At 39.9% G+C, this 72089-nt stretch overlaps 1 protein-coding gene across 1 annotated transcript; it reads left to right on the forward strand.

The window, feature by feature from the left end:
• The first annotated feature begins 4010 nt into the window (after positions 1-4010).
• Positions 4011-43823, forward strand: GYPC (glycophorin C (Gerbich blood group)). Its single transcript, XM_054070115.1, has 3 exons — positions 4011-4212; positions 32151-32201; positions 34636-43823. The coding sequence occupies exons 1-3, from the start codon at positions 4179-4181 to the stop codon at positions 34830-34832; spliced, it is 282 nt and encodes a 93-aa protein (XP_053926090.1). The 5' UTR covers positions 4011-4178; the 3' UTR covers positions 34833-43823.
• Positions 43824-72089: the final 28266 nt, after the last annotated feature.

Here is a 72089-nt window from a genome sequence, read left to right on the forward strand (position 1 = left end):
CTGAAAGCACTACTGAGACAAAAAGGGAATTTTTGTTTCCTTGCTCAGAAAAACACTCCAAGATTTCAAAAGCTGGAGATAGAAAAATATTCACCAGGGCAAGAAACTGATATTTCTTCTGTAGATTAATGGGAACATGGTGGCCTCAGAAGTTCAAGTAATTGGGCTAATTAAAACCATGCAGCTGAGAGACACATTTCCCAGCATACCTGCATTATCCCACAGATCCAGTGGATCCTGCATGACTGCCACAGCCCTTAGATAAAAAATCCTTTCAGCTACCCTTCTGTTATCTTTACTCTTTTGCCTTTTGGATGGCATTTATTCCCAGAAGCAACCACTGTATTTAAAGCTTAGGAGAAAGTTCAGACAAGCTGGAAATTAATAATTAATTAGAATCATAGAATCATAGAATAGTTAGGGTTGGAAGGGACCTTAAAGGTGATCTAGTTCCAACCCCCTTGCCATGGGCAGGACATCCGACTGGATCAGGCTGTCCAAGGCCCCATCCAACCTGGCCCTGAACAGCTCCAGGGATGGAGCATCCACAACTTCCCTGGGCAGCCTATGCCAGTGTCTCACCACTCTCATAGTGAAGAAATTCTTCCCAATGTTCAGTCTAAATCTGCCCCTCTCTAGTTTATATACATTCCCCCCGGTCCTATCATCACAAGCCTTTACGAATAGCCCCTCTCCAGCTTTCCTGTAGCCCCTTCAGGTACTGGAAGGTCGCTATAAGATCTCCTCTGAGCCTTCTCTTCTCCAGGCTGAACAAGCCCAACTCTCTCAGCCTGTCCTCACAGGGAAGGTGCTCCAGTCCTCTGATCATCTTTGTAGCCCTGCTCTGAACCCATTCCAACAGCTCCATGTCCTTCTTATGTTGAGGATTCCAGAACTGGACACAGTATTCCACATGAGGTCTCACAAGAGAGGAATAGAGGGGCAGAATCACTTCCCTTGCCCTGCTGGCCACGCTGCTTTTGATACAGCCCGGGATACAGTTGGTCTTCTGGGCTGCAAGCTCACATTGCCCGCTCATGTCGACCTTCTCATCGTCCAGTGCCCTCAAGTCCTTCTCTGCAGGGCTGCTCTCAAGCACATCATCCCCCATCCTGTACTGAAAACAGGGATTGCCCCAACACAGGTGTAGGATCTTACATTTGGCCTTGTTGAACCTCGTGAGATTCGCACAGGCTCACTTCTCCAGTCTGTCCAGGTCCCTCTGGATGACATTCCATCCTTCCTATGTGGCAACTACACCACTCAGCTTGGTGTCATCCACAAACTTGCTGAGGGTGCACTCAATCTCGCTGTCAATATCATTATAAAGATATTAAACAGCACCAGTCCTGGTACGGAACCCTGAGGGACACCACTCGTCACGGATCTGGCCTTTTAGCCATTGACCACTAGTCTTTGTATACGACCATCCAACCGGTTTTTTATCCACCTTACCTTCCACCCATCAAATCCATTTCTCTCTAATTTAGAGAGAAGGATGTTGTGGGAGACTGTGTCAAAGGCTTTACAGAACTCTAGATAAATCACATCTGTCAGTTTACCTGTGTCCACTGCTGCCGTTACCCCATCATAGAAAGCCACTAAGTTGGTCAGACAGGACTTGCCCCCGGTGAAGCCATGCTGGCTGCCATTAATCACTTCCGTGTCCTCCATGTGCTTTAGCATGGCTTCTAGGAGGTTCTGTTCCGTGATCTTCCCAGGCACAGAGGTGAAGTTGACTGATCTTAAATTACATACTTTCTCCATCACCACTCTACTCATCTTTTGCTCTGTGTTTCATTGGTGTTTCCTGTCCCCCAGGGGCTGAAAGTTGGGGCAAGCAGAGAGCTCTGTGCTTCTTTTTGTTTTGTGCCCTAGTCTCAGGCTCCTCCAGGACCATGCTGGGATCTGTGGAGCTGTCATGCTCACTTCCTTTTTCAACCTCACATATTTCCCATTAATGATAAGTGGGAAAGGTCAGGCCAGATCTCTTTAATGGCCTGCCTGAAGGCAAGTCATAGCCTTGGAAAATGGCTCTCTGATTTCCTGGATATCCTAGCCTATTCAATAAGCAAAGAAAGAAGTCCTAAGAAAAGTGAAGTTATTAAGGTGATAGAGGGGACTTTCCCATGTGGGTTTGGTTGTGTCAGAATCCTCTTATGTGAAGTTAAGCATAACTCTCACAGTGATTTTGGTGGTAGGAGAGTAGTCTCTAACAAGAATAGAGAAGGCAGATGCAGGAAGTGTTGCACAGATGCAGAGGGGTTAAGAGCTAGGAACTAACTGGGCTCATTTTAGGGCAGCCCATTTGGGTACATATATGCCATTTTGAGTAGCCTACCACAAAACTCCTGGGAAGTGTCTAGACCACTGGCATTCACATAATGAAGGTATCAATATCTTCAGTCCTTCAGTTCACCTGCAGTGGTCAAGAAGCCTTTTTCCAACAGGACTTCTGAAATTTCTCAGGGATAAGGGTGATGAAAGATTTAAACATAATAACTTCTCACACCCCAGGATAAAAAGCTCTAATTTTACTTGTGCATATTGTGCTTCAAATATAGAAGAAGAAGTAATAGATAACATACTCAGTGGTATCTTCATAGAAAAGTTACCTGGTGTAAATCAGTATTGTGCTGGACAGTTGAGGCCACTGGAGCAATGTCAGGAGTTTTCACTATTATTTTTCCCTCTTTGTTTTGTGCCTTGCTCTGCTCTATCACTGAATGTTCCAGAGCTCTCTACCACAAGCCCAGAGTGTGAAAAATGCTGACTGAAGTCATTTACTGTATCTGTGATCACAAACAAGCTGTTATTTGTCGTTCATGTGTAAATAAGTTACTGTTCTTTCCATCCTAGCTGTTAAATAAACACTGTGAACCAAGTTTGCAGCATTGGTTTCTTGTAGGAGGTCACTGAGATGATTTTACAGAAATATCCTGCAACAGTTTTGCAAAACAGGATGAGTCTCAGCCTGAATTTCATGACTCTGTTTTTTTCCACTTCCATTCCGATGGTTACTATGTTTTTTTCTGTCAGAGACAGGCAGTTAACTCATCCTGATTCAGGGAGACTTGGAAAATGAAAACTTTGTCCACTCTTCTTAGAGTCTAAGACATGTGTATTGTAAATCACATGTATTTTGGTATGACCTAGAAGTCCTAGCCCACGTCAACAGCAGACTGACTGTGTGTGCACATTTATAAAATCTACATACTGCTGATTGTAGTATAGAATGCGAAGAGCCAAATAGATAGCTTTAAATGGTAGCAATATAAATGTGGGAGCTGGTAGCCTAATCCATGCTCAAAAACTTGCTGCAGAGTATGAGTAAAATTAACCCATGTAGACCAACACAGGTATCTTATTTATAAACAAAAGCTTCCAGCAGATTAAAATAAATATACTAAGACTGGGAGGAAATCAGTTGTATCACCTTTATTCTACAGACGGCGAATTGAAGCAGAAGTTAAATGCTTTGCCCAAGGTGTCTTAAGAAGCCTGTGTCAGAGCCAAGACAGGAGTTACCTGTGTCTCAGCCTGTGTCACAGCTGCACATTCCTCCTTGTTCTTCGCACAGTGTAAATGAATGCTATATGCTGACATAGCTACTCTGACCAAGTAATTGTCAGTCTCAATTTTCACCTGTTAAAAGGACAGAACCAGTTAGACTGTGAGTGCTAAGGATGCTGCCGGGCAATGAAAATTGAAAGCCCTACTTTCACTCTCACCCACTGATGATAGGTATTTTGGGAAGGGAGTCAGCAGCAAGTTTTGCTCTTGAAAGAAACAATATCACACTGGTGAGTAGGGGTTTGGGAAGTAAATTTAATAGGTGTGTCTAGATTTGGCTAAGAATGAAAAGAGTGTTTTCTTTCCACTAGTTGCTGGCTAGTAAAAGCAAAAGGGTGGAATACATTGCAAAACTTGAATACAGTTACTGCTATCTGCAAATGGGTGCCCCTCCCCGCTCATGTGAGCTACACAGGCAAAAGAGAATGACACATGTGCTGTTTCCTTTTCCAGTTGCAAAGAGGTCAGGAGCCAGGCAAGGAGAGCCCGAACAAGAGGAGCATTTTCCTGGGCTCTTCCAGCTGTTTTGTTCAATCCCGTCGTCGGTTCTGAGCAGGGAAGAGAGACTGTCAACACAAATAAGGCATTTTTCAAAGGCGTAAATTATGAGTTACCAAAACAATACGACATCTCAACCACGTGAGTACCCTTATCCTCCCTCCCCCTCTTACAGAAGAGTGCATTTATGAGTTTGCCGCTTAAGGAAAAGCTTGTCTAACCGCTTCATATGTTAAAAAAAAAACCAAAAGAACGCCTGAGACTAATCCTGAAGGAAAAAAGTTGTGACAAAACTGTTTTCCTTTTTTATTCTTTGTGTGTGAGTATGTGTGTGAAGAACTGAAACGAACTCTGCAGACTCTGGCTCCTGAATAGGACTGAGCCAAGTTAGTAACGTTTCCGCCTAAACCCTGGCTTAGAAAAGTTTCATTTGAATGTTTTCCCCTCCCCCCTGCCTTCAGGAATGAAAATATAGAGCATTTTGAAAGAGTACTGATGCTTTTCTGAGATATTAATGGTGCTGCCCGACTCCTGTTTAGAGTCTCAAACTGTCTGTGTGTAACATGAGACGTAAGCCACAAACTGACAAGCTATATTTAAAGCCACAATGTGTTTCTGCTCCTGAAAATTTAGAAACATGGGCTTAAGGACAAGCAAATTAGTTTCGCTGCAAGAGAGGGTATAGGATGGCAAGTCTGCAGCTGGCATAACTCTGCATATTTCAGGAAATTTGAAAAACGATAATTTGGTCCAAACAGTCAAGTGAGCACAGAGGCTCAGCTGCAGCATGGCGGTGTTCATTTTGGGACAGTATTAAAAAGAAAGCAGAAGGGAAGGAGGTGGATTCTGATTTGATAAGCTGAGAAAAGTCAATGGGAAAATTCTGGGGGTTTGGTGCTGCAATAGCTCCATATCTCTTTTACAGCTTTACTGTAATCTTTCCTGGTTTAATTCAAGACAGTAGTTTTGCATTATTTTTAATGAACAAACCATCAGCAGCAGAACTGTTTATCATACATGATATCTGTAATGAAGGCAGAAAGGACAGACAGTGCTGCTGGGAGCTGCCCGCTATTCAGGATTTGATACAGATATTGCTGTAAGAATATTTTTTCTGTATGAATGTTGACACTAATGAGGTTTCCCAGGCTTTGAATGAGACAGGCTGATCCAGCAGAAATACACAGTGAGCAGCACCTCTGGAATCCTGACCAGCAATTTCTATTTACCCTTTAGTCCTTTTTGCAAGTTACAATCAACAAGAAAGATTAGATGCTAGATTTGTATTATATTTTATTCTGTTTTATTCAGCATTTTAAAATATTATAACTTGTTTTCTATTGTTTCTACTACAGCTTGTTTTCTTTTACTGATAGGAAAGAAGTATGCAAGCTAATTCAGGATTCTGAGAGTTTAAGTTTGGAAAAGCTTGAGTAAGCTACTACCATTGGTCCTCTTCAAGCATGTGCAAGAGGGTAGTTGTAACTCATTGAGGTGCATTTTGCTCATTGTGTGGTGCCAGTAAGGGTCCAGACCCGATCTGGTCTCTTTTGTGACAGGCTTGGCCAGATGACAAGTCCAGGACCAATTCTATAGTCCTGAATGCATTACAAATCACTTATCTGACAGACCCAGGTTGCCAGAGGACCCCACAGAAGGCCCTAGGGTGGATCTGGATGAGGAGTTAGCAACCTGTGGGCCTTTTTGTCTGTTCATAATAAAAAAAAAGGCTGATCCATCAAGTTCTCTTGTTTTTTCCAAAATCTGGGCAGGAATTCTCAGCTTGAATCATTTTATGATTATATGATTGCAGTGAAAACAAGTGGCTTGCAATCTATCTAGAAGATGTATTCTGACTGAAAAAGTAGTGACTATCTGTTCTTTATTTGGCCTTATAATTTTTCTTACTAATTTAGCCATGATGTTCTTGTATTTTATTTCAGTCTGTCTTTGTCTTTTTTATTAAATTACATGGATCAAATTTACAGATTAAGAGAAAAATTAAATTAGAGGGAAGTCTGATAGTACTAAATTCCTGTATAATGCAAGTTTGGTGCATTGTTTTTATGACTGAGGTTTTGGGGGTAGGTCTTTGGAAAAAGGGTCTTATTTCTTAATAAAATTCCAGCAAGTTTTGCAAGAAATAATATTTAGAAAGATAGGTGTATTGACAGGCACTGCACAGCATGGACAGCAGATGCTTGCCACAGAGACAGAGTAGTTGGGAAAATAGATTTGCTTCATAACCATAGTGAAAACCCTTGAAATTGGTGTGAAAATGCATGAAGAATCAGCAAAAAACCTTTGACATTACTGAATATATTATTTTTTTTGCTGAGTACCTGCAGGTGAGACCACAGAGCAGCTGCCTACTGATGTAAACTGAACAATGTTAAGTTATCTAATTGCTCATGTTCTTTGCTTATCTCCTTGTATTCGCTCGTGTTTGATAAGGAATTTTTATTCATTCTATAAATACAGTATGATCCTGGCAATCCAGGTGGAGCTGGGTTACTGTTTCAGGTTTAAAATATTCAACTCTGTAAACCATGGAAATGTATTCTGCCTCTATACAGGAATATCACACCATCTAACCTCAGGCACTTCCCATGCCCAGCTCAGATATCCCGTCACTCTGAGTGGGCTCTCTGTATACTCAACAGAGAGGCAAGAGAGCCAGTAATTCACCCTGCTGGTGTTAGGCAGTGTGTGCATATTTACTCCATTGCTCATTGCTAATGGACAGCTGTGTTTGACTGGAGTAAAATGAAATACCTAAATAAAGAAGTCAGTTACCAAAGCCAAAAATGGAGTTTGGTTTAAATGTTATTAGCTGAGATTCAATACAATATTGTGCTGTGAATATATCTCCTGGATTTTTTTTCTTATTATTGTTATTATGATGATGATATAAAAGAGATTTAGCCTCACTGGAATGTGAACCTGCTGATTTTTAAATGCATCACTTTTAAATGCATCACTTTCTGGTTATGCATTTTCTTCCTCTCACTTCTGCTCAGATATACAGGCAGCAGCCAGCTGATTTACTACAAAATCTGAGAAATTCTGCAAGTTTGGCAATCCCTGTTCAGACTGCAGCTTTTGCCCTCTTCCTTTTAGACCGCAGCAACCCATTTCCAAGGCAATGGGATAGCTCAAATGAGGTGAAAGACTCACGTAAATAGACGTCACCGGGTCGATGGTTCAATGGTTCAGTCTGGGGAGGCAGTGATCTATGCAAAGCCATCTCTTCGGGTCAAAGGTGTTCATCCCCTCGGAGAAGGTGTTCTGCACCTTGAAGGATTTAATCTGTACTTGGTATGCTGGCTATGTTTTATCTGGGGCCTCTTATACTTCAAATGCCAGCTGTCAAAGGAATTAGTGGTTAAAGAGAGCAGTATGTGGAGGCTTCTCTTCATCATCACCTACCAGCAGGTAAGGTCTTCCTTCTGGGTGGGTAGGGAAGCAGTGCAGGAGGCAAGACTGCACATCAGGCCATGCCCCAGCTGCAAAGAGAGGAAGAGGTCAGGAACAGGGCAAAGCAAAGCAAGCTTTCTGAGCTGTACGCTTTCCACCTGCATTGCCAGCTGTGTTTCAGCAGTACCCCAGATGCAAGCCCTGCCCTGGTCACAGGGAGCAGCCTCTCTCCTGCAGGCAGGAGGTCTCGGCTCCATCGTGCCCAGCTTCTCACCTGCCAAAATGACAGCTAGTTTCTGGCAAAAAGCTGGGCTGTCCCCTCCAGAGAGGCTGAGAGCTTGGCAAAGGTGGCCCACGATAAAGGCATAGTGACTTACAGCTGTGAACGGCAAACCGTGTTCTGAGAACAGCTTTGCCCTATCTTGAGCACATTATGAGATATATTTTGAGTCTGCAAACTAGTCCGTTAAATGTTCCTGGAACAATATCACTTACCTTGCACACATGGCCTTTGAAAAGCCATAAATGATCCCTGTACACTTTTAATCACGTTTTTCACTGCCTTGGCAGTAGATTTGATTTCATTGCCCTTAATCAACAGAACCACTTGTCTGTGACAGTAACTAATAAACAAAAATGGAGGCTATTGATTATGAAAATTTTGGTCTTCACTGGTAAGCCTGTGAGCACTTATAAGCAAATAAACCTATAAATTATAATAACCTCTCATTTTTAGCACAAAATTCTCAAAACGTGTCCCACAAGCATTTATGTAAATTGAATGCCTCTACTTGTGTATTTATCTCCTACCACAGTGCATATGAATTGGAAAATTTGGCTTTATATCCCAGGGCTCTCACCAACACCCTAGTGCCTGAAATGTTGATGTGAAAGTCTGCAAATTGAAAGGCTCAGAATGCACCTGAAATTTCAGTAGTTAACAGCAGAAATGTTGACATACTGCTAAACTGGAGGGAATGGGGGGGGCTGTCCACTCAAATAGAAGTGTGCTTTTCAAAAATATACAGTTGTCAGCATTTCTGGGCACTGCTTTTTGAAAAAAAAAAAAAAAGAAAAGAGGAAAAGAAAAAAAGAAGAAAAAAGGCAATGATTTATACAGTAGATGTTAAATATTCAGGTTATGGCTGTTATGTGCTTAAGCCTATTCATAGAACTGGATTGTGCGGTGTCTGCATCTCATTGCTGATACTGCTGCACCTTTCTTTCTAGACTCTTGTGGAACATACCCTGTATCCATCACTGTTCAAATGAGAGAGTCCAATCAGCAAAGCCTTTTGTAAAACAGGCTTTCGGGACTGCATTCTCTAATGAAAGTCTGTTTGTGTGTCTGCTCTGTGGAGTGCCTGTCTCTATTGTTGGGGTGGATTAGTATTCCTATAGCACAGAAAAATTTAAACCAACAGAGGGATCTGATTGTGGTAGGTGCTGTATAGGCAACCTTTCTTCAAAAGGCTACTTAGGGAGAAGGCAGATTACAGGTAGAAGACAAATGACTGCTTTTCTGGGGCACTGCTGGAAAGGCCACTTTTGCCTATGGGAAGGCATGTATAGCACCCAGAAGGTAGGATTCCAGTAGATCCACTGGGGCAACAGTTCATTGTTTCCCACTCTCTAATTTTGTAATGCATTTTGCAGGAAAAAAAATAGCTAAGAACTCAGCAACTATCCTATTTGTTTCCCACAATAAAATCAGAAAACTTTAAAACATGGTGTTTGGCACTAGTAGGATCTTTGTTTATATTTTCTTGCTTCATATCCAAGTTGTGATAGGAAATGCCTGGAAAACTTGAGCATACCCACATGCCACAGTGACAAGAATACATGAACACCTTATCTGGGCAAGCATGTGGACAGCAGACAGACTGTGCTTTACTTACTTCTGAAAGACTTAAGTTCCTAAGTGAAATGAATTTGATGGTGTTACCTCTATAATGAGTTGATGAAAAATTCACCAGCTGCAAAGAATTCTGAAAAACTACTTGGCGAATGAAGGAAAGTATCATTTGGAGCAATCAAGTTTCGTTTGCTAACAATTTATGAACACAAATGGAGAAAAGGACTGTCTTCTCTGGATGATTTGTTTGTGATCCCTAATTCAGCTGTGTCAAGTAACAATACTGTAACTTTATAACAACAGTTATGCAGCTCATAATTTTTAGCTGAAATGAGATTTGTACTCCTCCATTTCTCCAAGAGACTGCATGATCTAATTCACACCAGATTCCTCTCTCTTCAATGTTAGCATGGAAATCAAACGCACTGTCCATGCTATGGTGCTTTCTTATTGAGGATGTACCTTGCACGTGTAGTTTCACCAATGAGACATCTGGCTAAGTGATTTTCCTCTTAATTAATCTTCTTATCTGCAAAGGAGGCCAGTTTCTGTATCTTTCTCTCTTCTGACATATGTTTCACCACAGGGTTCTTCCTGATGAAGCAGAAAACTTCGCTTAAAATCTCAATGGGTTAAACTTGCTGTACTGCATTGGAGTTTTAAAGTGATTTTTTTTTCCTTTCCTCTCCCTCTCTTTTTCATCTTCGAAAAAAAAAAAATCAGTTATTTCATGAGTGTCTACCTCTTTCTTCTTCAGATAAGCCCTGAAATGGAGTTAAGCTTTTTATCGGCAAGTTGCAGGGGGGCTTTTGAACACACCCTGAGACAGCTCTATGTTATCTTGAGTGATAAATTCCTATTTTACAGGCAACTGCGTGTTTAAAACGTCTAGTTTTATAAGACAGTCCACATTATAAAAAGTCTGTGTGACAATGTCACAGCAATGCAGACTCGGACTCTAAGTATTTACTTATGTATAGGTGTTTAGATTGGCAAACAGATTATTTTAGTGACATGAAACCTAGAAAATGGGTTTAAATTCTTTATATACCTATATATATAAATATAGAGTTTAAGTATATATAGTATACTATATATCTGTATGTGTACATATATATGCACACCACCCTTTTCCAGTACTTATAGGGCTCTTCATTAGTCAGGCTTCTGGGTGTAGAGTTTTATTTTCCTGATCACATCTCTATTCAGAGACCAACACTCATAAGATCATGTTTCCCTTTTTATATTATCATAGAATCATAGAATCATAGAACAGTTTGGGTTGGAAGGGACCTTAAAGATCATCTAGATCCACCTCCCTGCCATGGACAAGGACACCTTCCACTAGATCAGGTTGCTTAAAGCCTCATCTAACTTGGCCGTGAACACCTCCAGGGATGGGGCACCCACAACTTCTTCGCACAACCTGTGCCAGTGCTTCACCACCCTCACAGTAAAAAATTTCTTCCTAATATCTAATCTAAATCTACTCTCTTTCAGCTTAAAACCACTACCCCTTGTCCTATCACTGCACCCACTCCCTGATAAGGGTAGTTCATCTGTGCTGGGAGAATTTGATAGTTGCATCTTCAAGAGAGTTTTCTGAAAAAAAAATGGTCATTTTAGCATATTCATGCTGAAATAAGTTATTCTTTAAAGAATGTCTGCCCTCCATTGGAAACAGAATGCTTATTCAAGATTTAGTTCAATCATATTATGTAATTCTTTGTCTGTTTCAAGCAGTTATGGGAAAATTAATTTATACTGGAATAGCTTTCATAGAATTGTTACTCCAGGTTAACTTGATCCTTTTGTGTAGGCAAATCTGTTCTCTTTACACCAGAAAAATAAGCTTGTTTTCTTTCAAAAAAAAAAAAAAAAAACTTCTTACTAAGACAAAACCAAGATGCTTCTCATCTGCTGCTTGGATATTTCAAAAATTTCAGTCATTTAAAAAGGGATGAAAAAGCAGCTCTTGATAGCGAGTTTTAAGTAAACTAGATAATCCTTATGTAAAACAACTAGCCTCTAAATCACTTAACCACAAGTGATTAAAGAGTTATTTGTATGAATGAGTAGAGGGAAAATATATTTCTAGTGAATTATGAAGAGCTACCATGAAAGTGCCATCATCCAAGAATTCAGGAAACTTATGTATGTTTTGAAAAATTCTGAAGTACTTTTAAAATGACAGTCTGAATTTTCATATTTTATTTCAGTCTTCTGGGGTCTATATGGATATATTGTCGAATTCAGCTTTCAAGGTTTTCTTAATATCTATTAGAGCTAGAAATTTACAAATTTGCTATGAAACTACATTTTAAGTAGAGTCTGTTGTTTCTTGAGGCTTTAATAACCAGCATTCATGAGCTAGCAGAAGTTGTTCTTCTAACTGTTGATGGTTCCTTCAAGTGGCATGAGCAAGCTCCTTTTCTTATCCAATACAGAAAACAGAAAATTAAATTTCTTAATGTATCTGTCATACAAGGATGCTCTCAGGGAGCAGACTAGTCTATCATTACCTCTCTCTCACACCTGCCTTCTCAAGTTGCCTAGTTTAGATATCCTCTGCACCTTCTAATCCTTCCTGTCTGTCCATTTCTCCATCCACAGGTAAGTGCTCATATCTCAACATAAGAGAGACACACAGGTCTCAGCTGTTAAATGTCATTTCCTCCATTTAAAGGACCTTCTACAACCCTGGCAATGGGAAGGAAGACATAAATCTTCCTTCTCTGGGTTGAGACCTTGTTTCCTCTGGCCGTGGCCCCCTCTTCCATCTCACTTCTCCTCTTCTCCATTGCTTTCTCTTTGCTCTCTCATCTTTACTGTTCGCTATGAAACACCTCCCCACTCCATATCTTATCTGTTATCACACAGCATTATTTGTTTACAACATGGGACACACTTCTTACATTCATACAACTGGGGGAATTCATTACTGCCTTCCTTTCTTTAATTTCCATAATTGTGCCAGTGGACTTTTGATTTTTTGGAATCTGTTGCATAGAGATCTGTTTTTTCCTTCACTGAGCTCATGGGGACTTTTTGTTTTAAAGAAGCCTATACTACCAGTTACTAATGGCAATTAAGCCCTTGGTGGAAACAGGGGGATATACACAGGATTAGGCTGCATCTCTACAGAGAAACCTTCATGACACGTTGAGCAGAGCAGACCAGGAAATAAAACTGCCATTGAGAGCCATGCTTCCGTTCCAGCTTCCCTTTTGCTTTGGGAAGAGGGGAAGTGATGGTTTTCTCACTCCTTTTCAAAACCACTCAGTATGCTCTGCACACCCATCACTTTTCCTATTACTGATCCTATCCCTGTTCCAGTCATGAAGAAGAGTGGAGTGAATGGCTTCCACTGACACCAACACAGCCAAGAAGAACAGCGCCTGGTCAGGGAGGAGGATATTGCTTTGCAGGTTCCCCTTGTGTACACTGTATCCACCTAATGGAAGAAGGACCAAGTGAAACCTTGTTGATTGCCTTTGGCATTTTCCCATCTCCCACTGAGGGGCGTCTTTTCCTCCATACCTAAAGACCAAGCAACAGTTTGTGTGAGGACCCTTGACTATCCTTAAAATGAAAAATCATCTATTATCTCACCTTTGTAGAGCTGGATGGATCTGGTCCCTCCAAACACCTCTCCCGTGCTGCTTACTTGTTCACCCACCTTACCATGTCTTTGCAGTTTATGCTTCCTCCTTCTCAAGTTAACCAACCCACACCATGACACAAGAAGCCAGCTCTCATTTCTACTTACTTGCTGTAGAGGGTACAATTTGAGGTTATTTCAAGTCCAAGCCGTTACCATAAAGGCAGTGATGCATGGTGACTTTGTGTGGTGGAAGGTGATAAAAATGTTGTTGTATGTCCCCCAAAAGAAGCTGGTTTGTTCATAGCTTGGGTTAGTCACATCTTTCCTCTATTTCCAGCTCTCCTGTCAAAGTGTCTTTCCTAATCGTGGTTAATACCTAGCTCTTAATGTCTTTCCTCTCATATCCTTCCCATTCCTTCTTAACAAAATACAGTCTTCTCCATTGCATAAACTTATCCTTTTTTCTTTGTTTAGTCTGTAAATTCCTCAGGACAGAAATCGTCTTTTCTTCCATCTCCTTTCTAAAAAAAATCACCAAATAATTATTTGCCTCTTCAGTGCTCATGATAAGGGGCATTGACCACATCTGTCTTCCCAAGTCACCTCATCAAGTTGCTCATTCTGGGCAGAAATTTAAGCCTCCTGAAACATAAGGATAAAATGCAAAAAACAACTTTACATATGACATCAGCTGGCAAGTTGGAAGGACTTTATGGCTTTCTCCTTGAAAATATTTTTCCCCTAAACCTATTTATTTGTATTCTCTGAGATAGTCTCTAGGCTGTGGAGATCAAAGCAAGCTGGAAATCCAGCAGAGTTTTTAAGTGCATTAAAGGTAGCATGTTTCAAAGCCACATGCCTAAACATTTAAGCACCATGGAAGAAATGAAGTAGCAGGTGGTAATACATGTAAACATGATTGTTCTAATCTTCATAATTTTCAACTTATCAAACCTTACTGCGCTACACAGTGTTTGACAAAGGACAAAAATAAAGGATGCTGTGTGCATACACAGACACATAGAAGTACATAAAAACCCAAGGACACCAGGCAGCTTTGTATTTTTGCTTTCAGGCACATTTCTGATCTTGTAAGTCATTTACAGCAACGAAGTTGTGAATTTACAAGACTTATGTGGAACCTGGCAAATCTGAGCACGGAGTGAGTGCTTCTTGGGAGAGCTGAGTACAAGAATATAATTATCTGTTGCACACTTTTTCACCAAGGTAAACAGTATAAAATACCATCCACTACAGACTAGTGACAATTTGTGAATGCTTGTATATCGTGACAAAATATAACCAATCTTTAATGGTTCTCACTTATCAAGTGAAGCATTATGGAAGTAGCTTCAGGTGGTTTCAGACAGTCAGAGTGAGACAAAATGAAGTCATCTTTATTACTTCTAAAGTAATGGGAACATAATAACAAGAGATGTACACCACATCTAATCCTTCTCCTACCGTATCTTTCAGTGGATGTTTTCTGATCAGCTCTAGCTGTAAACAGAAAACTACCTCACCTGAAGTCCTGGCACGTAAACAAATATTTGACCATTTCTGTCTCCTTCACATTTCTCCAGAGATTCTCAAGAAATGTCTTACTTGCTGCAAGTTATCATTGTATTGCTGAAGTTGGTGGTGTTGAGATACTTACACCCTAGAACTTGAGATTGCTCGTATTGATTTCTTTGGACTTTGGATCAGAATTTGCTGATTTCAGATCTTCACATTTTAATATTATTCTGCTTCAAACACCTTGATTTAGTTCACGGCAGCCTCATATACTATTACCACAGATTTTAATGCAGGGAAAGTGATTTATCAATGGTAACTAGAGCTTTTGTAGGAACCACTATTGAAGGCAGAGGGTAGCGGGGAGCAAATAAAGATAAACAGGTCCTATATGCTCCCAAAGAAGAATACTTCCTGCTGATTCAAGGTTCTTTAAGAAAAGATGTCTGCCGCTCCCAAGCTCATTCTCCCTGTGGATTAATGATCCATGAGGGATTCTTTGTACCAAGGAGGAGTAAATCACCCCTCCTGCTTTTGGCAGGCAGGAATGTGACTAGGGAGATAAATGCTTTTGCATTTCTCTGAACTTTGCTATTGCTTCTCAGTAAAAGATTTCGCCTTCTGGAATTCATTAAAATCTGTGAATCTCAGACAAAGACTCTCCTTCCTCCTTGCATGTTTTCAGGGAGATGCTTAATCTCTGCATCCTAGGGACATAACCATTTGTGAGCTGGAAACAGAGCATTAGCCAAGCCCCTCTCTTCTTGAGGTGCCTCCTCTTATTTCCTTTGCTTGTGATGAATGAAACCTTTCATCCCAACAGCATCTGACTTGTGTCAGAAGGTTCATGACTGACTGGAGCAACAATGGGGTGGCAGAGATGGATTTAACTGTTTAAATGGGTCATTGCTAAATAAGTAAGAATCAGCTTTAAACATGTGGAGAAAACAAGATGAGGTATGACTGCACTACACTGTTTATAAGATAAATGTATCCTAGACTTCTTCCCCTTCCCCCTCTCCATGACTTGCCTTGCCTTTAAGGAAAAGGTCGTGCCTTCTTTCACAGGCAGCTTCAAGCCTTCCCAGGCAGGAAACACATCCTGTGTCCTATTTTCTCCAGAGGCCAGTAGCAGAGCAGATGTGGGAACATGGCTTCCATATTGCTGCTTCCACTGTGCTGTTTTTAGTGGACCTAAGTACCCGATAGCTGGGTAAATCTCCCTCCCTCTCAAATATGGTACAGCCCGGCCCCAGGACTTTGCAGACACTGGCAGCTGCTGGAGGTGGCCAGAGAGGAAAATACAAGCTACTTACTTTGGAGGTCTGGGTGCCTATTTTTGTCAGATATGAAATTGCAATAGTAATGGGGGGGGGGGGGGGGGAGGCACATGTCCTGTCATTAAAGACTGTGTCTGTGATTCATTCCAGAGGAGAGTGATGTATTTTCCTCAGGAAAATAGGCTTGGAAACTGGAACACCGAGCACATGTTGTTTTCCACCTAAGCGATTTCCTTCACAGTTCATACCTGAGAAGAGGCTCTCAAATCCTAAGGGATCAATCCTCCCTGGCCATGCCCTGCTCCCTGCAGCACACAGCTAGGCCCAGGACTTCTGAGTGGCTGTGGGAAGACTGTCAGGGAGATACTGATAAATGTGAATGTTCAACTTCGCATTTCATTTTGTTTGCCACTATTTGGCACGTTAAGGTAACAGCTTGCTGTCTGTGGGCATAAGCATCCATATCCCTAAGAGGGTACTTCTCCCCTACACTGAACATAATCCTGGGTGAGGGGAGATCTACCAACAAATCATAGAATAGTTTGTTTTGGAAGGGACCTTAAAGATCATCCGGTTCCAACCCCCCTGCCATGGGCAGGGACATCCCACTGGATCAGGCTGCCCAAGGCCCATCCAACCTGGCCTTGAACACCTTCAGGGATGGGGCACCCACGGCTTCCCTGTGCAGCCTCTGCCAGTGTCTCAGCACTCTCATAGTGAGGAAATTCCTCCTTAATGCAAACCCAGCCCCCTAACAGGCACAAAGTCTTCACATAACAGCTGTGGCTGAGAGCTATATCATCTCTCCTGACTCACAGGACACACATATCTGTATTTCTCAATCTCCATCCTTGCTGGGACATTTCCAATCCAACCTCTAGCTAATGGAATTTGGTACCAATTTTTCCCATCCTTTGTTTCTCTGCCACTGCATAATGAAGTGATGTTGTGGCATTGCTAGAGCTGTCTGTATGTTTCTCTTGGCCATTACCAGATGGGTGTTAGGTTACACCAGTATTAAGAAAAAGAGGCTTTATTTCCCAGAGACATTGCCACCTCTGCTACAGTATCTATGAGAAGCCATTGCCGAGGCAGGTTTGATCCTGATGGTGCCGAATGTTCTTGCCTAACCAGGACTTAAACTCTTTTTCAGCTCTGCCCATGAAAGTACTGTAGTGAGCATGGAGCCGATGGTCCGTCTTCCCTGCTAGAGCCAGTAGCAGATGCCTAATGGAGAGTTAAAGCACAGGACAACCATCTAGGGATCTGAGGCACGGGAAATTCTTAAGCCAGAATTAGTATTTCAGTGTTTAAAAGGTTGCCTTGGGGTATAAAAGCTTTTGCATTTACCAGAATTTCTCATATGAAAGACTTTAACCTCCTGCTCACATCTACACTCAGCACTTGGCAGGACTGAACCTTACCTCCCCCTCTTCCCTCTTCTTGAACGAGTTCCTTTAACTTGTAGTTGAAGGAATTCAGCCTTGGGAGCTCGGCATTACTGGAGGCAGAGCTTGTGTCAGGGAGCAAGGCACTCCTCTGCCTTGTTCCCTAGGTAACCACAACGCCTCTAGGAGCCACACAGAAATGCGTGTAGCCAGGACTTTATCCTTTTGTCCCCTCCAGAGCCAACTATGCTGCAGTAGCCAGCCCCAGTGACAGCAAAGGCTGTTGCCTGAAGCTATCCATGCAACTCAGCACTGCACAGGGGTGCCAACATGCCTAGCCCTTGTCTGGGAATGCAAGTAGGATAGGGAAAGTCTGCCACTCCTTCTGCCCTCCTCATTCAGTGAACCTCCAAATTGTCAGACAAAAATCTTCAGTGGAAGGCTTTAAGGACGTAAATCCAAGCTGCTGTGTATGTCCCTTCTTTATAAAGCATGTGCTTAATAAAACACTTCTTGCTTACTGTCTCCTAAAGGGACTCCCAGAAACAAAGAGGATGAAAAAAAGCCTTAGAGCTTCTGCCTTTGTGCTTAGCTCTTACAGAGGGGGCAGGGGCACAGGGGAGGGCTTGTGGGAGTAGGAATTAAATTTGACAGATAGGCCCTGTAGTACTGTGGGCTTTTAGTTTTCCACTTTGAAGTTTTCCGCTTCCACTAGAAACTTTCCACTTCTTTCAGTTTTCTATTCCATTTATGCAGGCGGAACAAAAAAATGCAAAAGGGGTGTGGGCTTTTCTCCTCTCTAACAAGTATATACTTGTGTCCGAGCCTTGCCATGACATGAAGTACTGCAGAAGTTGCCCTGAAATAAACTGCAGTTCATGCATATCTGGGCTGTTCAAGTTTAATGGGAGTCTGCTCTGGCTGAACTCTACTTATGAGTTCATATTTTCCAGGGCTGTGCTAGTGCTTTTTTTTTTTTTTCATTCTCTTTATACTAATAGGTGTTTCAGTGGGATAAATTGACCTTTGATGCTGTTCCAAAGCATACTTCTCTGTAGGCAATTGCAAATAGTTTAGGTATGTTATGAAAGGGCTTTGAGAATTTTGCAGGCTCTCTCATGACTGCTTGATAAGGCAGATTTTTGCAGCCTGCTTAGCAGTGTAAACTCATTAATTAAACTGAGAAGGCAGAAAGCAGAGGTAGTGGACAGAGTCTACATATGGTGATCTTTACAATTAATCCTTGGTTCTATCATGTTTCTAGTATCCGTAAAATACAGTTCTCAAAAGCTTTCACCACTGGCCAAGCTGAGCAGTTGGAATGCATGGGAGATCTACCACCAGCTTCGAAGACAGAGGAAGCGGTTTAACAGAGAGAGCTTTTGCAAAACCCACGTTGTATGTGTACCCCTGGATATTTAATTTTGTGTTGGAACAGTGCCCTGCTTTGATACAAATGTAAATAGGACAGCAGGGACTGCTGCTGCTGCTTTGCTGCAGAGCGTGATTGCTGCTGATTCGGCTATGGAGGAGCAGTATCTGCCAAACAGGGCGGGAGATAAAGAGTAACAGCTCTGCCCTAGGATCCCTGTTTTGACAGCTGAGAGAGGGTCCTTACATGTTAATGCATTCCAATGAATACTTACACAGGAAATACCAAGCCAAAATTTTTCCATGGCCTTCTACAGCCACTATGTTTCAAAGAAGTCATTTGAAAATCTGAAGTTTTCTGTTCTGTTCAGACCAATCTATGAAGGAAATCTCCAGCTTTAGCCAGCTGTTTTTCTCTTTGTGCTTCTCTTTTGGAGAATCTGGGTTTTTTCTGGCTGCAGGTCTATAATGTACCTCACCCACCTAAAAGAACACTCCTGCTTCTTGCCATCTCTGCACATAGTAAACCCCTTCTGGTTTTCAGATCAACCTGTAGTCAGACCTCATGGTGACTTGGATCAGTTTGGCAATAAGTAAATACCTTATACCTCTTTCCTTTTGGTGGGCTGGTTTTCTGGTGTATCAGCTTGAAAGAAAAAGGGTTAGGAACAAGAATGCCCTTTTCTGCTGGAATGTAGCAGCCAGATCGAATCATAACAATACATTCTCGGCTTTCCTGCACGTATATTTCACGCATTTTGGAAAGGAGTAGCCCAAAAGCTTTACAGTAAGTCAAATATATGTTGATCAGAGAAGTGCTGTAGCAAGCATTTGTTGCTATTGAAAAGTGCTAGACCATATGTCTTTCCTTAATGAGACACATTAATCCTCCATTGAAATTGCCAGGACTGTCCAAGCTGAATCTGGCTTTAAAGATTTAAAATATAGTCCAAACTGTAAAAATGTAGCATTCTGACCAAAAAAGAAGCTGAAAAAAAAATCTTAGCAATGTCCTTTTGGTTTTGTGCTTTGCTGTTTAAATCGCTTATGACAAGTTCTACAAGTTTTGAAATAGTCACAAAAAAAAAGGTATTTTTAAACTGGTGACCAAAATACGAATATTATCTAAGAGCTCACTACTACTTTTGTTTTCAGTCCAGTTTCCTGATGAAATTAGTCTTATGTGTTACTGCTGACTATGTGTCTGCTTAATCATCTGTTCATCCATCTGTCACTTCCCATCAAGAACTTTTGGATCTTCTGACCGGTTTCAAACAGATTTTAAAGAGAAGCAGAAGCCTCAGAAATTGTTATCTTACTATTGGTTGTGTGAAAATCAACATTTGTATACAGAGAGCTGTTCAAGTGAGCAGTAAGACAAAAAGGACTCCGTATCAGGAGATTAAACTAAATTGAGTCCTTTTCTAGTTGGTAATAGCATTAAATTTTGGAAAAATAACGTTGCTTGTATAAAAATAACTGCAACTCAGCAGGCAAAAGCAGAATGCAAGATACTATTTAAGCACTTGTAGGAAAGATCTGGTCCTTCTGACCCACACATGTTGAAAGTTCTATGAAAAGGCTCTGACTTCCTTATGGAAAGGCTCAGCCTTCAGCATCAGGTTTGGAAAAGGATGGTAAAGTAATGCTAATAGTAGTGACTGGGATTTATTTTCCCTTATTATAGACACCAGAAAACTAGGCTTCTAATCTAACCTAGTTCTCTGGATTTGCAGCTTGGTTGAAAAATTCCTACCTCATCCCTCAGTTTTCATTACACTTCTGTTGGAACTGAATGGTCTCAGTGCAGTAAGGCATGTCGAGAGAGGAGAGAGGAGAGGAGAGGAGAGGAGAGGAGAGGAGAGGAGAGGAGAGGAGAGGAGAGGAGAGGAGAGGAGAGGAGAGGAGAGGAGAGGAGAGGAGAGGAGAGGAGAGGAGAGGAGAGGAGAGGAGAGGAGAGGAGAGGAGAGGAGAGGAGAGGAGAGGAGAGGAGAGGAGAGGAGAGGAGAGGAGAGGAGAGGAGAGGAGAGGAGAGGAGAGGGAGTTGGAAGGCACCTACAAAAAACAGCTTGTCCAGTTGCCAGCTAGTAACCTGCACAGTGGAGACAGTTTAGGTCGCATAGACTCCTTTCAGTAGTCAAATATCTTGCCAGGCTGGTTATTAGCTACATGGTGCTTACTATTCATGTTTTATTAGAAGAGAGAAACATTAGTAATGAGTTGTTCATGAATCTCAGAACAATGTAAGTCCTATGCTGAAACACTTTCATAATGTGGCTTCCATGGAGATTTTCTCATGCTCAACTCTGTTAATGCATTCAGTATGCTATTTGTCAAATAATGCCCAACAACTGTCCAAAAAAAAATTGACAAGTGAGACATTCCCTCCCCCCTTTTAACAATTATTGCACAATCTGTCCAGGATTGCTCTGATGAAAGATTGAAGGTAAAACTATTTTGCTGAAATTGCTCAACTCGATTCAGACAATTGAGTTCTTTTTAAATGGAAAAGATATGCAAAAGAAATCTTCATATTCATTGCAGAATCCTTGGAAAACTAGAAATGTTATTGCCTTGAGCTACTATTTGCCTTGCAAGTTTCTAAGGTGTTTCAATATGTTTTATTTTCATTGTTTAATATGCTTAATATTTAAAGCATTTGGAAGATTGTTTCCACTTCAGATATCTTCATTAATAATATTAACCTAGTCAGTGCTCCAGGAAAGATCTCTCTGTCCCTAAAGAACATATGCTAAATGTCCTGACATTTCTACTTGCAATGCTCAGTAGATAGTGCCTTAGGCGCGCACCAGTGTATGAGCTGGATGTAGCTGAATACAATTCATATCAAATAAGCTAGTGAATGGAGCACAAAGAGCTCCTGTTTCCAAGAATTGTCACCTATTGGACTGCTTTGCTACATAATGTTGGTTGTGGGAATGAGGCATAAAGGAAGAAACCTACCCTTGTTAGGAAAATTATTATACTTTTCTGAGGCTAGTAGCCTGGCATTACATTCTTTGAATTGTCAGGATAGTATCTTTGTGCATAACTGCATGCTTTCACCAAGTTCCAGGTCATTTCTAGATGACATCTCCTGCAATTTGTTCCTGTCACCTGTAATTTAAGCACAAGTTCAAGCTTTTTCATCTGAAGTTGATGAATAAATATTTATCAGCCTTAACAGAATAATGGCCATGTTTTTTTCATATCAGTGTTCATTAAAACAAGTTTTCTTCCAGCAACATAACCAGTGAAATACTTTTGCTTTTGGATTTGTGTCTCTACCCTCTAAATCCCACTCCCAGCATACACTAGCTGTCCTCCACAGTAACTCTCCATGCGGAGGGGAAGAACCTTGCTGCAACTCCTCTGAACCTGTGTGCATGATGACCGTTAAGCACATGGTGATTGGAGAACTGGCTACTGATAAACAAAAATTAAAATTGCTGAGGCCTCACTGCCTTTCGTTCACTGCTGAACTACTTTAGTCTTCCTTTTCTCTCCAATCTAGAGTTTTCATGAAAATTGAGGCAAAGTGCTTATCTTTGCCTGTTCTTCCTCTAAAAACAGTTAGGGTTGAATAATAGAGTCAAAACATGTGAAGGCTACATGGGCAAGCACACAGCAGGAACGGAGAAAATCAGCACAAAAATGCTGTTGAATGTATTCAAGTGAAATATTTCAACTACTAACAAGCAGTTCAGTCTGTCTTAGTCAGGGAGACTAATTTTAACTGTTTGTCTTGAACAGCGCCATGTACATAAAGAGGATATGTTCCAAATATAAACTAAAACCTAATCTTAGGAAGTTATTGAGAACGTAAAATCAAACACAAAAACATGAAGATCACATTATCCTCTGACGACATGGTCAAAACACCTGAGAGAAAGGATGGAGGCTGGTAGACCTGTTAGGTACAAATTAAAAGGACATATTGGTAAATAATTACAAGTAGTTTTGCAGTTAAATTGTCTTTCTACATCATATAACCATTTACACAAGGGCTTGGGAAGGAATTCTCGTGTCCTCCAAGACCTCTTGGCCTTTGACTTTGCTCTGAAATGTCCTGGCTTAAATTTTTAGACTTTCATTTCTAACATGAAAAGTTTAGGTCAATGAGGTGTGCTTCTTTCATGCACTGTTTCTCAAGAATTACAAGTATCTGTTACAGCTTGTCAGATGGTCTTTCACTATATCCATAGTCAGCTCCTTTGATTACCTGTGATCATTTGCCATGGTTAATCAGTTAAACCAGTGTCTCTTTTTCATTCAGCTTTGATCTCAGTAATGTGCAAACAGCTGTTTTGTTCCCATTTTGATTCAGCAAAAACGACTAGAGCTTGAAGTCGTTGACTTTGGAGGAAAGTCAGGTAGAAATTATTTGGCAGATTCACTGGATATTTAGTGTTTCTTTCAAAACCTTCCCAACTAAAAAGCCTTCAAAATGAGTACACTATTGCAGTAACGAGGAGGGAGGTGGGAGGAGGAACATATGCAGAAAAAATCCTCATCATAGACTGTACCTTATGGATTGATTCATACCCCATTTGTCACTCCTTCTTTAATGAAGCAATACCAGGTCAATTTATCATCCCCAGCAAGATGTTGCACATTTGGAGCATAAGCTGACTTTGATGGTTATGGAAGAAAAATGTAAATGGTGACCTGGTTACATTAACATATCTGCATGGAAAAGTAAGGAACTTTTTGCAGTGATATAACTATAAGCATGAGTCAGACAAAACAGAGCACAACTTGCAAGTTGCCACACACAACATTGTTGATATACATTAGTGTGACTACACAGATCACATTAATTATGTTGCCGGGGGGCACGCACCTACAATAAGCTCAATTTCAAGTACTGCTCTGCATGGGACCTTTGAGGTTGTAACATTGATAGTACTTCTAAGAGGAGATTGCCATTTTAATGCTCTTACTGGATGCACTTTACTTAATTACCATTAGAAACAGTAGTTGGTATTCAGCCACCCTGAGCTAAGGAGCTAAAGTACTTTAATGTAGGTTGCTAGTTAGTGCAAATGAAAAAAAAGAATATGTGACTTGAAGTGAAAGGGGAATTAGGGTTTTGTTCAGCTCTTTGGGGGAATAAACCGAATAGTTTTATTTAACAAAAAAAATCTGTATTTTGTTTGGATCATGTAATCCTTTAAAAGACAATTTTCTTCTCTTTTGTAATTTTTAGTCAAAATTTTTAGTTCAAAACATCAAATATCTGTTCAGTTTTAAAGCATCCATGTTATTCTTCACCTAAAATTAATTTCCAAAATTTCGTTAACATTTTTACCTTCTCCTTCTTATCATTAAGGGATATCACGATTATTTTTTGACAATATGACTTTTATTATATCTGTCCATCTCTGATTTTCCCTAAAACAAGTGCAATTCAACATCTCAAAAGAAGGAAAAACTGTGTGAATGAAACCGTTACTCCCTCTGACACTGGAAAACATATTTCCTCTTATTTATTTTGTAACATTGCATAATGGTATAAAAATATTTTACTGACACTGTCTATCAGGATCAGATGTGAACTGCTAAAATTATGTGGCAATCCTAATCTCATTAAAATAATTTCATAATGTTCTTTTATCCTTGCTGCATTGCAAAGTGTGAGACATCTTGAACAGACCTTTATTTTAATTGAATGGGGCTGGATTATGCCTTCTCAGAATTAATGACAAAGTATAGTACTTGCTAGCTAGGATTGCAAGAGGATTGGGCCCAGTACATTTTAATTTTGTAGATATTTTTAATCTGCATGCTTTACCTTGCATTTGTATCACAGTCCATTTACTGTGTAGATCATGTAGTTGTTGTTGTAGGTCACCATTATTGTCCTTATAATAATTTAGTATATAGATGGAAGCCAAATTAGTCTGTGTTCTGTCCAGATTGACAGATGAGAAACTGTTCCTTAATTTTGAAAGAACAGCCTTGATGTGTTTCATTATCTAATGGGAGACAGTGATGACTTTTTCAGCAGAATGTGTCAAAATGATGGGTTCACACTGATGACCCTTTGGGATAAGATATGCCAGCTCTGGCAGGGCAACACACACTTACTCGCAAATATTAGAATAGGTAATGACACTTTTTTTTAATCCAGAAAGGCCTCAGTGGAATGCATCTGATATGGTAACACAGGCCAGAGAGCAGCTTGAGCAATTAGAATATTTTTAACACGAAGTTTTCAGAAGTTGTTCAGCCCATTTTTACACATGCAGCTGCAGTGAACCAGTTCTAACTATAGCTTGTAAATTAAATCGCTACGCTAAGGTTAATAGATTAATGATTTTCTCATGAATGCAACGTGTTGGCAAGGCACAAACATAAACCAAAGGGCAAGGAGGACATACCACAGTTGCATAAACAATGGAGATGTTAAGACTTCATTATTTCTTCCATACTAAATGTAAAGTCTTGCATTAGTGATGACAATAGGGACACATTAAGATCTGCTTTTACAGTCAAGAGGAATAGTGACTGCAGAAAACCAAACAAAGAAGAAAAAGACACCCTAGGAAATGAATAGTTTTAAAAATATATTTTAATATACATCATATTAAAAAATAAAAATGTGCAAAAGTTATATTACAATACATTTTTTAACAATTGCAAAAGCTTCCTGGTGGACTCTGTAGATTCCGCAATGCATTCAGATGTTTGTAACATTTTACTGTACCCAATCAAATATCTTACTATGGTCTTCAGTGGAAGCAATTAGATTAGTGAAAAGTGCTTTTGAAACCCTGCCTAAATCCTATGTAAAAAGGTAGTCTTGCTTTAAAATTACAACTCTTTTTAAAATACGGCAAAATTAGTATAGTATGTTGTGGAAGGTCAAGTAACCCAAACCAAAAAGTATCCAATAATTTACTAGACTCAGCATTACTGAGTAGATAACTCGGTGTCCAGATAGAGATCCATGACAAGTATCATCCCTCAGGGTTCCATACTGGGACCAGTACTGTTTAAAATTTTCACTGATGATGTAGACAGCAAGAGCGAGTGCACCCTCAGCAAGTTTGGAGATGACAACAAGCTGAATGGTGCAGTTGTCACACCAGAAGCACAGGATGTCTTCCAGAGGAACCTGGATGAACTGGAGAAGTGGGCCTCTGTGAATCTCATGCGGTTCAACAAAGACAAGAGAAAGGTCCTACACCTGGATTGAGGCAATCCATGGTTTCAATACAGGATTGGAGACTACATAATTGTGAGCCACCCTGCTGAGAAGGATTTGGGGTGCTGATTGATGAGAAGCTTGACATGAGCCAACAATGTGTTCTCACAGCCCAGAAAGCCAACAGTATCCTAGGCTGCATCAAAAGAAGTGTGGCCAACTGGTCGAGGGAGGTGATTCTGCCCCTCTACTCAGTTCCTGTGAGACACCACCTAGAGTATTGTATCCAGTTCTGGAATCGCCAACATAAGAAAGATACAGAACTGTTGGAACAGGCCCAGAGGAGGGCTACCAAGATGTTCAAAGGGCTGGAGCACCTCTGCTATGAGGACAGGATGAGAGAGTTGGGGTTGTTCAGCCTGGAGAAGAGAAGACTCAGAGGAGACCTTATAGCGACCTTCCAGTACCTGAAGGGGGTGTACAAGAAAGCTGGGGAGGGACTTTTTCACAAGGGTGTGGGGTGATAGGCCAAAGAGGAATGGCTTTAAATTGGAGGGGGGAAGATTTAGACCAGACATTAGGAAGAAATTCTTCATGATGAGTGTGGTGAGACACAGGAACCGGTTGCCCAGGGAAGTTGTGGATTCCCCATCTCTGGAAGTGTTCAAGGCCAGGTTGGATGGGGCCTTGAGTAGCCTGATCTAGTGGGACGTGTCCCTGCCCATGGCAGGGGGGGTGGAACTAGATGATTTTTAAGGTCCCTTTCAACCCAAATCATTCTATGATTCTATGATTCTATGAAACTGTATTTAATTAAGCTCCAGTTATTCTTAAAATGCTCTTTCAAATGTATGAATGTATGAAAAGAAAATTGACACAGAGGCAAAATCCTTCTCTGAACTGCATTTACATCTGGCCTGAATCGTGAACTTGATATTATTCAGTTTGAATATCTGCCTTGTTACTGCAAGTGCACAGATAGATAGTACTAATATTTAAGAGAAAACCAGTAAACATTTAATAGTCGAATTCTAAAGACACATTTTGGACTACAGATTACTTACATCCAACTTCCTGCAGCAACGCGGTCAATATTTGGGGTGGTTCTACAAAGCAAGTCCATATATACCTCCATTTCCCCACCTGCAAAAGTCCCACTAACAGCACTGTTTTTCAGAAGGTGGTTAGTTGTGCTGGTTAAAGATGAAATCTTACAGTGCATTTCTTCATCTGCACACCTAAGTCCTAAGAAGGAAACTACAGCCCTAAGGAACTGATCTCATCATTCACAGGCTTTGAATGAATTTCAAACACTTCTTATGTAAAGAACAAGCACATCAAGAGGGAAAATAAGTTGGACAAGAAAGCATTTAGAGACTTACTTGAGTATAATTTAGCAGCCAAGGCTTCACCTGAGATTGTAAGCACAAGCAGGCAGCAACAGAGCATTATGATAAAGGATGGCTTATGTTGCTAAGAATCAAAAGCACAAGCTTGTGGGTAGGAAAATCCTGAAAGTCAGTAGCAGGAGCAGTGCTGCCTTACCAGTGTTGAGTGGCTTTGAAAACTGTGTTGTAAAAGCTGTTTATCACATATAGATATCTCTATATTCACTCAGATTGACTCACTGGCTCCAAAACAGTAATATCACCCACAACTGCAAGGAGATCATGGCAATGTGAGCTGTACTCTTGGGCTTTTCTTTCTGTATTCAGCACCACTTGGCAGTTAGCACTTGTTCAGCTTTAGTTTGGCGTTTTATCTTAAAATGAGAGAGAGACTGAGAAATCTGGGACAAGGTCTACGTTAGCCCATCAAATTGCCCTTGTGGATTACACAGCAGATATTTGGTAGTTTGCTGCAGTAGATTAGATCTGTCCTGTAGGATGATGTGACAAATGGGGATCCCTTTGCAGGTACAGTTTTCCTGTAATGCCTTTTCCCTGCCTTTCCCCATAACAAGTTCTGCAAGTAGCAGGACTTAAAATCTATGCTTCCTATTCTGGATGGGAATAAGTATTCTGAGAATAAATATGCCCCTTATCAGCACCATGTAAGTTGAATGACTTGTCAATTGGAATGTCTTGACATAGTAACACTTCTAAAGTAGTGCACTGATAAGTCTTGCATCTTTATCAGGATTCTCATAATACTTTGTGTTTCCCTTAAAGGCCTGTTTCTTGAAGTTATAAAATCATGCCAACATCTCAGTTTTCACAGAATCACAGAATCACAAGGTTGGAAAGGACCCATTGGATCATCGAGTCCAACCATTCCTAACACTCCCTAAACCATGTCCCTAAGCACTTCATAAAGCACTTTCATCTACAAAGCTTGTTTGTCTTTAGTATTGTAGAGAAGGTCTGGAAAGTAAGACTCAAATAAAGTTCAGATATGAAAGAAAGGACAAATAAAAAAGTGGATGGTGAGGTACTGGAACAGATTGTCTAGAGAAGTCAGATAGCCTGTCCCTGGAGACGTTTAAGGCCAGACTGGATGAAGCTTAGAGCAACTTGATCTAGTGGAAGATGTTCCCACCGATGGCGGGGGGTTGGAAATGGATGATCTTTAAGGTTCCTTCCAACTCAAACCATTCTATGATTCTATGATTCTATTTTAAAGCCAATGTCATAAATTCTGAGCAGGAAGTTATTTATGTCTTTTAGTTGTTCAAATTTGTAATTTAAAGAATAAAAAAAAAACCCATTGCAACTGTCAGAGGAAGGGCAGAGCAAAACAAGTAGAGTGCTGAACCTCAAATAGACATTTTCACTGCTGGACCTGCCTCTTTCAAGCAAGTTTTACTCAGCCAAAGTGGAATGGCATCAGTTTAAACTAGGAAAAAAATTATCAAAATTAATAAAAGTCATGTTTTATTGAAAAATCAGAGTTGGAGGAGACGGTTTAAGAAATTTACTGACAAATTTAGCAGGAAAAACTCACCACTGTCTACATTAACATAAAAGCTAGTTGTACTGGTTTTAAACCTTTGAAGTGCAAAGCTAGAGATCTGCTTGGAGTATTTAAGTAAGTATTCCTGGGGCTTTCTGTGGCTGCTGTCTTCTCAGCATGATTTGGCTGATGAGAATGAGACAGGTAGAAACTGTCTTTCTAATATAAATTCCTTATCGGTAAGTTTATAGGCCGAACTAGAAATTGATGAATTTCAGGTCATGGCACAAAGGCATATCTTTCCCTTCATTCTGGCTTTTAACATACTTTCCAACAATAGGCACTTTGATTTGTGCGTTCTATTCTTGATGTAGCCAAGTCATTCTGATGGCCAAAGATTTCATGAAAAACAAGTTTTCCCACAATCTTCTGATTTTTGCCTATCATGGTAACTGATAGCACCAGCCAACAACACTATCTAATTACTTCCAGGATCAGATTGTAGCTATGGATAAGGGCCAGTGTAAGAGTGAGAGGAAGTTTCACAAGGACAATTTAGCAGCAGATAACACAAAAGATGTCGTTGAAACAAAGGAAAATAACCGAAAGGGGTGCAACAGCAGTTACTGAAACACAGAACTCTGAGTGCTCTGCACACAAAGAAGAGCAGAATAGAGAAGGTAGAAGAAGGCCAAAGCCTACAGCCATGTCTCAGCTGGAAATTCCTGCAGTACACTGGATACCTTTTCTGCCTCAGAAAGTGAAGATTTATTTCTATAGTAATGCAATGTGTTCCTCACAAAGACTGAGCTGAAGTTAAACAGAACATACTGAGGCTCCTGGCCAAGCATGGACTTCTGTCTGGATAGCGACTGTTGTCTCACCCTTACTCTAGGAAGATGGCTTCATTTCATGAGTACATGCTTTGCATTTTCCTCAGTCATGTTTCATGAAGGCTGATACTGCTGGAATTTTGAATGACACTGATACCTTCGTTCTGTCTAGCGATATTGTGATATTGCCATGAATCACATAGATATTTTGAACAAAGTGAAATTTCAGGGGCTGTGAGACAGGCATTGAGGGTCTCTCTCTCCCCTCTATCTTCCTTGTTCAGAAAATTATCTAGGGAGCAAAGTCCAGAATCTTCTATACAACTACCTGGAAGGAGGTTGTGGAGAGAAGGGAGCTGGGCTCTTCTCCCCGGTGACAGAGGACAGGACAAGGGGGAATGGCCTCAAGCTCCCCCGGGGGGTTCAGGCTGGACATCAGGAAAAGAATTTTCACAGAAAGGGTCATTGGGCACTGGAACAGGCTGCCCAGGGAGGGGTGGAGTCACCTTCCCTGGAGGTGTTTAAGGGACAGGTGGACGAGGTGCTGAGGGGCATGGTTTAGGGAGTGTTAGGAATGGTTGGACTCGATGATCCAGTGGTTCCTTTCCAACCTGGTGATTCTATGATTCTATGAGTCTGTGATTGGTGGTAGCTGCAGTGTCATGGCACTCTGAATGATGCAGCAAAAGGCCACCTGAGAGGACAGCAAGCACTTTCTGTGGTAAAAAGTCAACACACAGAGGAGAAGTCTGACCCTCGTGCTTGCAGTAGCATGGGAACTGTGGTGAATGAAACCACATCACAGTTGCTAAATGGCACAGCATTATCAGCATAATAGATCAGTATCAGCTATGTGGTAGCTCAAGGTGGGTTCAGAATTCTTCTGAGAACTTAAAAAGTACAGGATGGAAATGAAAACTTTTCTGCAAAGTGATGATACTGTAATCCATTATCAAAAAGCACTCTGATAGCAAGTACTAGAGATAAGATACCTACTTGTTATCTGAACCTGAGGGGCACCTGGGAACGACAGAAAAGAGCAAAGAGTTACTTGCATATCTTTTTATAATTAAAGGGATGATGATTTGATCTGGAGTTAATGTTTGGAAGCAAGCTGTGTGGCTAGGGAAGCACTTTAGAATTCACACCTTCAAGTATTTGATTGCTGTAGAGGAGCCTGCTCTTTTGGCATGCAGCATATATTTAGTGTAGAAAGAGACACAGAACAGTTTGACCTTGAAGCAATTAATCTCTTCTTAGGCACATGGGTTTTCAATGGACGTAGACATAATTAGAGTTTTTAAATTACACAAGGTGTACTCAGTATTTCCATCAGTATGTAGCTGGAAGAAAATATGAGAAGTATCTATGGGCAAGAGGAAAAGACTCCTGCTTTCCAGAACAAGCATGTCCCATGTTTGGGAAGAGAGAGGTCCTTTAAATCTCAGCTCTCCTCTGTTTATTGTAGTTTGATATAAGAGATTGGACACGAGTAAGGAGAAAACTGCTGATAGTGTTTTATCGTTGTATAATCTATTACAGATTTAGCAAAAGGAAAGCCAGATATCCACTATATTTACCAAAAGGAAATGGGAAGGAAAAAAAAGGCCTCATATAAACCTATTTTCCTTTTTTTGGAAACCAATATCATTTACAATTGTATAAATAGCATAATAATAAAGAAAGGGCCCTGCCATAAACCTGGTATGGAAAAACTCCAGGAGTTCATCACCTTCTCAGACATCCACGTAATTCAGGACTAAGTGACCTCATACCAATATCATGAAATAAGGAGCAGAAAACAAGACCCAAAATTGTACCCTGATCAACCACAGAGAAGCCAGCAGAAAAATTCTTGTCTATATGAATTTACATTCACTTAAGGTCTATATCTGATAATAAGGAGAGAAAAATCCTTACTGGTTTGAATTTTAGGGGAGGTGGTGGATCCCCTCTAAAATACATTATTTATTCATTAGTTGTTTTAGATATTTTTAGTAAGTTCTACAATTAAGATCAAAATTCAAATTCTAAATGCTGGTTGAGCAGCTTACAACTTTTCAGACAAATTTCTTACTTCTCAAAAGGTCTTGAAGGTACTTCTCTTTTGCATTTAAATTGCAAAGTTATATTTTTTTATAACTTGTAATCCACTAAAGAACGCAATTTGATTTATCAGCTCTGAATTCATACTTATTCTAAGTGACAACTGTGTTTTATACCATGCACATATCACAGGCCTCCCTTGATTCCAAATGTAGGCTTACAAGAAAACAAATGTTAAGATTAAAAACAGGATATTGCAGATAAATAAATACTAATTGAAATCAATAGAGCCAGATTAATTTGCATCAAATCAAGATCCAGATCAGACTCCGAAGAGCCATAAATGGGAAAATAAATCAGCACTTTTTCCCTGAAACTGGCTTTCTGAGAGTAATCACAGTACCTTAACACTCTTAATTTAATCATTCACGGGAGGATGTTACAGGTAAGTGCTCACAATAACCAGTAGGTGTTTCCCTGAGGGCCATGATAGTTTGCATAATGTGCTAGATATTTATTTTCCAGTGTTGTGGTGACAGAAAGCTGTTACAGTACAGCTAATTCTAATGAGATGTTTCATAAATGTCTTTTGCTAACAAGAGATCTTGTTTAAGTTCTGAGTTACAGAGGTTAAAATAATATAACATCACCAGGACAGTCATTGCTGTTACATACGGTCCAATTCCTTTTTCTTTAACTAACTTTTGTATGTTCTAATCTATTGATAGAGGATGACATCGAGAGCCCCACAGCTGGAACAGATGTGGCTGTTATTGGAGGTAAGCAGTAGACCATACTAAGCAGCATCATTAGAATTAAAACAGCAGGTTGGTTGATGCCTTGCATTTTGCAAAACCCTTACTTTGCTGACAAGAAAACAGGAGCGGCACAATTAGTGTTAATTAGGCCAGTGGGAAATCTGCTCCCAGAGGGGATATTGGCAAGATAATGAGATGAGATAATGAGCATAAACCATACAGTGAGGAGTACCACCTCCATCCATTTCCTCGTTTGAAGACAAAATACCTAATGGTCCAGCAGCAAAGTCAGACTCTGATATTCTTCATTATTCATCCGGCCAAAATTGTCATTTAACACAAAAAATAGTGTAGCACCTTTGATTTGAGCCATGCTAGCTCATACCAGCTGACCCTTTATTTTTACAGAACATACCACAATGCATTTTCTGGTATTCCATTAAAGGTCTCTCATGCATTTAAACTAAATACAGTTGTCAGAATAAATGAAAAAAGCTATGTTCACAGAGGGAACCTGTCTTTTTATTTTTATTGTGTTTGTTCATTTCCACACTAACACTCTAATTTCAGTCATTCACAAGGGGGTATACCAATCATTAGTGCAAATTGGTGAGGTTCTGCTATATTTCCCTCAGGTCCCGTCTCCCGTAACTTTAATTTCAGCTTTCTATGAACAAGTAGCAGTAAATTGATTTGTACTTAGTCCCTTAAACTTATTAATATTGTGGTACATCCAAAGCCTATTAAAGCCTCTTGTGACAAGGGATACCAGTGAGATCCTAAAAACTGATGAAGCCCCCACTGCAACTATGATGTTATTGCAGGCATATTTTTAAACACAGGCTTATCTTTTTACTTACCCTCTTAATGTTCTGTCTGTTCCCCTGTTTTCATGGCAATAAGGTATCCCCAGTCAGTTTACTGAAGCTGAAAAATATAAAGCTTTGAAGATACCCACTCCTGCTACACATCTTGAACACAGGGGACAGAAGAAAGATACTGTCTACATACCCCTCTTTGCTAGCAGGCATTTCCAGGGAACAATTCATCTGACTAACCACAGGAATTCTTTTCTAGAAGAGGAATCACACACCCTGTCCACTGTTAGCAGCAGATCATAGAATCATAGAATCATATTATAGAATACCAGCTGGAAAGACTGCAAGGATCATCTGATCCTTTCTTGGCCAAAGCACAGTTTAGACAAGATGGCCCAGCACCCCGTCCAGCTGAATGTTAAAAGTGTCCAAAGTTGGCCCAAGAGGAGTAACTAAGATGAAGCCTCCCAAACTGTAGATGTTTACAATGAGTCATTAATTCCTACCTGTTGTATCCTCATAGCAGCTTCACACTCCATATATGGAATTTTCCTAGGAATGTCTTGTTCTGGTACTTTTTATTGTGTATTTCTTTAATTTGAGGTTCACTCACAGAGTCATGTGAATATAGAATCAGTTCAATATTATGTATTTGTACAGAATCACAGCTAAAGAGTTTAAAAGCACATCCCAGTTGTATCTAAAAGTGTTTAAAAAATCAGACAAGTTCAATAAACTCCAAAATGCTTCATTTATTTTCACAATTCTTAAGCGAACAATTTCATTGGAGAGAAAGGGATAGGCTTGTAATTATTTAACAATGGGCTTGTCAGGGGTGCCTCTCTTTTATGGACTTCTGTCTTTCATGGTAGAAAAAGAAAAAAGGAAAACCTGTGGGAAGTGAGGACCCACAGTGTTCTCTGTACACCACCACCACTACACGGACTTTGGGCTCAGTTTCCTTCACTAGGAGTGCTTCCATTCACCATTTATTCCCATGCACATTTGGGTTACCTGTGGAAATTTTTGTCTAGTCAACATATCGCTAGTAATTAGCCTTCATCCAGAAGACAGGAAAGATCTACCCAGAATCCATTCCTCATCCCAGGTGTCACTTCCACATTCATTACAATCAGATTTTCTTAATTAGAACACAGCATGAAATGGCAGCTTGCAAATACAGAGCAATACTGCAGTCATATGACTCCTGCTACTTGTTGAATGTCTCCTAAGAAATACTCAGTGCCCTGAACTCCTGAAATTGAGTACAGTCATGGAGGCAGAATTAGGTCACCTCCAAATTCCCCTGGTTATGTGGTACCAGAAGGATGAAAGAACCTATGGGTTTTCCTTTATATTATCTCACTGCTTCTCATTTCGTAATGAACTTTAAGCTCCAATTAGTTCAACCAAATTAAGCAATTGAATAAGACTTTGACCTGCGTTCCTGCAGTATCTATACCTAATCTTGTTTTTTTGTGGTGTCAGACTGTTGTGACTCTGGCCACTGCAACATGCAAACAACTTCTGATACGTAGACTTTTCCCTATCAAGTAATTCAATTTGCAGTGCCTGGCTGTGAGATACTACTTGCACTTTACTACTGACAGAGCATTTAACCAGTGTCTTTCCTCTAGGTGTGATTGCTGCAGTGGTGTTTGTCCTCATTTGCCTGCTGGTGGTGATGGTCCGTTACATGTACAGACATAAGGGCACCTACCATACCAATGAGGCAAAAGGAACCGAGTTTGCCGAAAGTGCAGATGCTGCTTTGAAAAATGACCCTGCTCTCCAGGAAGCAGTGGATGAGAGCAAAAAGGAATATTTCATCTGAGAGGCAAGGATTTCCATGGAGACTTCCCCAAGGGAATCAATCAGAAATGCTACATCAACAGAAGAGCTAAGAGATGGATAGTATTAGGATACAGGCAAGCATCCTAATTGAAAAGTATTTCTTTACCTTTTTTTTGTCACTGGGATATTTCTTGTCCTCTGCCAGTGAAGAACTAAATGCCAGATACTTGCCTGTTGATTTTATTAGCAACACAGCTGGTCACAGTTGAAATCAATATCTCACAAGAAGAAACAAAATCTCAGTAAGAGTGATACACTAAAACCGGATAAAGATAGCAAATGTCAAGCCTTGACATTTGTTGAAAATAACAGATGCCAACAGAAAACATCCTCTTAGAGTTAATGATGCATCCTATGCTGATATGATACAGAACTACCTGAAATTGAATTTCAAATGGTCACAGGATAAATATTAAACTAGATGAAGCTAATGTAGCTGGAACTGAAATAGCTTTGTATCCAAGATATCTCCTCCCTCCCATAAATGTGCTATTTTGTTGGCACAGGGGAATTCCATTTGTTTGCTTGGGAATTTAGATTGGGATTTTTTTTTAATTGTTTGAATTTTAAATATCTAAAAGTCAGACACTTCAAAGAAATGAAACTGTTAAAAAACATGGGAAATGTAAGAATGAAGGATTTATTTCTAACTTACTCTGCATGGCAACCTGAGAACTGTAAATTTTTGGAATTTACAATATGGTGTATAATAGTCAGTAGACTTACAAATATGATTCCAAATAGTTGGTAGGTTCCCTGCATGCATGCATAAATAGATAGATTTTAAAAGGTAAAGCATCTTGGTTTGAACAGGCCTTTTGAAACAACAGAGGTCTACTTGATTCTTTCAAGATTTTTCTGCCTGAGTATTTATTTATTTATTTTGCATTGGAAAATTCTCTTGAATGCCTGCCAGAAGGATTTTGGTTTTTTGCAGGGAGAGGGATTCGGTTTTGGTGCAGATACTGATAAAACTTTTACAAATGCAGCCGTAAGACTGCCACTATGAAAAAGCTTGCACTGTATCTGCATCCCACTTGTATCAATGTCTCCCTCTGTGTGGCCTCAGTATAGCTTTTATATTGTGCTAGGTAAGAGAATTACACTGACCATCAATGCTTTCTTATAAATAAATAAATAGATTATTCATGGTGGGTAAAATGAAAAGATCTTATTCCTCACCGAAGAATCAACGGTGATGAGTTTCTCTACCCTAGTAGGCTTCCTAATTGAAGCCCATAATTAGTTCCAGAAATAGAATAGTTGTTCTCTGCACCTCCTCATCCCAAGCTGCAATGGTGCCCTGGACCACTAAACATAAAGGCGGAGAAATATACGATAAGAAATTACACTGATGAGGTCTGCTCAACTCAATATGTTTTTCCCTATGTTTTGATATATGTATGTGTGTACTCACACAAACACAAATATATGTGTATATATACATACACATATGTGTGTCATCTACAACTGTGGTTTCAAAACGTTGCTGGTCGCTTGTGCTCACTTCTTGGCACACAAGCTTGGAAAGCTCCTGGACTCCAGTACTGATTATCAACACTGTCCACAAAAATGCTGTGAGAGAAGACAGATCTGAACAAGAAAAGACTCTGAGTGAAGAAATGGGATGTTTTTGTCTTTTTAGTCACAATCTCAGTCTTTTCTCAGAACCTGAAGGAAATGGACTTGATTCTTAGAATCCAAATAGCTTTGCTTTTGAATCTTAAATACCTATGTGTTTGCATTTTAACCAAAGAATATCAAAATCATGCCAAATTTACTAAATGCTAAGGAGATGTTTGTAACATATCATCACAGAACTGCATTGTTTTCTGTGACTAGTGCAGTATAAAATGCACAAAACCCAACACTAGAAGAGCTCAAATATTTTGATATTATGCACCTGACTGTTTCCTTCTCAGATACATTACTATTTTAATATTTTTACTACTTTTGAAAAAGGAATTGGTTTTATTTTTCTAGGACAAGTGTTGGAGAAATTCTTTAATATTAGCTGTAAGACTGAGTTTGTAAAACTGTGGACCCTTGACCCTCTAGTTCAATAAAAATGTAAATACTTCCTCTGAGGAGAGGGTACGTGGAGTGACTTAAGCTCTGCTGCATCTCCCACACAAAGCATGGCAACTCTAAAAAAACTTTCCTCCAGTGCTAGCAGGACCTACAGAGGGCTTCCAGCCATTTGTCCCTTTTCATATATTCAGACCATGTAATGTAAGTTTGGCTGTTAAAGAAAATTAACTTTAGAGGAAGGTGTGAGGGACACAGGGAATAAATTCCTGCTTTCCTCTCCAGTCATGAAATTCTGGTTTTTTTGTAACTTGACCCTGCTAATTATAAATAGAAAACTGTGTCATACCCAATACATGTAAGAACCTGAATTAGTGTCTCTTTTGGGGTGTGTGTGAGTTTTTCAATTATGAAGTGGACTGAGGCAGACCAGCTGTCCACACTGGAACTAGAGAAGCCAGAAATTCTGGTAGTAGAGCATTTCAGTGGAGCTCAGCCAATTCTGAGCCATACAGTCAACACCAGACTTTGTGTCATTTATTTCCCCAGATCTGAACTGAATGCAACTACTGGTCTTTGACTACATCCTTTCTTAGTAGCCTAATTATATCTATTTATCCCATTTTGCCCATTTATCTAGGCTGACAGTCCGAGCATACTGCAACAGCTTCCCCATTGGTAATGACACACTTTGAAGATTTGCAGAGTAGTGACTCTGGCAAGAGCTACGGTTTCAGTTAGTTTATTTTTTACAGCGTTCTTTTGGGTTCCAGGGTTTTGTATATTTAGTAATGACTCGAGCACACTGAACAGAAACAATAGATGGTTTGTGGATATTTTCTGTTTATTTGGTATTTTTCAGGATAAATTTTGCTTTGTATTGAAGAAAGCTCATCACATCTGATTACTGGTAGATGCTAACAGCCTGGTCCTGCTATTTTCTACTCATGCTGTCTTGAGTCATTCGATTAATGCAGTACAAACTTCCTATAACTTTTAGGACTAATTAGCAAAACATCCTTCTGCAAGAAGCATGCTGTGATAAAACAAACATTATGTACCACACTGAGATGTCTCAGTTGGCAGACACAGCTTTTCATCACTGATGATTGAATGATTTTTACAATTTGCTTCCTGAATTGGAGAATTAAGGAAACTTACTTTTATCCCATGTCCCTCCACTGTTATTCCCTGTTTTCCTGCAGCTCTCTGGTGCCCCATCTCCCCACTCGTGACTGTTATCCTTGCTTGCAGATCCTTTGGCTCCCATCTGGATCCCTATGGCCTTCTCTATGGGAAAGGATTGGCCACTTACTTAAGTATTTATTTATTTATTTTAATCAGTGAAGAGACTGTCCCTTTCTGCCAGCCAAGAACCGATTTTTACACAGGCTTTAGGTTTGGACTTCCAATGCTATATCAAATTTGCTCAAACCTGACAAACCTGTCTTAAGACTGATTTACAGAATGATCACATAGGCCACATATTCACAGAAAACCACTCTAGAAATAGTACAGCAAGGTCTCTAGTTAGTTAAATTTAGTGCTATAGATCTTTAGTGTTCAGTAAACAAGGGAGAAGAATGACAATCCCTCAAGCAACTCATTTTTTTCCTGATGGTTTAATGCCCTGTGAAAGTTTGTTGAATTCTACTTTGCACAGAAAGCCACTGGCTTATGTTTAGAAATATAAGTAACATTTCAATGATGTATAGGAAAGCTGTGCATTAAAGTTACCAGTATTTGCTGGGGCTGGAAGACAGAAGATACATATGATATTGTAGGAACACAAGACATTTTTTAAAGATATACAGAAATGACAAGAGTTAAATATAATATTTCTAGTTACGTTGGTCAGCCCCTGCAGCAGCTTTACAGCTCAGCAAGTGATTCTGTCCAAAAGCAGTCAGTCCCGAATTTGTACCTGGTCACCCATTACCTGATACACATCATTTCTAGGGCTCAGCCTCTATCATTCCAGCATTTCCTGAGGTCCAATGTGCTACTGCATATTAATGCAGTCCTGAGGAGTATGTAGTGAGTTACTGGTCAAAGTAACTGCTTATATATACTTTTTTCTTTTTAGAACAACAGGACCAAATCACTTTGGGGGACTATTAAAAATATAATCGTCAGATTCCTCAGAAGGTTAACATCAGTTTTTCTCTAAAATCAAATCTAGGGATCATTGAGAGAACACTAGGACAGGAAAATAAAAAGGACTGTTCCCTTTTAAGGTGCTGAAACATTTATAGCTGCAGGGTAAGTAGGATAGCACCGCTAGCTACAGCCTGTGAGAATTCCTCATAGAGTCCAGGAAAGACTGAGACAAGATGCAAATCAGTAAAAAGTTACAGAGAGGAAGAAGGTAATTAAATGCCAATAGAATTGGAAAGCAGGTTTTCATCAAATAAAATAAATATTGCCATTTAGAGAAATCCAAGTGCATTTGCTGAAGGTAACTGCTGACAAAAAATTTATTTTAATTATATCAGGTGTTTGAATTCCTCGCGTGTGCCAGTCCAGTCAAAAAATACTGGTAAATATACACTAAAAGAGTACTCATGTTAAAAGCATTAAGAGCTGTTTATTGTGTTTTCAAAAATCTCTCAGTTCTTCACATAAGAAAGCTTTGTGTTTATAAAATGCAGAAACTTCACAGAAGCAGTTCATATAAGATAGTAAGCTAAAGAACCTCTGAGCAAGCGATGAACACATACCTGATTTCTGGAAATTGAGGTAGTTAATAAAGGAAGTTAACAACATAAAAGAAAAACATATTGTGAGTAAAAATTTCCATGATATTACAGACAAATTAAATGGTTTTAGTAGTAGAAGTCCTCTGCTTGCTAAGAAGGCAATATAGTCACTGACTGGAAATAAGGAGTTCTTATTCTACATGACTGATCCCTGTGTGGTGAGATAAGATCCCACTGAAATCAGTGGCACAAGAATTTCACTGACTATATTTATCCTTTCTGCAATAAAAATTTTCTCACTCATGTCAGAAAGAAACACACTAAATTAAAGTAGAAATCTTTATAAGTGCTGATCTTTCAGCATAACCTCATGTCTTTACACCATTTTTCTGTTGTTTCAAACTGTATATATGATGGAAAATATCTGATATCTTGTATTAAAATCTGCTTGAATCGCAGCATTGCTATGACAAGAATATAGAACACAGAGTGTTCAAACCTTACTGTTGACTCTATGTTAAAGTTGATGATAATGTTTGTATTTACCAAAGCTATTAATACACTGCTGGTGTAGATCTACTATATTTTGAATTTAAAAAAAAAAAAAAAAAAGCCAAAAATAGAAAAAAGAAATAACTTTACAATTAAAGTCGTAGTTTTCAGCATTTGAACTATTGTTCTCATATTTTTGTTTTCTTTTAAAATACCATGAACTTCGAGAATTCCAGTTATGTTGTTCTTATAAAAACATAGATCAAAAAGGAATAGTCAACTGGAAGTTTTCTCAATGGAAGATACAAACCCTAAAAGATACACTGCTAGTATTGGGATTAAAAAAAAAACAAGAGAACCTTTTGATAGTTCTAAGAAGGAGTCAAAAAATAGAAGAAATCAAAAAATAATTAGCTCTGAAGGAATCCTGTGGATACCACTGTAGACCTGTACACTTAATATCTAACACACAGTATTCTTAAAAGTTCCCAGCAGGCTTACAAACATCTCATGGGTTTGTAAGCCCATCTGATGGATGGGCTACCTTCAACGCAACAGTACCAAATGTGAATACTGCTTTGCTCTTCATGCTTTCCATACAATTTCTCTTTTATCCCTAGTTAAACAATATTCTAGAGGCTATGCCTAGTATAATACGTATTGTAATCTTACCTCTGCCACAGCAGGTCTTTAAGTGATATGTTGCTGCGTCAGAATAATGTCTCAAATTAGTGAAAATCTGGAGGGTAACAGAAGTGCAGTACATAATCTGAGTTTTAGTATCTGTAAGTAGAGAAATTGTGATAAGACCAGCTCTTCCAATGGGCCTTTCATGTGCTGTGGGACTTTGATGTATAAAACTGTTTGGAGGCCAGCGTAACCAAATGGTTCATTAGCAATGCTCTCGCTGGGATGACAAACAGAGACATAAGACTACTGAGGACTGCACACTGCATCCTCCATTATTAGCAAGTTTATAATGGAGGTTTGACCTTGACTTTATACCATATCTGACCATGGGATTCAGAGTTATTGGAAGTGCTTCAGCACACAATTACATGGAGACTGGTCATAGGTCGTTGGCTGTTTGCTAAGAAATAATGGAAGTGTTTGGGGATCAGAGGTGACCAGTAGTTGATAAGCTTACAGCAGAAACGAGGAGTTAAGTAAAGGAAAAAATAAAGGGAAGTGTATGAAAATAAGAATTCTTAGCAATATGTGTCATCACATAGCAACATCCTACACACAGAAGCATGGAATCACAGAATCATAGAACAGTTTGGGTTGGAAGGGACCTTAAAGATCATCTAGTTCCAACCCCCCCTGCCATGGGCAGGGACATGTCCCACTAGATCAGGCTACTCAAAGCCCCACCCAACCTGGCCTTGAACACCTTCAGGGACAGGACATAACCTCCAGGGATGGGGCACCACCTCCAGGGATGGGGCAACACTTCCATGGATGGAGCATGAACATCTCAAGCCAGCAGGACAGGACAGAGCATCAAGCAGGGAGTGGGACGCCTGGCCCTGGCTCGCTCCTCAGCACCCTGAATGCCCCCTCTGTTTTAGTTCCTTGTCCATCCTGGTCCTAACCGTACCCCCTGCAGAGCCAGGAGCCAGGGATCAGGAAAGCCTGGCTTACCGGTGGGGAGGAGAGGGCAAGAAATATGCCCTCAACATACATATGATTTGCTTCACACCTCTTCTGTCATCAGTGCTGAACCTAAACTTTCAGTACAGGATATTTCGGCTACTGAGATAGAAAAGAGTCTCGGCCTTGCAGTAATTAATCTGCCTCCTAGGAAAGATTTTGATTAACATTTCTATTTCACCTTAAAGAAAAAGATGTGTAAGACCTAAACTTTTTGCAAACAGTCTTTTTAGGGCTGCACAGAGAGAGGTTTTCTAACGACTGATGTTTGGTTTACGAGCAGGAAGACCAGAGTGGTCCCTCAGTTTCCAGTATCTTGGAAAGAAAGTATTTACTCTCCCTGAGGGATTGTTAGCAGATTCACTTGAAAGCCCTTCTCAGTGTGACATATGGATATGATGATAAAATGCAAGTTAATACCACATTCTTGGTTACTAGGAACAATCATCTTTATTCATTCTAACACCTAATGGAGTGATCAATAGCAGCTTTAAAAAGACCACTGTAAGTCATATTTAACTCAAATAAGGTTTTGTATTGTATTTCAATCAAATTACACTTTCTGCTGTTCTTTACTGTCAATTTCTGCTTTCTTCTCCATTCATAAATTTTTGTTTCACAGATACATGTGTGACCCTCAGGGCTCTCCATAACTTTTCTATTGTTCTTGTAATGTTATGCATAAATACAGTGTTGTGCTCAGAAATTCTTCCATAGAGCTGAAATGTCTGTGTTCCCTTCTGTTGAGCAGAAGCACAACTTACCTACCAGAACAGACATTGAAGAACCAGAGAGGTTATTACACCTCTAGTTTTCTGGTAAAGGGATAAAGATTGTTGTTCCATTAAAGGTGCTGGGGACTCTCTCAGTCCTTCATCTTGCATGACATGAGTGATGCTTCTGACACTGGGGCAAAAGAAAGCAGCGTGCAAAATGGAAGGCACAGCACAGATTCAGGAACAACTTGATTCTCCTAAACAGCAAGGTGCTGAACACTTGCCAAAAGTTAAACCACAAGAACTAGTCATGAAGACTTCTGCTGAGCCCACAAAGAATTATTTTTCTTAGCCTTCTCATTCAATACCTCTCTCCCCTTCTTTTCCCCTCAGAAATCATCTGACAGTTGTATTTAAGTTTAACCAGATATCTCATCTCTGCAGCTTCTCTGACTGCAATGAAAAATTAATTACAGGCCCAAGGAGAAGACCAAATAGTTCAGGATCAGATTACTTTAAACCTTAACTGACCTACAATGTCACCTTACTCACTTTCCTTCTCAAAGTTATAAGCTACGCAGACTTTGAAAGCCTGTCCCAATTTTTTCATTTTCCTCCAGCCCTCCAGTCCAGCTTTTTGTCTTCTCCTGTTGCAGGATCAGGAAGTTTCTTACTAGATTCTGTCTGACCTTTTCACAGATTCAGTCCTTGGGGCAGGGAGAACATTGTTGGTTTTGTTGGGGGTGGGTTCATTTAAAAAAAAAAAAAAAAATAAGGTGGCTATTGAAAGTTTAAAAGAAAGCATCACCAGAATATGGTTCTGAGTTGGACCAAACAATATCTTTTCTATAAACCAATTTCTTGGCAAAAGGTAAATTCTTTTTGAAAAAAAGTTCACGTCTTAACTCCTCACGTTTGTCAGCTCTCTGCAATAAAGGGTGAATAATCAGTCTGTCTGGAGAAAAAATACTTTTACTCAAACAGACTAAAAAGAGGTCATTATTCACTAAAACTATATTTTTCCAAGCAGTTCTGTGCTGTATAGTAAAATATGTTAATATTGCACGAAGGCGAAGTAATATTTTTGTTTCATCTTCCCTCTGCACTAACATTAATGGAATGTGTTTGTGTCATTTTCTCTAATAATCGTTTTTCTTGTGCAGTGTCTTCCCAGGTCTTGCCCTCTCTCTCTATACAGGTATCAGGTTAAGGTGGAGCTGGGAAAATATATATAATTATTTATTGCCTAGCTCTAAGTCCAGGCAGGAGTTGACACTTTCCAAGGGCTCTGTTTTCTTTTATTGGTATTATTATGGAAAATTAAACCCCTGAGGAAATGGTATACATTTTCTTAAAATTGTATATTTAACATGTATCTCTGTAGTCACTTTCCAGACTATCTGCGAGAATATATGCTTTTTTTTAATTTTGTAACAATCTTCCAACATTGTCTTCTCCACATTGTTGCTGTGAGTGCAAGTTTAAGAATATATTTCTTAAGCTTTCAAGGTGCATCTTCACCAGTGCCAAGTACAGGATGACAATAATTTCCCTCCTTCTGCTGGCTACACTATTTCTGATACAATCCAAGATGTCTGTTGGCCTTCTTGGCCAACTGGGCACACTGCTGGCTCATGTTCAGCCTGCTATCAACCAACACCCTCAGGTCTTTTTCCACTGAGAGGTTTCCAGTATCTCTTTCCCTAGCCTGTAGCATTGTATGGGGTTGTTGTGCCCCAAGTGCAGAACCCAGCACTTGGCCTTGTTAAACCTCAAACAATTTACCTTGGCCCATATTTTACTCAGAGAAGAGTACACCTGCCTAGGCCATGAACCACCAGATTCTCTAGGAGGATGCTGTGGGAGACAGTGTCAGAGTCTTTGCTAAAGTCGAGGTAAAAAACATCCACAGTCTTTCCTTCATCCACTAGGCAGGCCACCTCATCACAGAAGGAGATCAGGTTGGTCAAGCAGGACCTGACTTTGTTGAACCCATGCTGGCTGGGCCTGGTCCTGTTTGTCCACATGCCTGGTGAGTGCACTCAAGTTGAAACACTCCATAATATTCCCTGGTACCAAGGTCAGGCTAATAGGCCTGTAGTTTCCCACATCTTCCTTCTAGACCTTCTTGTAGATAGGTGTCACATTGGCAAGCCTACAGTCATTTGGGACCTCCCCTGTTATTTAGGACTGTTGATATATGACAGCGAGTGGCTTGGCAAGGTCCTCCACCAGTACCCTCAGTACTCTTGGGTGGATCCCATTTGGACCCATTGACTTGTGAGTGTCCTGATGGCATAGTATGTCATTAACTGCTTCTTTCTGGATTATGGGTGGTTTATTCTGCTCTCCATCTCTACCTCAGGGGGATGAATATCCTGGGGATAACTGATCTGACTATTAAAGGCCGAGGCCAAGAAGGCATTAAGTACCTCAGCCTTCCTGTCATCCTTGGTGGCAAAGTTCCCCTCCTTATTCAATAAAGGATGGAGATTCTCCTTGGCTCTCTTTTTGTTGTTAAAGTATTTGTAAAAAAACTCTTACAATAGTGGACAAACTGCCTTTCTAATTTTCTCTCTGCATGACCTAAAAAGATTCCTGTACTCTCTTTGAGTTGCCTACCCCTTTTTCCAAAAGTGATAAACTTTCTTTTTCTTCTTGAGTTCAAGCAAAAGGTCCCAGCCAAGCCAGTTGTCTTCCCCAACGGTTCATCTTATGGTACACAGGGACAGCCTGCTCCTGCGCCTTTAAGAATTCCTTCTTGAAGAATGTCCAGCCTTCCCGCAGCCCTTTGCCTTCCAGGACTGTATCCCAAGAGACTCTTTCAACCAGTATCCTGAACAGGCCAAAGTCTGCCCTCCAGAAGTCCATGGTAGTGGTTTTGCTGACCAAAAGGAGGCTTACTTCAACTGTACAATATCTTATAGACAACATAGGGGCACCACAAACCTTCTATGAGTTAAGGAGCAGAAAAATTATTTCCCCAAAAGAGCAGTTACATTTGCCCATTAAAGTTTATTTGTTTAACAAAGCCCATAAGAATAAAAATGATGCATTTCTTGAGAATTATAAAGAAAAGAATGAGTATTTGAAATATCCATTTGCAACAAAGTAACAATGAAATAGTTACATGTTGGCTTATTTTTCTAGTGTTTTCTGTAAACAGGAGCCAGCACTCCTGTTAAAAGTATTTATGACATGAAAAATCCACTGTTAGTTAAAAACAGTCCACATTCATTGTCATTACTGCAGAACTCAGGAGATAAGGGCCTTTGCCAAGGTGAACAATTTCTACAGGTATCAACTGGTAAACACTTGGGGTCATAAGATTGATTGACTTCCAAGTAAATTGGCATTGTGATTTTCTATGTCCTTCCAGTTTAAGACACTGGAAAGAGGGAAGTGTATGAAGAAATCAAGGACAAAAGCAAGCAGCCAGAAGTTGTGTATGAGGTGAGTTACCCAGGATGAGTCAGTCAAGTTGGCATTCCCAGCCAAAAAAGGCAAGGGAGTCTACAATTAACTAGGAAAGGAGGAATGAGAGACTCCTTCTTTGCAGGGCTGCTCTCAATTCCTTCATTCCCCATCCTACACTGATATCAGGGGTTGCCCTGGCCCACGCACAGAGCCTTGCACTTGGCCTTGTTGAACCTCATGAGGTTCACACGGGTCCCCTTTTCAAGCTTGTCCAGGTCCCTCTGGATGGTTTTCCGTCTCTCAGGTGTGTCAACTATAACACTCAGCTGGGTGCCGTATGCAGACTTGATGAGTGTGTACTCAGTCCCAGTGTAGACGTCATTGATGAAGATATTAAATAATACTGATCCCGATACAGACCCCTTAGGGACACCACTTGCCAGCGATATCCTTCAGGACATAAAGGCATTGACCACTACCCTATGGATGTGATCATCCAGCCAATTCCTTATCCACTGAAGAGTTCAACTATCAAATCCATATCTTTCCAATTTAGAGAGAAGCGTGTTGTAGGGGACCATGTCAAAGTCCTTACAGAAGTCACGATAGATGACATCCCTTGCTATTTCTTTTTCCCCTGATGCAGTCTCTCCATCATAGAAAGCCACGGGGCTAGTCAGGTAGGACCTACCCTTGGTGAAGCCATACTGGCTGTCTCAACTCACCTCTCTGTCCTCCATGAGCTTTAGCATAGTTTCTAGAAGGATCTGTCCTATGACCTTCCCAGGCACACAGGTGAGGCTGACAGATCAGTAGTTTCCAGAGTCTTCCTTTTTACCTTTTCTTGAAAAAATGACAGCAATATTTCCTCTTTTCCAGTCACCAGGTACTTCACCTGACTGCCATGACTTTTCAAATATCCTAGAGAGTGGCTTGTGTACATCAACCAAGTCCCCCAGGACTCTGAGATGCATCTCCTCAGGTCCCATAGACTTAGGTCTAAGGAACTTCAGGTTCTTCATATCGTCACAGACTTCATCTTCTCTTACAGTGGGAGAGATTTTGCTCCTCAAATCCCAGCTTTGTGGTCCATCCACTTGAGAGGTGTGGGAGGAGAGGTTGCCAGAAAACACTGAGGTAAAAAAAGCTGTTGATTACCTCATCCTTCTTGCCTATTGTTACCAGTTTTCTAGTTGTGTTTGTCACAGGGGTTGTGCTTTTTTTGACTTGCCTTTTCTGTCTGACATAGCTGTAGAAACCCTTCTTGTTATTCTTTGCATCCCTTGCCAAGTTCAGCTTCAGCTATGTCCTGGCATTCCTGACCCCATTCCTACACAACCAGGCAACATCCCTAAAATCTTCCCAGGATACCCATCCCCGCTTACACTTCCTGTGCTTTTCCTTCTTGCCCTTTAGTTCGACCAGCAGGTGTCAAGTCAGCCTGTCTCATGCCTTCTTTTCCCAATTTCTTACATTTGTGGATTGAGAGCTCTTGCACTGTATGGAAAACCTCCCTAAAGATCTGCTAATTTTATTCTGTTTATTCCCTTGTCCCTGAGGGCAATTCCCCAGGGGGTCCTCTTAACTAACTCCTTGAAGAGTTGGAAGTTTGTTTTCCTAAAATTTAAGGTCTTGATTTTGTTCCTTGCCTGACCCATATTCCTCAAGACTGTGAACTCCACCAGGCTGCCTCCAACCTTGATGTCACCAACAGGCTCACTTGTGTTGGTGATCATCAGGTCTGGTATTACATCTACTCTGATTGCACTCTCTATTACCTGGCTTAAGACATTACCCTCAGTGCATTCCAGGAGTCTCTTGGATTTCCTACAGTTTGCCGTGCTACTTTTCCAGCACAAGGTAGTTGAAGTCCTCCAGCAGGACAAGAGCCTGTGGGTAGATGCCTCCTGTAGCTGGGATGAGGCTTCATCCATAGGCTTTCCTTGATCCATCAATCTGTAGTAAACACCAACAATAAGGTTTCCTTTGTTGCCTTGGTCTTGCCCCTCCTTCCTTGCCTATCCCTTCTGAACAGCCTGTAGCACTGATTCACAGTCACGTGATTCATCACACAAAGTTTTAGTAACGGCAATCAGGCTGTATCTTTCTAGCAGCATGTAGCTTTCTTCCATCTCCTCTTGTTTGTTGTCCCTGCTGCGTGTATTGGTGTAGAAGCACTTCATCTATGCTGTCAGCTGTACCACCTTCTTAGAGGAACACCTCTTAATTCCTTTAAGGGTTTCCTTGTGGGTTCCTATTACCCCAGGAGCTCCTGGATCATCTCCCTCCAAAGACAGATATCTTTCTGCTTCAGAAGGGTATATGCAGCTCCTGGGATGCAGAACACTCATGTACCCATTCTGTTGTCGTATTAGTGGCTGCTGTGGCTGCTAAACTAGTTTAATCCAAATAAGATTTCTACCTACAGACAGTACTTGAATATAAAAAAAGCAGAAATAAAAATATCTGTTTGAGTGCTCTGCTGGTTCAGAGCAGCTGCTTCATCCTACTGTTACCACAAGGAGCTCCAATGTCTCATTTCTCTCAGATCTGCATGCAACCTCAATAACTTCCACTTCAATATCTGCCACCAGCCTGTAAGGGACCTCAGCTACAGACCACATGCTTTCCAGAGGGTCTTATCATCTCTGATTGAACCAACAAAAATGCAAAAAAGTTTGCAATAAATTTAACAATGGCTGAAAGAGGCTACAGATATGAGTCTGAAACTCACAACAGCAGTTGCATCAGGTACTGCAAAACCAGAACAGTCTGTGGACTTGAAATGCAGCATCACTGGGCAAACACACAAACACGTGGACATGGAAAGGCAGATGAGCTCTGTCATGGTACCTCGGGAACCATGGAAAGTAAACTCATGTCACTTTTGCTGTGCAAATACAGCTACATACTTGTGATTCAAAAGCAGTCTGGCCACAAAGACAGACTAAATTAATCTAGCATCTATCTGTGGCTGTTCAAACTCTGTTACAACAGCGACTAAGAGAAAACTCTTCTGACAGCTGAGTCAGATAAGAGTAGGAACTGATGACAATTACTCACTACGAAGATCAAACTGTGGCTCATGCAAACCTTTTATTGTCATACAGCACAGAAAAACCTCTCCTTGAAATTCTCCACACCTGCACACTGATAGGCAAAGTCCAGGCAGAACATCCGTGTTTTCTTATTTGTATCCAGAGTTCCACCTTAGTCCACAGGCAGCTGGTATGAATTTACACAGATCCCTTTACATCAACATAACTATTTTGACTTTAAAAAACCTTAAGTGATATAAATTTGTCAAGGATCTGATGAATGAACATAGTGAAAATTGAGATCTGGATGAAAAATAGTTACCAAGAGGCCTGAATCCAATACTTAAATTAAGTCTGAGTACATTTTTTGTTAGGTTTCCAACAACAACAGCTAAATTAGAGAATTAAAAGACCTCAAATACAGCATAAAAATCCAGCACCTTTGAAAGCAGAGAGACCTGATCCTTTCAAAATTAAATTGGCAGAATTTTAATTTTGCAGAATTGATAGCTTTTGTTTTATTTTCTCAGCACAGTTAATCTGACAATGTGCTACTGTAATTATAGGCCATTATATATACATTCTAGGGAGAAAAATTTTTTAACCAAAAAAACAAAACAAAAAAGAAATACACTATGTGCATTAATGACTTCATTAAACAAATTTCTTGGGATTTTCAGAGGGGGGACTGAAATGATGGGCAAGAATTATCTTCTTCAAACATCTGGGAGCAGAGCACAGCTGGCTCTCTATTGGAGCCTGGCACTCAGCATGCTATAAGACATACTTGAGTACATAAGAGAGGCTCTTATGAAGCTGAATCATTTGGGCAATTAACACTCAAAGCAATTTTCACACAAGCCCTTGATATATGAAAATTAAGTTTTCTGTAAATGACAGGCAGGTTTCTGTATGCAAAAAGCTCTAGCCTTGCTATAACATTTCAAGGTTTATGAAGGGAGAAATGCTTTCAAAGACTGAAGATGTTTTCAACAATTTTTTCCTTCTTTTAAAAAGGAAGACTTACTGAGAATGTTTTACTATTATAGGCCTGTCCAAAGTTAGTTACTTCACAGGAATATTCAGATCAAGGGCAAAAGTTAGAAAGGTCTATATCAGAAGTATACGATGGCTTAGAGAACTAAAGAAATTACATTTAAATTATTTTCACCCCTTGCAGATGATCTCGCATTGGGTATAAACTATACAGTCTCTCTTAAGAAGGGACACAGCTTTGCTCACATTTTCTGCAGACAGCAACAGCTTAAAGTAATGGCAAGAAATCAAAACAGCTGAGAAAAAAAGTTGTGGATTTCATAATTGTAATTACTTTGGATCAAAATTCCTGGAAAGTAATTGATTTTTAAAAAATATAATTTAAAAAGGCAACAAAATTTAATTTACCTATTAATGTTAAGAGGCCACGTGTAATATAGTTCACTGACTCAGAATTCCCAGAGATCTGGGAATTGACTGCTGGATCTATAATGCTTAGAATGGGTAATCCTGTTCATATGGCAGCTAGAAATTATCATAGGCAGGCAAAGAGTGTAAAATATAGAATTAGTCACAGACAAGAAGATTAGGAATAAAAATAAGATTAGGAATATAAAATAGAATTTGTTCTACTACCATCCATAACCCAACACTTTGCAAAGTAAAGATATCAAGATTAAACAAAGTATAAAATCTGAGGAAGAACAATTTTCTTCTCCCATCCTTTCAGTTTGTGAACTGCAAGCAAAGGGTCAATGTTCACAAAAATATTTTAATTTATTTTTTAACGTATTCCAGTTACTTCACTTATTTTTTAATTAAGTGCAGGACTGAGTAAAATAGAAAACAGAAGAATGCTCTGAATTTTGCTAGTCCTTTAGTCCTAGGGAAGTGACTTCAGATACTCTTTGAAGAGGAATATTGTGATTTAAGAGCAGTGCAAGCAAGGTTATTTAGAAGATGAAGTTACATGAAGTATACACTGCCCACCACTCTGTTTTATACTATCAGATGGTTTTGACAAAGCTTCTCAATTTCCACAGAGATAACTGAAAACAGCATATGCCTGAAGAAGCCTGGTTTGATTATAGTTTTTAAGCCAGGGTTGAAAGCTATCTTCAAAAGTAGCATTCCTATCAGTAACTGCTTCATAGTTAGAAATAGAGATACACAGCTGGATCCTTTAGACCTAACAGAAAATTGAACAGACATGCCTTCAAGAGGCAGACCTCTGTATCTGGTCTTTCCAAATACATCTGTGGCCAAAGATGAAGTATGGAGAAAAAAATGAAGAAGGGAAAACTGCAGTATGAAAATGCAGTTATGTTTAGCACGGAACACCTAAAAATTATATCTTCTTGGTGAATAGGATACTCTGAATTAGAAGAGCAAGTCCATATTTCCGTATAATTCTATATGGCTATTCTGCATGAGGCTGATTTTCTGGAAGAGCAAGATACTTAGAGGGGGTGCAATTTCTTCTGTCATCCGTCTCTCTCCCTGCACATGTCAGCCAGTGTGTTGTGGTTCTCTCAGTCAATTCTCAGCCTTGCACCATTCCCATTGGGATATGAGCTACGCCCACAGCACAGCTCACACATCTTGGTCTGTTGTAGGGACAATTAAGTACACTACTGGGCAGTACCTCTCTTCCTTGCTCTTCTGTTGCTAGCCCGCTATCAATCTCTGAACTGCATCTAGCCCTTATTTTCTGCTAGAGCACCTGCTTCCCACCAGTGAATACTAAGTCTGATTCCCTGTGTATTCCTTTCAGCTTATTTTGTTTCTAGTTGATTCAAAACAACAAATCTTTCTCACCTTCCTAATATTGATATCCCGGTAAGCTGCAGAAGCAATTAGAGGCTGACCTTGGTATCACAAGGAATGTGTGTAGCTGTGTAAGAAGGTAAGCATAATACAAAAGAGTTTTACATGTCAGCCTGTGTAACATAGTAACTCATCTCCGATTATTTGCTAATTGCAGATATATAAGGGAAGAACACAAGGCAGCTTACAGTGCAATTATTCTAGAAAATACTCTGAACATTTATGACAGGAATTTCCTATCTCAGAGAAAGGCCATTGTGTTCTCAGACTGCAAGGATTTTTATTCTGCTAACTTATAGGGTAATGTTTTGAATTCACATAATTTTTGTGTTGCAGAAATGATGAAGTAAGAAGCTATGCAGCTCAGCAGCACATTTAATAGAATAATCTGTATTATTATTTGTTCTAAACCTGTCCCTGGTGGTTTCTCAGCAGACCAATGATTGTCTTTACATCAGAATGGATGACTAACAGTTATTTCCATTTATCTCCTCAGTGGTCCTCATGCCACTTGGAAGCCCTGTCCATCTTCCAATTGACTACTTAAGACAGCTACAGTAACATGACCTGTCCTGTATGGCAGAAACTACAGCCGTGCTTTCAAATAACGAGAGAGTATATTACCTAGAAAAGTTATATTCTTTAGATATTTTTCTTACTGTTCTCAACTTCTGCTAAATGACTCTTTTAGAGCTTGACATCTATTTTCTGAGTAATACATCCAGAAAGACATTGCCTTTGTGGCAGAAGCTTTATTCAAGAAGATAACATTCTGCAATCCATGGCTTCTATACAACAGAGAGCATTTGAATCTCCATGTTATTATACACCACTATACAGTTCATAGGACTGTGTTTGTATATAGCTTTGATATTAAAAGATAGACGATTGGCTTCCAGTTGGTGAAAAGTTGCTCTCTGCCCCACATAATGAACTGTTGTGTCAGAGCTCATTGGACTGAACTAGGCTAATACGCAAGACAAAGCCCTGATGGATACCTTACAGACTTGAGCCCTAAGTTTGTCTTATTTTGAATGGACTTGTTTATGTAATCCAGATAAATTTGTGGCAAGGATCTCTGCTACTACAAAGCAGCTGCGGACTGCAGACAGGATGAATTCTGGTCACAAGTGGCTCATTTCACACTAGCTGACAGCATGGGAACATTACCAGTATGTTTCATCTACGCGTCACTCTCCAGTTTCTTTTCACACTCATAAGGCTATTCTTTACCGAGGCTAAACAGGACTTCCTTTGCCTTTTTGTGATACGTGAAACAGCTCTGCATTAGAACAGGGAGTTACAAGCCTGAGCTGTAGAGTTCTTAGTTCGCTTTCCTATGGGCTATCCCATAGCTGAGCCGAAGGTAAATATAGAATTGCTCCATGTCAGAGAGGGTGACATGAAGAATAAAGGTTAATAAGGGCAGTGACAGATTTCAGTTTGAAAGTTTGGTCCATTGAAACAAAGTGTATTTTAGCTAAGTGAAATGCAATATTACTGATCTAAAGACAAGAAGAGAGGAATTGAATCCTAGTAACCAGTGAATCGTATTTATAGCTCTTAACAAAAGAAAAACTCAACATTCTTTGCAGGGGTGATATAATGGATAAGCAAACTCATTCCTTGTGTGCACCAGCAGGCAAGCACTGCAATGACTTTAGTTCCCTGTCTGACACTCTCACTTGATGCTGGCGCATTTCCTGCATACTGGAATGGCATGTCCAGTTCTGGTGTTAAAGTTTTAAAGAAGATGTTAAAAAACCACAGAGTGTGCAGGAAGGAGACACAAATCTATCTCAGGGGATGGAAAAAAACATTTACAGGGAATAAATTTGATCTTATCTCAAAGAAAACTTGAAACAGCCATGATTAGTGCAGTAGTAACCTTCCTGGGGAGAAAATAGCACATGCAAAAATGTTCTTTAATCTTGCAGAGAAAGACACGAGAGACAATTTATGGAAATTTAAATTGAGCAAACTCCTATTAAACATTTTTAATGGTTGTGATTAACCATTGAAATACACTGAATCAGAGTATAACAGGTTCTTGTTCTCTGCAGCTGTGGCTGTACTGGTGTTTAAAGGAGGTAAGGCACTCACCAGGAAACCTAGAATCTTTCTATCTAATGTGGTAGATGTGGGCTAATAGGATTACACTCACACTTCTATGGCTTCAGGCCAAGACTGGCTGTGTTTTCTGAAATAGTTTGTAGGCTGAAACACAGCACAAGCTATTGGACTCCATCCAGGAGTGACAGCATGAGACTGACTGGCCAAGTACTTGGACTATTTCATCCAATGTTTTAGTTAGCAGATCCACAAATCTACACTTTACTTGTTTGCAAAATGTCTTCAATACTCATATTTGCTCAAAGCAAGCTTGCTTGCGGAAATTGCTTACCTGCATGGAGGGCAAGTACTGCAAATGGTAAAAAAAAACAGCATTACAACTGTGCCTTATGCATGAATGAAGCCAGTAGATATTGCCTTCTGGAAATAACAGTGCAGGAGGCCTATCAGCTGCTCAGGTACTGTTTAACCTGCAGGCATTGTTGTTTGTTTTGCTTAACACAAAAATGTGTTATAGTGTTATCACTCACTCCGGCAGATATAGCAGTGCTAATTATCCCATCATGTAGTCACTTTTCAGTGATATAAATAGCCCAGTTAGTGTCATTTTACATTACCCAGCAAAGAAACTCTAAAGTCTGGGTAGAGCACAGAAGTTCCTTAAAAAAGAAAAGCAGGTCACTTTAGAGGTGGATGCTGCAATTTCTCCCCACATGTTTCAGATGCTGCTGTTTGCTTAAATCAAATCAGTTAGAGAAGGAAAATGGGAATGACAAATAGCTTCATGAAAGAGATGAATTAGTAAATAGCCTTATTGCTGAGAATTCACCACAAGTAGAGATGTGGAAGGTGATGTAAATAATATTTACCTCAGTGTCTCCCAGATAATATACTTCACAGTTCTCCTATCCAAATTAGTTCTTTAACTTGCATGTCCTTTTCCTCCCTGCAAATAGTCATGTCTCCTTGTTGCCAACAGAACCACTTATAGAACCGTGCCTGAAGGATCTCTGATACTTAGCCTTGAGATACACCCCACAGCTGAGAAATACTTCCGTAACTGAGCTTGACTGCTTACTCAAATGTTCAATGCAATGGCAGACTATATACGGGATATTATGCCTGATGAATGGGACTCCCACATTTCAAGCTGATATTTCCAGTCTATAAATAGATACAATCATGAGGGAATTGTAAAACACAGGCTAGTTTGGACCATTTGTGCACATGCACACATCTCGAACAGCTAGAAATTCTGGACAAACGTTTTGAGTCCTCAAACTCTGCCTAGATAAGATTTCTGGGCGGCAAATATATCTAAATTGGAAAATAATGTTCAAAGGAGTATTATTATTCTAAGCATCTGTAAGAAAAGATTAGAAAAACTGGGAAGCTCAGACCTAACTGTTGGAGAAGGAATTGACAGAGAAGGTTATTAAAACCAAGCTGAGCAAAGGAAAATTTAGGCAGTCTTAATGAAAATTTGCTGACAGTGAGATATTGCGCTAAGTAGTAGAATCACTAAAAGGAGGCAATATGAGCCTCATTTCACAGCTGAAGAATGAAGAGAATAATCCTAGCTAGATATTTGGAAAAGGAGGTGACACGGGGGTCTGAAATTTGTTCCATACTTTTCCAAGTTCTGTAATAATTTTTGGCATTGTAGTCCTTTCATCTGCAATACATCTTGCTTGTGCTGTCTCTCTAATATACAAGCAAGATCTGCTTACTAGGAACCACATGGATTTTTACCATAGCCAGCTTGGCTCCAGGAACAGCCCTTGAGTTCTCAGTGGCTGCAGGCTGGAAGTTTTTCCAGCAGCAGGTTGCCATAGACCAGCATAGGTAGCACAGTTTACCAAAACGAGGTCTGTGATCTTCCAAGGATACTTCATTCTGGCTTGTTCTGCTTGTTTTCAGATAGGTAATTTTGCTTTAAAACATGCAGAGAATAAATATTTTCCCAATTTTTTTTTTTTTCAGGAGGAAGTCATGACAAGGAAGTGGAAAGTAACTAATTAAGTGAATTAAGGGGAATCTGGGTAAACACCTCTTCAACTGTCTTTATGGAAAGGACAGCACCTCCATGGAAGCACGTCCTTCCCTCCAGATTGCATTTATGCATATTGCGTGGTCATCTAAAAAGTGTAAAGCCATAAGCATATGGTCTGGGACACTGAGGAAATGATTCTTTGCAAGCAGAAGGCTGTGCAGCCTTCGTAAGAAAGAGGAATACAATTTCTATAGTGTTGGACATCAGATTCTTCCCAAAATTTACACTGAAATCACACATATTTTGTGTCATAAATTCTTTAAGGTGAGAAAGTGATTTGCAAGCTCCAAAGCATCCTTAGGATATTATTTTCTGAGTAAACACCTCTAAAATGAATGTAGTAAATCTCATTTGTTCCTTGAGATGACACTCAGTTGCCTGTATGTCTCAAGGCAGAAGCAAAATTTTAAAAAACTTGCATACAGTTTTCCAAGGAATTTTTCATGTACATTTCAGGCTGTATTTGCTATGCAAATTGGATAGCAGCATGCCCAAATAACTTACATGTCTTCCTGCTCATTTGCAAATTGAACAATGTAAGTTAATAGCCAGCAGAAGACTGGGCGCCCACAGCAAAGTGCATAGATTTACTATTATAAATCAGCACCTCTCTGTTGCTGCCTCATAACTCAGTTGCCCATTGAAATTGTCTCTCATCTTCCATTCCTCTAGTAAATTTGTTTTTCTTCTGCCAGTGTTTCTAGTAGCACTGTTTGTAAGTATGCCACCCCTCCATAGGTCAGCTCCAGAGCCTATTGAAGTCAGCAGAAAAGCTTTCATTAGTTTGAAAAGCTTTTGGAGTAGGTAGGAAGTAAATAGTCTTATTGCATGGATTGTTTTTTATAGGCTATTCTTCATGTCAAATTACTCAAGGTGCCGTTGTGCAGAACTCAGACGTTGTCTGATGGAGATGAACCTTTGTCCCACGAAGTCCAGAGAGCCAGGCCTGAAGCCCAGGAACCCAGAATGTAGCATGTTCTGTGTGGTTTTACCAGCATTTCTACATTTTTCCAAATATTAATTCACAGTACTTTTCAGGGGACTCAGCATAAGTAGTGACAACAGACAGGATAAACCTTTTATGTGCATTAACTCCATCCTTACATTTCACCTCTAACAATACTGCTGTGGTGCTCATCTCCTTAAGCTTTTTGGTGTTTTAAAAACAGCTGGAAATTCTATTAACCAAATATTTTTCCCTTTCAAAAGAAATGATGCTTTCTTTGGAAACAAAATTTTATCAGGAATGAGTCCATATAGATGAATGCCCTATATCAAAAGCATTTTAATTTTTTAAAAAAAAAAAAAAGCAGAATTGAAAAAGTGTTGAATTATCTATTTTTATGTGCATGACAAAAAGTTGTATTTTCCATTCCATCAGAGTTCTATTTGCATATTAGTTTTCAGTAAAATAAATAAAACCAAAGTCATGAAAAATGCTTTGAAATGTTCATAGTGACTTATTTTTTTCTCACATGGATTCATTATCGTTTCTATTAATGCATTTCCAGATTCTGCACCTCTCACTTCATTTGTGCACTAAAAACACGACAAGAGTAACCCTTCCTCCCCACCTCCTGCCTTGCTTCCTACGGTTAGGAGAACTGGATTTTCACCCGCTCATCACCGACACCTTCCATTATTTTGTTTGTGTCCATGCAGGCTACTGCATTTCTAAATCCTTTAACCAAGCAGGATTCCTACACATCCTAGATCAATGTTGCTTAGAGGAATACTGCAATCAATTTCTGCCCTTTTCTTGAATCAGGTGTTCACTGCAGCACTGGTAACTCTGTTCTAACTGTGCACCATGCCTTGGGCACAAAGTACTCTAAGAATTTTGCCACCCTAAATTTAGTGTTTGCTCGCCTATGCACCCAGCCCCATGGGCAGTACATGCCAAAAGCTCTGTCATGTTTCCTTTGGAAGTGAAATTGGATTTCTATAACTCCCCTGGGTAGCTGTGCAAGGGCTTTTCTTCTGTGTGAATCAAAACAGAAGGACATGGACTATGAAGTGATTTTTGTGGCTACCCTTCCCACTCAGCATAAGTAAGTTTCTCAATGCAGCTTTGTGAGTATTGGACTAAGACTTCAGAGAATGACTGAAGCGTGGTAGGAAAGGCATGGGCCATGTTGTATGGACCTGGCATGGTGTGAGTTAAATAGTTTCAAAGCAGGTGATTCTGAAACATGACCCTGCACCCCCCACCCCAGTGGACAGTGGACAGTGTTACCTGTTATCTGATCTGCCACCTGACCTAGATGAAAGATGGGTACAGAGAGTTTAAAAAACACACACACATACTTGTAGCCTTGTGGACACCTGCCACCTTCTTGAACCCGCAGGACAAAGAAAAATACACACTACAACACATGAAGCCTTGAAGGTGGTGACTATCTTTCATCCCTTCTTTCTCTCTTATAAACTATCTCTCTCTTTTTCTCTCTCTCTCTCCCCATTCTCATTTCCTTTTTTTCCTTGTAATAAGTGTGGCTGCAGCAGTCTGTTGTAGGCATTTTTGCAGGCAACATCAGGCATTTTTATGTTTTTCTTGGTTCCACTGAGCAGATTGTCATACAGTGTTGCCAGTGCTTCTAAGTTGTGGATTGCTCACAGTAACATGGACCTTTGTGGTTTCTTGTCAGTGCTCTATCACCTACAGGTCACTGATTGTTTGTATCCAGTGTTTCAGGGCATGCACCTTTTTTAGTAAAATACTACTTATACTCTCCTTCTGAGTGATTTGTGTCACTCTGATGCCATGTCAGTGATTCCAAAGAGCTCTTCCTGGTAACCACTTTAAACTGGAAGTGACACATTTACAGCAAGATAATCAGATTTTAGACTTGCAAGCCTCAGGAATGGCTGCATTTGAAGTCATACATAATTGCAAGAGAATTACATGCAAATGTCTGATTGTTTATCTTAAGGTTTGGTCGAGGACAGCAGCATTGCTTCCATTTATTATGCATAAAGCACTTATGATCATGAATTTCTTACTAAAACACAGTACTTCTCTGCGGTAGGCACCTTCACACAGTCAGATTTTGGGAAGGACCAGAAGGTCTCTCTCTCTCCCTGAAAGCTCTTATTCCTTCTTTTCAATAGGATTTGGAAAGAAAAATAAAAGGAGTGCACTTTCAGCTACCCTCAGCCTAAATCAGCATCTTTCCATTGCTGCTGAGAGGTCATGTTGTGACATGTCATTGCAAGTTTCGTAAATGCAAAGATGAAAGCAGTTGAAAGTCTTAAGGGAAAGGCAGAGAGGATAAAGCGGGAGGTAGCGGCAGGATGCCACAGGGTGGGAGGAGAAATCTGGAAAGGAGCCTTGAGATTTGCTCTTCCCTGCCTGGCAGGGTTTGAACTGTCTTTGCCTCTCGTAAGAAGGCTTGCTGTTTCTGTAATGGAGTTTTTATTGTTTGAAGGCTAACTATATTTCCCAGAAAAACAGACAAAAACAGAGATGTTGGGTGAGGACGGAATTCTAACAAAGTGAAACTTAGCAAAGACATATGACAGGGCCTCTCTCCTTTCTTTCCAAAACCACATATCTGAAGATAGCCTCCCAATCTAGTGGAGGGTGTCACTGTCCTATCTTACCCCAGCCTATCATGTGAATAACTATTTCCTAACTCTTGGTATTCTCTAAGTTAGTAGTTCCCTAAGGTGCTCTTAGGTGAGCCCAGAAGGAACATGCACTGAGCTGGTCATCACTCTCTGGCTTTCAGACTTCGAGCTTTAGTAAAAGTCAAAGAGCGCAGGCCTAGGAAAAAGGAGACTAACTTTGATTCTTTCATATGACATGAATTGTACAGGGAAAATACTCAAATTTCAAAAGTATTTCAGAAGTATAATAATGGTTTTGTTTAAATATAAATTTGAATTTTTTACTTAAATGAAACTAAATATTTCAAATGACAATGTTTTCCTTCTCCATGCAAAATGATTTCCATTAAAGTTGTGGTGCTAGTGGTTCACTAGTGTCATGCTCCATCTCCTTAGCTCATGCAAGTATAATAGTATGATTTCATCTCCAACACTGTAGCATGGCCGCAGCCCACATCAGCCCATGATACATGTCTCTGCAGGCACAGGGATTTTGCAGGCTATTTTTAGTCTTCATCATTTGCTCTGTGATAGAATTGTATGAATTTGGCTGAAATGGAAAAGTTTAGTAATTTGGCACTACTTAGCCCAAGCAACTATAATATATGGCCACAAGTCAGTATTGGGAACTCTGAAAATTGTGTTGCTATTTCTTTAGAGTACTCCCTCAGCTCTCATGAATAGGGCCTGTATGTCTGGTAGGCAAACTTTGTCAAACGCAGGGAGACTACACCCTTAGCTCTTTGATCTATAATACTCATTAGTATCCTGCACATACCCAAGAAATTGTTGTTTTGATTTTCATCTGGTTTTAAGCGTGTTTGAGTTCATGGGATGTTTTGATTGTCTCTTCAATATTTTTACACACAAACTCTCTGCTATAAAGCTGCCATCTGTGTCTGAAATATGCACCAAGCATCCTGGGGTTTTCCTCCCTAGAGAGCTCCTGTTCTCTATGAAACACTGAATAAAATTCATATGGGGGTTTCAAAGCCAAATAATAAAAAAGTGAAAAAAAAAGAAAAAGAAAAAAGGAAAATAGATGTTGTGGGATTGAGGGAGTCAAATTCAAACATCTTTACCAGCATTATGTTATCCAAGTAGGGTTCTTGCTAGAAAAATAATAATATTTTTGCAGTTAGCCATTAAATTCACCCTCAGATGACATCACAAATATTAGGAAGCTTGTGCTATATGGGAGGTTTACACCCTCCAGACCAGAAAGGCACAGAGGAGGTTTTGACTTGTCTGTACAACGAAATGGCAGCAAACACTAAAGAAAGCTCACGGGCACAGCTCAGTGGATAGTGATGAACATATTTGGTGACTGTAATTAATGTGCTTTGACTGTCACTGCACCAGCCCTAACCTCTCATGCTGCTCTGGGGACCAGTGCCAGTGCTTTACTGTCACTTATCTAGTCTGTTCACTGAGGGCACATGAAAACCATCTTAGATGCGACTCACCACTAGTTTAGGTAGTAAAACTTTTGATTATAGACTCTGGTAGGGCCAGCAGCTGCCCAATGGAGTATGGAACATCCTTAGTTTTCCAGTGTCCTTAGCAGCTCATTTGAACCTAGACCTAGCAGATGACTTTGTTAAATCACTGGAGAGACTTATTCTTAACCTGGGCAAGCAATATCACACAAGCAAAGAAGGCAAGGACCATCTATGCTGATTCATCCCTTTGATCCACAAGCTGTGTGGAATTCCTTCACTTTCCATGAGTGCTTTATGTCATAATAATGCTCAGAAGTCGATTCAGGAGCCGGTTGCCATACTGATGGACACCATAATAACAACTCATTAAGGGCACAAATGGCTGCCATCTTCTGTGAACTCCATTACAAAAAGAATTGGCTTCACTGTGGCTTTCTTTGACTCTAAACTGGAAAGTTTGGATAGTTAAGGCTAACTCTGGTCACATGCAGTAAAGGCAATCCCTGCACCCAGGAGCTTCCAAAGATTCATATTAGAAAGCAGGAAGCTGCAGTACTGTGACCTGATTTGCTCCTCTTCTGCTGAGGGATAAAACGAAAGGTTCAGCTCTTGCTGAAGAGAGAAATTGTAGGTACACAATGCCATCTTCAACAGCTACACTGGAAAGATTTTCTGATGCACTTGTTGGGACCTGCTGCAGAGTGCTACATCCAGCAGCTCATTCACTACTAAAAGCAGCAATATGGTGTATCAGACCTACAGATCTCAGGCATTATGCTGTGTGTGTTCTTGGTCAAAACCCCTGACACTTATGTGTTAATCAAGAATACAGCTACTGTTGTCATGACACAGCAGTTACTCAGATATCCAAGTTCTCTGCAAAAGGAGAACAAATGCTCCAGCTTTGGAAGATTACTTAGTTTGTAACACAAAGCAAGAAGACAGAGCAGGAAGCACTGTGGAAGTGTTAGTTCCTCATCATAGGCTTCAGCAGAATAAAATCTAGGTAAGGAATTGCCAATAGGGCACAGATATAAGATTTCTCATAAGGAATCCCTCAGAGACATCATTAAAACAGTGAATTTCTAGGCTTCATCTCTCCCCAGCCTAGCTCATAATATTAAACCTTGTGTGTCCTGTAATAAAAAAAAAAATAAAAAACGATGACCTCTGAGCTATGAAATGATAATGACATAGCGAGGCACAGTTAGGGAAGGAAGCTGGTGGTCCTCATTCTTCACACCCTCCTCTTCCAGCAGCAGGCAACCCACCCATGTGCAATAATGGAGAAATTCTTCCACTTTAAATCACGTTACAGCTTTGGTACAAGTTGTTTATTTTTATGGCCTGGCACCTTTGAGGCAATAGAGAAATGATTGTTACTCTAACTGAAAAACACATCTGTCTCTGGGATCAAGCACTGAGTGCTATCCTCATGATATCATGGGACAGCTGAAGATTCAGGGCTCACTGGTATCAGGGGAGTTTTTCCACTGACTTCCATGGGTGCTGGATAAGGCCATTATTCAGCTACTTTATGAATGTTCAGTATTAAATGTTTCTTTTTTATGGTGTTATTAGTGTACAGGTCTAATGTACACAAGACACCAGAAAACACTTTTATTGCCCATCCTCTGTTTGAACCAATGGGCAGTTTGGCACATTATGGTCCATTATTTTTGACTGAGGCTCTAAACTTCACCATAAAAATTCTGTGGTTGTTAGTTTTCGATCCTGAGTATTGCCATAAACACAGTTTCTTGCCAATCAGGAGACAAGTAAGGTCATTTCTGATGATCTGATGAACCCATGGTTATTCCCAGGCAGCAGTGGGATGCTTGAGCTGGGATCACAGTGACCGAAACATTAGACTGAATCAGGAATGAAGCTGTGCTGTCCTTTCAGATATATATCCTCTCCTTAGCTATTTACCCGCTGTATGCCAGTGATTCACATGTGGAAGGATAAGCCCAAGCCCAATTCACGTATTTTACCTGAGGACTAAGCTTTCTATAAAGCCTGCTAAATCTTTTAATGTGCATTATAGGCCAATGAGCAGGAAATTCCCTTCAGGCTGGTGAACATGGAATTTATTGGCCCTAATTTACCAACGTCATTTGGGGGAAAGCTATAGTTTTCTGCCAGCACCTGCACTGGAAGGAGAAATGACAACCTGCACCTCCTGGCAGATTCCCACCAGGTTTTGAATAGCACTACTGCATTTCATCTTACAACTTTATAGATCTGTAACAAACAAATAAGAAAAATTTAAGACAAGAAAATAACACTAGGGAGCCCAACACTGTTTTGACTCAGATTTTTTCCTAGTCAGTGATTTTAAAAGTTGGCATGGGTTTGAAAAGGAATTTGAATAATTAATGGAAAAATAAGAAGGACCTAAAAGGATATGTAAATATGAAGACAGCAACCGTGGAGGGTGGGAGAGCATCCTCTGTGTATATCTGTGGTAGTGCTCTCTCTTGGAATCTCCCATTGGCATCATTGCATACAGGACCCCAGCCCTGGCTCCCCTCTCCTAGTCATTTATGATAGCCAGGTGCAAGGTTTTTTTGTGGTAAACTAGAAAAAATACGAAAGCTTCCAGAAATAGGAGCATACTAACAAAACATATTAACAAAAGAGGTGAAGCTGTGTATAGCTTTTTCTTCCCTTGAAATCAATGACAATTCCACAACTGCATGATTTACACACTTTTGCAAAACTCACCTCTGCAGAGGTATAGATAATAAATAACTGTGCTTCTTTATCTCCCAGTTTGAGAATGGCAGGTGTTTATATGTTTTAAGAGTTTTCATTGGGCTTTTCTGAAATAAATATTGGGTCAGAAGCCTTATATCTTGAGCTCTGGCTCCCAAAATAGATTTTTCAAATGGTAGATTTGTATGCAGCTGGATAGTGGCCTGGATTCCCTGTCTGCTTTAGTGTGAGTGGGCCAGGCAGCAGGGCAATCAGGCACCCGGGGGGGGTTGTCACTAATGAGACTTTTTCATCTGTCTCTTTACTAAGAACAGGGAATTAAGGGGGAAGTCCAATCTCCTGCTAGGCTACAGTACCCGGCCAAGGCCACTTCTCTAAAGTATTGTCACTCAGGAGATGAGTAGGGCCAGGCCATTCCTGCTGCAGAAAGGGAAAAGGGATGAAAGGACAAAGAGTGGGTATGGGAAGTGCAAGAAGTGGCACTGAAGTAGTGAATTGGCTAACAGTGCGTCTCCAGGTGCTCCTTCCTCTTTCTCAGAGATGACAACGACAGCGTGGTGCTCTAAAGTTTAGACGTGTTCTTCCTCTAAGGACTGGCATCACAGCTCCTCAGTATACAGCAACCTGCAACAAATGGGTCTGACCTAACAACACTCCTGCAAAAGCCAGCAAGAGCCTTTAAATTTTCAGAAATAGTGAATTCTGATGTGAGGTAAGGGAACAGACTAAATGATCGCAAATACAGCGTATCTCATCAGCTCTGCTAAGCCTGTAGGAGCAAGCGGTCACTTTATCATGGTTTGCATGGGGGATATTTTGAAGATATCATATAAGCTTTTTTTCCCCTCTCACATCAGCAGACAGCTCTGCTTCATGTTGGTTTTTCATGCAGTTACTTGTGCTTGCCACTGTGATCAGATGAAAAAAGCAGATACCTTTAGCAAATTGATTTTAAACACCGGGGAATAAAAGTAAATCAATTAAGGTTCAAATATCTGAAAATTAAAAATCAAAGTCATAGTAATTTTAATTATTCCTTCCATGATCTGTTTTAATTCAAAAAGAGCTTCTTTGGTTGGGAAGGCTATTACCAACAACAAATGCCTTTCTTTCTTTTAAAAGAAAAGACCTTTAAAGTGCTGAGTGCTAGCAAGTTTAATTGGCCAAGATTAAACATGCGTTTATAACAACTACCCAGAAGGGAGAAGAAAAAAAAAAAAAAGAGAGAAGTTTCTGCCTATGAGGTCTGTTTTATGTATGGAAATGAAGAAAACTGTATTATTCAGTCCCTGTGTCTCAATAGTGTAGTACAGGATCCTTTTCCTGGGGCTCTCCCCATTGATTTCTAGTCGCCGACTTGGGATATACCTTTGGATTACTTTTAACCCCCAAAAGGATGAATTAACCAGTAAGTGGAAAGTTATAAAATGTCAGAATTAATTGATATTTCACACAAAGCTCCACAATAGAGACGCTTGGATGAAAATACAGAGTAGTAGCTTAATCTTAGTGTTACTACACTGACTAGTTGTTTTCTTCCAGTACCCATCAAATGCATACAATCCTACTGAGGTGGCTCAAACCACGGCACTTTATCTTATATTTACAGTGAACTAGAAGTATGTACATGGCTGGTTACTTCTGTTCAGATGGTAGATAGTAACATGATAATTCCTCATTACTCAGTCATGTCTCATTGCTCTTAAATAGAGGTTTAAATTTTCACCATAGCTCATGATTTGGATGACAGGACTAAAGCCTTAGGTACATATCAGCTTTTCCCCAGATAGCCTTTCTGATGTATCTGTAACAGGTTTTGTCCAAGAAATCCAAAATTTTCCTCATTATTCTGATGAAAGCAAAATAAATCAAAATAAAATCTCTGAGAAAAATCCCTTAACAGATAATATTTTCTGGTCTTTATTGAAGGCTCCTTCCTACAGAGTTTTTGGAAACTTAGTTTGCAATCTGTCCTGTAGATTTGAGTTGAGTTTTGGTGTCTCATATTATTCATCCAAAATCTGTGTGAGACTGAAGCTTGGTATAAGTGAAGCCAAACTAGAATAATTGAATGGCTTCTTTTAAACCTTCCTCTGAAAAACTGAAATGATATCTTCATGTTTGTTTTCAGATCTTGCCATGAATAATTTGTTCAAGGATGTCTGGAAGGAGAAGTCATTGAATTCAAATCTCCACGGCTCTTGCTCAGTGCCGTCATTTCTCTACCATCCTTCATGGCAGGAGATGAAGCACACAGCAGAATTAAAAGTCTCACAGAAGGACAGTGCAGTGTGTCAGTCATCAGTATCCACTTATTTGACTACAGATCTTTTCCAGCTGGATCTACTCATAAAACCCTCAAGCTCCAGCTGGAAATGGCTGATGATTCCCACTGTGCTGCTGTGCTGCTGTGACTCTGGGAAGCTCCTACAGACAAATAAAAGCAGGAGGAGACTGATGGTCCCTTGATTCTGTATGCATTGACCCAGCACCTGCCTGTAGTCTACTCCCTTGCTGAGCTGCGACGTTAGCTAATGTGTTCTTGGTTGCTGCTGCACTTAAGAAAATGAACTAATGGAAAGTTGTTAAATACAAAGTAAACAATTAATTAAACACTTTATTTCTGTGCTGTTTAAAAAAAGAAAAATAAATTAAAATGTGAATTTACTCTACAGCCATTGCCACCTCTCACATTTTTCCTTTTTATCAGCATGGCATCCACTCTACTAATGACTTGCCTTTTCGTAACGTAACGTAACGTAACGTAACGTAACGTAACGTAACGTAACGTAACGTAGAGTTAATGGCTCTCTAAACACCACTGTGTGGCAAATAGGTTCAGTTACTTTCTCAATCTCAACCCAACTGTTTACAAAATGTTTTATTGGCATTTAGGGCTCTGTTTTCTGGAAATATGAGTCCTGGACTCTACATGCTAGAAGATACTTCCCCTGTTCATATCAGTAAGGTCAATATCTTCCTCCAAGTAGCAACCACCTAGTGCCACAATTGTTAAGTCTCAGATTTTGCTCAAGATATGCTTTTGTAGCCTTTAAACTGTGAGAATCCTTAACAAGGTCTTTTTTTTTTTCCTGGCATTAAAAATTGTGTACCAGGAACTGTATTGCCCAGGTAGATAAACGCTCTAGACAAAATCAGGATCCCTATGTGGAAGAAGCTGTATACATAGAAAAATCCATTCCCACAGCTTTGAACAAAAACTAAATTTAGACCCCTGTCTTCTGCAGATCATAGCATTTCAGGGCAGTTCTATTGGTCCACTTTGCAAAGAAGCCATTCAGAAATGGGAAACTCAGGAGCAAGAAGATGGAAGCAACAAATAACGGAGGTTGGCCAGGTTTTGAAAACAGAGTTCCTAACGAAGCAAGCACCCTTTCTTGGGGATGTGCTCTGCAAATCCCTCTTCATCTAGCCTCATTTTTCATGAGGCATAAAACTCAGTTGGAACATTGCTTCTGGGCTAAAACTTATATCAACGCTTTTAGTCAGAAAGCAATTTTTTTGCATATTTGAAAAAAAAGGTTATGTGAGTGATTTCAAGCTTACAAAGTTTGAAACAAACAACAAAAAGGGGACAAAAACAAATTGAAGTCAGTTTTCCTGAAGATGCTTTTTAGTATTTCCATAATGGGTTTGTATTTCTAAAAAGAAAATTTTGCAGACCATTGAGCCACAGCACAGTGACTAAGTGAGTTTGCTACTAAATCATTCAAAACAAGAGTTATTTAGCTTTTAGAAGAAGCAAAATGTATAGTTGCATAAGGCTCTGAAAGGACTATTACAGTTTTTGTGCATCATTAAAGCAAAACCCCAAGTAATCCCTTAGTACGTAGGTCAGGAAACCATAGCCCATAATGAAGCTATGAATATTTATTATAACAGAACTACAGCAAGTGAGAAGTAGCTTTGTCCTAATAGTCTATAATGCAGTTGGCTGGATAATCTGAAATTACAAAGTCAAGAATTTACCAAAACTAAATAACAGAAATCTGCTATGCAATTAAAGCTGCTAGAAATAAGGGAAGAAACAAACCTTCCCCACCATATTGGACCAAAGGTGACTGTATTCCAGCCTTCTGCCTCTACTATGGGTCAGCAGCAAGTGGTGAGGGCCATCAGCATCTCACGACATTCACAATTTTCTGCTATCTCAAACTGGTGTTATGGAAGGACAGCTCTTGCTGATTCGTCTTTGGTGTCCTTCCTGAGGTCATATTTCAGCTGTGTCCCACTGAACCCCATGGTTCCAGCACACATTTTAACAGACCGATACTATTCCTGTCTGCATATCCGAACTATTTCATCCCTATACTCACATTGTGTTGGAGACATAGGCACAGCCTGGATCCAGAGATGGCATGAATGGTGTTTTCTGCCCTTGTCTTATTATTTTCCTCATAATTTCTGACAGACATTTACCTTTCTCTGTTAACTGACATTTCTGTACTTTGATTTGACTGGCATTTTGACCCTGCCAAGTACAGGGTTAGTGTTTTCAGGGAAATCTGCAATATCTAATTTAAAGCCTGTACTGCATACTGTGTGAGACTGTGAGTCTTGATCCAAGTGAAGCCAAACTAGAATAATTGAATAGCTTCTTTTAAACCTTCCTTTGAAAATTTGAAACAATGCCTTCGTGTTCCTGGAGTTATTTTTCCTGTTGTGCATTACTTTGCACATAGCAACACTGAATTTCATTTAACATTTCATTATTCAGACTCTGCGTTTCATCCATCTGCAACTATTTATCTGCACCATCAATTTCAGGATTGTCAAATCAAAATAATTTTGTGTTAATGTAAACTCTGTCACTTCACTAATCCCTGCTTTTCCCAGATCATTCATGAATATCTTGAGAACTATATCCACCTCTCATTGCTTCCAGAGGGAGTAACCCAGTCAGTCTATCTGCATATTTATAACTTAACTGGGCCAACTCTTCACTCAAGGCAAAAGTTCAGATCCGTAAAATGCTCTTGACCTGGAAGTCCTGGTGACTGAGCATTCATTTAGTCACATAAGGCTATTACTTTCTACATCACATAAATATTTGGGGGAGGTAAAGGAGAGAGGGCGTACCTCTCCTCCTATATTCTAGAATTTATGTTTAAAGACCTGTACTTCTAGAAAAATTCAGAAGGCTTAACTTGTGTGACATAGCACCACTTAATCAATTTGTTAAGTTTTGATTTTTACCTTACATCTGCTTTGATGGGTGGTTTTATTGTTTGGGGAGGGGTTCTGGTTTTTTCATGCTTCATGTGAGCATTGTGAAATATAAAATTACAGTTTGTGCTAGTACTACAAAGAGCAGGTGCCCGTGAGTGACATGCAGCTGTCTGCCATGATTCTGTACAGGACCAATCTCAGAGGCAGATGACCCCAAAGACTGCTCTCGATTCAGTCAAGACAGATACCTCTACTAGTTGCAATTATGCTGAAAGATGCAATGAAGACTTCGAAGGTTTACCCAGTGCCTGTGGCCACACTGCTTCTTATATAGCACAGAACCATTGGTTAAGCACATCTCCTCTGTGCTCCTCCCTTCTGAGCTGGGACAGACATTCCTAGGCAGCTTCAGGTGAAGTGAAGGTAAAATACAGTAGACACCAACATATCACTGCTCAACCCCCAGCAGATCTCTTTTTTCTCTTATTGTGCAGGAAGAACATTCCTTCTCAGTGAGAGTAAAATACAGTTCTTACATATGTCTGGGGCAAATTGACATCATTCCTGTAATGCCACATTCTAATTAATACTGCTTATAAAGTGAGCCCCACTTACACCAGATTATCATCTGTGTCTCTAGAACCCAAGTCACTAGTTCATATTCTGAAGTAAACCTGTATACACAAACTGCTCTTCACTGGAGAATAAACATTGGGAAGAGTTTTTCAATCTCACCTTCCCAAAACTGAATTTCCCAAACACTAGTTTTTTAAACTTGACAGGATTTTTTAAATTTAATAAAGCAAAATCTTCCATCTTCTGTTGGAGGATGATTAGGATTCAGTGGTGGATTTTTCTGATTTTTAAAATTATGCATATTTATTTTCAGTTCCCTTAAGACAATACAAATTGTCTAGATCTAAATAATATAACCTTCTTGTTAACATTAATTAATCCTCCATTATAGAAACACATTTTTCTACAGAATATTTCTCCTTCCTTCTGGCAATGCAGTCAACAGACGAAAAAAAAGAAGAAAAGAAAAATCACATCCTTCACGCCGATATGTGTGAGTGAGCACACACACATACAGGGGCATCCCACAAGAGTCTCTAAAAGAGCCAGGAGCAGATGGACACCAAAGATCTGTCTTATTTCTTCTCCAAATGAGAATGTCTGTTACCCATTGAGGATTCTGCAAGCCTGATTGCAATGTATAACGTTGAAGTTGAGATCACTCTGGTCTGGAGTTTACAGCTACTCACATTTAACTGTTGAACTAGTCAAAATATGTGATGCATCTGAAAGGATAGATTTGATTTCTCTGTATTTCCCACTTTCAAGGTGCTCCCCAGATCACAGATTTTTAAATTTGGGTACAAAATACTATACAGAAGAAAGTTCATAGCCCAAGGCTGCTGTTTGTTTCAGTGACCCTGACACCTTGACCACATTTGCCATCTGTTCCAGGAATTACTTTATTTGGAGGCTCTCCTTAGTATTCTCCTCCTCAATTTATTGGAACACCATTCTTGAATTCAGTATGAAATCTCAGCATGCATAGAAATTCTCTCTTGCCCCTCATAGAGTCAGCAATTTGAAACTGGAACTGACTGTTTTTTCCAAGAACTACTCTGTGGAAGCTGGTTGTCAAAGGGGTTACGTGATGACAGTGATATTTTTAGTTTAAGAGAAGGATCAATGATTCTATTCAAGGCTAGTCCACTTTTGCTCCCTCTACAGTCAAGGACAAGTATTAACTGTAATTCCTAAACAAGACGCTTATCACATATTCAGCCTAGATTCTCCCTCCATAACAGACAAAAACCACCATTTTCCAGGTTTGGACATGAATAGAGGTACAGTTTGAGAGATGGCAAGATACAGAGATTTTGGGTTTCTTTTTCTTCATTTTCCGGGCCGCTGTATGGTTTAATATGTTAACAGCAAGACCTGGACATTAACTTATTAGACTTGCGTGTTGCCTTAGTAACCGTACAAAATATTTCAATCACTTCTGAAACGTGACTTTGTTCCATGGGAGGTGTCAGGAATTGCAGCCATAGTTTGAGACAGTCAGAACACAGTTTGTCCAGCTGCTGCTGCCTCTCCCTGCCTCCTCTCCCCTGCTCTAAACATCCCTGAGATGAGTACAACACAGATGAATGACTAAAATGAGACTAAAATTAGTATTATGAGGATGCAGGAGATCTAAATCCTTTCTTGAAACCACCTTGCAATCTGAGGCCAATAATACCCTGAACCTGTCACTCTCTTTTCCTCTCAATACTAGCTGCTACATCCCATTGTACTATAATTATGGCTCTTCAATACTGTTTCTTACACTCTATTTTGGAGTTAATCTAATGCTGAATTACACCATAGGCTTTTTCTTTAGAAGGTCTATTTCATGTTTCTGACAATGCTGCTCTACTCTAATAACTGGAGCCATATTACAGGGAACAAAAAAACCTACACTACCTCGACAATATGCAGTAGCAGAAGCTAATGTGCTAACCCTTTGGTATTACCTGGGCACATAATGATGGATCAGCAATGTATCCCTATGCCAGAGTGTGTAAAGCAATTCAGTAATTACCATTGATTATGCTCTTTTAGTAGGCTATTTAATGTTACAATAAAACAGAGTATGACAGGTCAGGCTCCAAATTAGAGTTTGGATTTCAATACAAGGGATACAAGGAAGAATTTTCACTGCCAAAGGCCAGAGTGATTCTGCCAAAGCCAGCAAGGCAGTGCTGCTCTTGCTAGCTCGGGTTTGTGCACCCACTCCACCTTCCAGCAAACACCTGCACTGCATAACTAGCAACATGCTAGTGCAGGACACCAGCAGTTTCTGAGGCTCTGGGTGCTGGGAGGAGGTCTTCCTTCATGTGGCCCTGTCATCCTCACTACCACTAAACCTGTCACTTCACCAAGGTGTTTTCGCTGCTGCAACCTGTTCTTCTGCCACTCTTTTCCTGTCCAGCACGGCTCTTACATCCGCTCTTAAGTACCTCATGCACTGCAGTCTTAGCATAATGCTGTTCATGCCTACCATAAGGATTGAAATTATTGCTTTACTCACTGAAGTCAGCAGTAGATGGTATAAACAGATCCTTTTGCTTCCTGTCCTAAAGAAACACAATATTTATTAAAAAATTATTCTCTAAGTTACTTAGCTTCAGCTTTATCTCCTGCCTTCCTTCACACATGTGCACACACATGAATCCTTATAACTTGGCCCTGCCTGCCAGTAATTTAATCTGGCTCCTCTTAAATAAAG

The sequence above is a fragment of the Cuculus canorus genome, chromosome 6 (genome assembly GCF_017976375.1).
Source record: "Cuculus canorus isolate bCucCan1 chromosome 6, bCucCan1.pri, whole genome shotgun sequence".
In the NCBI taxonomy this organism is placed as follows: Eukaryota; Metazoa; Chordata; class Aves; order Cuculiformes; family Cuculidae; genus Cuculus; species Cuculus canorus.

What these genes read in the sequence shown, in the direction of transcription:
- GYPC (XM_054070115.1), top strand. Translation starts at nt 4,179, where the DNA reads ATGAGTTACCAAAACAATACGACATCTCAACCAC. An exon ending in CAATACGACATCTCAACCAC is followed by an intron (nt 4,213 to 32,150) that starts GTGAGTACCCTT and finishes ATCTATTGATAG; the next exon opens with AGGATGACATCGAGAGCCCC. An exon ending in AGATGTGGCTGTTATTGGAG is followed by an intron (nt 32,202 to 34,635) that starts GTAAGCAGTAGA and finishes TCTTTCCTCTAG; the next exon opens with GTGTGATTGCTGCAGTGGTG.